We start from the raw sequence: 72089 nt of genomic DNA on the forward strand, positions 1-72089 counted from the left end.
TTATGCAACAAAATTCACTGCTTTAGCCTGCTGAAGCCTTCATTTATTGGATTTTTCAATTAATCTTTTTTTTTTGTCATCTCGCCATCACCTGCTCTAATGACGACAAGACCCTGAAATCATTGTTCTGGATCAGTAGACTTCCCAGACACCACAGGACTTGACTGGATGGAGGCCGTCATCAGATGTCAGATGGGATAGATGACATCAGATGTCATCTATCCCCAATCCAGGACACAGCCAGACCCAGAGCCCAGCCCACCACCACCCTCGACCACGGAGACTTCGCATGAGCCCCCCCACAGATGGAGACCGACCGCACTGCAATGAGTGAGCCAGATCCCGAGAATCATTCATCCCGCGAAAGCATGAAACATAGGGAATATCGGTGGATTTGGACACGGGGGACTGGCTGATGGATCTGTTCTGAATCATCATTGCTGTTTCAAGACAGCACTGAAACTTGTATGGACTGTAAAAATATCTGTTTAATCGAAATCGCTGTTTCGAGACAACTAAATGAACTGTAATTTATATGTTTGTCCTGAATCATCGCTGTTTCAAGACTGCACTGAGACTGTTTAGTTGACCTTTTTGGAATTGGAATGACCGCTCTTGATCACCTCAAGCTTACCCCGTCACCTTCACCTCTAAGCTCAGCCGGTCCTCCTGCCCCGCCTCTGCTGGATGCCTGCAAACCTTCGTCTTCCCCGGGAACGCCTTGCTGTGCTGTGAAGCCGCAGGCCGTGCAACCGCCAGACTCACCCGAGCAAGAAGATTCTGTGGCTCCACCTCCAGGCTCTGATCCTTTCGCTCCGCCTCGGCCCGTCGACCTGTCAGATCCGCTTTGGCTCCTCCCGCCCTCAGCTCCACCAGAGACCCTCGACTTTGTGGCTCCACTGGGTTCCCTCGTCCCATCGGCTGCCCCTTGGTCAGTCGTCACTCGACTTCAGCCACGGACTTCCGAGCCTTCCACTGCGCTCAGTCCCTCCAACCCTACGGCTACAGCGGGTTCCTCCTTCCCTCCAGCTCCGCCGGCTCAGCCTCAGTCCTCGGACACTCTGGCTCCACCTTGAGCGCTCGTCGCCGCACCCTCGCTTTGGTCTCCAGAGCCAGCGGTGTCACTCAAGCCAATCAGCTCTTCTTCTGCGCCCAGGGATCCTCTGACATCGTCTCCATCTCCGTCGTTTGTCACCCGGATGTCGGAGGTCACCTTTACACTGTGGCTCCTCCCGCAGTCGACTCCGCCGTGGGCTGTCAAACCATCTCAGTCACCGGGCAACTACAATAATCGCCTCCAGGGTCTCATCCATCTCCTCTCACCAGCCCTTCACCATCTACTCGTCCACCTCCTAAGCCCCCGCCGTTCCTTCCTCACCTCCTCAGGCCGCAACTGAAGTCGCACCTTCTCGGAGGGGGTGTAATGTCATGATCTGTCAGTTTAGTTTTCATTCTCATGGACTTTTAGTTTGCTTATTATTTCCTGTTGTCTTTGTTTATATTTCCCACCACTTGGTACCATGGATATTCATTTAATCATCACATCTGTTCGTATTTGAGTTCGTTATCAGTGTATACTTAAGTTCCCTTTTTCCTCAATTGTTGGTCGGTTGTTGTTTGTGTCTAGAGCACACTGTTGCACATGCTGGAATATTCTGAGTTTATTTTATCATTAAATCACTTAGGGCCCTATCTTGCACTCGGGGCAAATGACTTTGTACACTGACGCATGTATCATTCCTATTTTGCACCCGCGCAAAGCGGACTTTTCCCTCCACAGACGCACGTCGGTTAACTAAGAAATACACTTGCGCTCCCCGGGGCGGTTCAGCGCAAAGAGGAGGCGTGTTCCGGCGCAAACTTTCCCTCATGCTATTTTGCTGTTCTATAAAACAATTGCGCCACTGACCAGAAAAAAAGTAGTCTAAAGTCAGTGGCGCGTTGCGCGTTGTTCATTATGCAATTTTAAGGGCGCATGCTTGGCCATAATCAATGTAGCGTGTGCACAACGCGCATACACGTTGATTCTCTCATCTAAGCAGCAGTTTTCATTTTTGCAAATCATACATTATTACGATCGATAGATAGATAGATAGATAGATAGATAGATAGATAGATAGATAGATAGATAGATAGATAGATAGATAGATAGATAGATAGATAGACAATTTATTATAAAAGCATACATGTAGCTTACACATTTACCTAAATTATCATACGGCTGTTTAACAGAAGTTAATTTGGGTGGGTTTCTCCATCCCCAATGTCACTTCTCTGTGTTTTACTGCCCTGAGGAGAACGTTGCTCTCCTCGGCTGTGAACCGCTCCTGTCGCGCGCCTGGCAAATCCGCCGTTATAATAGGAATCCGCTTTAGAACAAGCGCGCCTGCTCTTAAAGGGAATGTGAGATGACGCTCTGATTGGTTTATTTCACGTTACGCCCAAACCACACCTATGAATAATGAAGCTACTTCAGACCAACCCCTTTTAGATTTGCGCCAGGCGCAAGAGGCATTTATCCCGCCGGGAAAATAGCAACAGCGCCGGGATCCGCCCACAAAGTTACTTGCGCTTTACGCTTTGACACTTGCGTTTCAGATCGTTAAAATAGGGCCCTTAGTATTTGCAACCTGTCTTACTCTTCATCATCTTTGGATCTTTATATTGTAACATATACAATTGTTCTGATTATATATATATATATATATTATACAAATAAATATAATAATGAAATTGGATGAATTATATCAAGATTTTAATTTGGAATCGTATATGGGAATTTAAGTAGAGAAGGCATAATTGCAATTTTTATTGTATGCTTAGAAAAATATATATTTAAATATATAATCATATAATTTTATACATTTATAAATATAATTATTTTTAAAAATACAATTAAAATAAACATTTGATTTTTAATTGATTTTTTATAATATTTGGAATTTATTTTTATTTATTTTAAAATGATAAAAGCATTATTATAATTAAACCATATAAAATATATTCTGATTATTTTTATTGTTATTTTTGAATAATTAAATGGTAAATGGTAAAATGGTAAATGGACTGCATTTATATGGCACTTTCACAGACCCAATGGCCACCAAAGTGCTTTACAATTTGCCTCACATTCACCCATTCACTCACTCATTCATACACCGACACTGCCAATTAAAACACACTTAAATAATATATTAAATTTACAGTATTATTAAAAGCGCAAACACAATCTGTTGATTGTGATAAATGAGTGACTCAAGCCTGCTGCTGTTGATGCAGAAGCATGTGTGTGTGTGTGTGTGTGAAACTGAGATTCTGTTACAGCCATAACTATCTTCACTCTCTTGTCCTTTCTCTTTTTCATTGCTGTCAATAAAACCTGCTGCCTTCCCAGGCAAAAGAAAAGCAGTCACCACAGCAACCGCCCTCCATTACAAACACACACACACACACACACACGCACACACACACACACACACATCTCTGGGACAGAAGAGGAAGTGAACGCTTGATGACTGGTGAAGAAAAGGGGCTTTCAAGACCCCCTGCCTTAGACATATGGGCCAGCTCCCACCACAGGAGGCAGAAGAGATGGAAGGAAAGCAAAAGTCAGAGACTGAAAGGGATTGAGCAATAGATGGATAGATAGTTTGGGGAGAAGAAAGAGAAAAAGTGTGAAACAGGGAGGATTACGCATGCATTACAGAGTGTGAGTGTGAGAGAAGCCTAGAAAGTGAAAGAATGATACAGTGATATGACGTGGACCAGTGACCATGCTCAGTAACATCCATCTGCCACACGACGCCTCAGATTCATCTTGAAAGGTGCGTTACACAAGCAATAAACTACAAACAAATGTATGCATACCTAGACTAAGAAAAGTGATGGAATAGCAAACCTTTAAGGTATATGTCATTACTTTTTTTTCTCATGTTTTTCTAAGTAAAACAAAAGGCAATTATTTTTGAAGAGCATTCATGCATCTTTTTTCCATACAGCAACATAGTTCATAGTAACTGACCACGTCTGTGGAGTTCCAAAAAGAACAAACATCATCATAAAAGCATACAACATGACTTGCATTATATGTTAACACTTTTGAAGCTGTACACTAGCTTTGTGTGAGAAACAGATGAACATTTCGGTTTTCAATCACTTTAATAATCTTGATTTTGCCAATGATTTGAAAACTCATTTCCCTTTCGAAGTGGAACTTTATCACTGCATCAATCCAATGGCATTAAAATAAAAAAGTTTGTTTTTCTCATAAGAAATAACAACAGATTAGTATAGACGCAATTCATGAATGATTCATTCTTTTCAGTTAGCCCTTGTTTAATCAACTCAAATCAGACGGAACAATTCATTTGTGAATCAGTCTGTCGGGTCAAAGTAATAGATTCAACAACACACTCTCAATGATGCAATGAGAGCTTTTCTCAAGCTAGCACCTCACTGAATCTGTCTTCCGGTCATGTTCGAATCAAAACGAGTCAAGAACGGTTGAGTAATAACATCCTCAGAGCTCGAGTGCTTAAGGAATTGACATGTTGAAACGGCTCCAAAGATCCTCAAATTGAACTCAGATTGGAAAGAACAGCTGCACAGGATTGAACCAATAACTACCAGCATCTTTCACTGAAATCAATTTGACACAAAGTCAAACTCCTTCCCTGTGATGTCTATGAATTTTCTTCAGGTATTCTCGAAGGCGATTCGGCCTCAAAGGTTCACACAATACAAAGAGAATCATGGCCAAGTCACAAAACTGATACATTGCCCTGAACCCGAAACTCAAAACTACGGTAAGAATTTCAATTTGTTATCCATTTTATTCCAGTTGGTCCAAAAGTTTTTTTCAAATCTTCCATTCTCTCTGTAAAACCATAGCAGCACTTAACCTAACAATTTCTCTATAAAAGTTTCTACAGCAAAAGACAAAGTGAAACTCATCTGGACAAGTTTTATAAGTACGTATATACATTTTAAAAAATGCAATAGAAATTACAAATAATTATATTTAAATTTGAATTTATTTGTATAATAATTTGAATTTATTTTATTTATTATTCAGTAAAGGACAAAGCAAAAGATTATTGATGTCTGGACAAGTTATATAAATAATTACTTTAAGAAAAAAACTGCAATAAATATATTAAAAATAATTGTATTTAAATTTTCATTCATTTTTATAATAATTAGTATTTATTTTATTTTATTTTTCTTAATTCAATTATATAAAATATGTCGATCATTATTTTTTTTTTATTTCACTTGGTCAAAACTTTTTGCTCTTTCCAAATCTTCTTCTCTTGGTTCTCTCTCTAAAACCTTAGCAACTCTTAACTTGATTACCTTCGTAAAGTTTTCTACAGCAAAAGGACAAAGCGAAACCCATCTGGACATGTTATATTTCACAGTGGAGTTTAAATAGAAACTAAATTAAAAGAAAAAAGTTATCACCCACGAGCAGGAGAACCTCAGTCTCAGATGTTGCCCGCTATAAGTGCCCTATCCGCAGTGGCCAAGCGCGCTAACTAATTGGCCACATCACTAATGCGAGCTATCACCGCTGTCATACACCTGTGACCAATGGGACTTTATCTGAAGTGCAGCACAAGGGATTCTCCACCACACTGCAGAGAAACTCCATGGCTCATTAGTACCCTGAATGTGGCTATAGTGACAGGCTTAGGTTTGCCACCGAGTGTCACCTTTTCAGTGCGTGCGCAGCCATTAGCGGCCCTGGTTGAGCGATCTGTCATGGCTAAAGTTGCCCCGCGTGCTTCTTTTCCCCATTTGCACCCCCCTCCTTGCGAGGTGGTAAAAGATTGGTTTGCTTACTCTGCACATTGAGCCAGGCGGTGCGGGACACAATGGCACGGCTGCTTACGGACCGCCCCACTTGGCACTCGTAGATGCCGTCGTCTTCCAAACTCACGTTGAAAATCTGAAGATGGTACTGGCCTGTAAGAGAAAGTAGACAGAGCAGAAAATATGAGGCGTAAAGAAATTAATATGGGAGAAATGTAATGTTTCAATGACTGATGGATCGGAATAGAGACTTGACAATAGAACATGAATATTCAGAGACTTATTAAGCTCTACTGGTCTCATTTGTAATGCTGTTGAGTACTATAGAACATTTTATCAACCGGTCATTCAGTTTGGAGAATAGGCTGAATGTACACCGGTTTGAAAAGTGCAGACATAATACTTGGCATTCAACTTGAAATTAAAATTGACCCCATCTATCTCATGGCCAAACTCATTTTATTTAATAAAATGTGGGAAGAACCAATATAGTGGGATTAGTGAAGATCCCAGCATCTAAGGGTTAGTTCTCTTTAATTCCAAATGCACTACTAAGCATGGCAGGGGAAAAAAATAATGGTATCGGGGACGCATGTCTGCAGCAGGTGTTTGTAGGATCTACAAAATTGCTGGAACTTTGAAAATGGACCAATATTTGTGAATCCTCCAGAACACAGTGTAGCCGAGTATGGAGGATCTGTTTGGAGATCAAATATGTATTTTTCCAAGATGATAACGATCACAAACAAACAGTGAAAGCGCAGTGAAAGTGATTAGGCTGAGCATTTTGAAGTCTTCAAATGGCCTCGTCAGTCCCCTGACCTTAAAGCCATTGAAAACTTTTGGGAAATTATAAGCCTGAATTGTGATAATTCATACAGGTCTTCCAATGAAGCTCAAATTTGGGAAGAACTTAAGGAAAGTTGGAAAGAAGTTAAGCAAAAACAAGGGGAGAACTAACAAAATATGAATAACTGATTACATTGTAGTCAATGAATGCTTTATTTCAAGTGAGTTTTTTTTTCAATGCCTTTTTTGCATCATACAATAAAACCCATTTTAATTATATGCTGGAGTTTGCCTTTCTTGCCAAATAATTTTTCCATTTTAATACCTCAACCAAGTTTAGTGTATTTTCTTCCAAATATAACATACTCCTCATATTTTGATTGTTTAATAGAACCTGAAGTGTCATGAAAAGTAAATATTTTGCAAACATCCCCTACAGACACAACTTTTGGCCACTGCTGTATTTGAAAAATAATTTATTGTAAAAGTATTTACTGTCCCTTTTGATCAATTCAATGAATCCTTGCTGAATAAAAGTATTAATTTATTTCCACAAAAGAAACCCAACTCAGAATGCAATTTTGCTTGTTGTTGTTTTGCAAACGTACAGTTTAATTTATCTCAGAATATTACTTGAACGTATGCGCTGATTGATGTCTTGGGTTTTTCAAGAGTTCCCACCATTAAGAAGAATTTTGAGATTTGGCATGTTCAAATGCTTCTTGAAATCCACTTATAATTAGCTAGAAACAAATCAGAGTAAAGAAATTGCAATTGTCAAATGGCAGTGCTAAATTTGTTCGCAATCTCAAATTAACGGTCCCAATTAGCTATGAACACTGTGGAGAGAAGAACGTGATTCATTCTGTTTGATGCAGCCCTTCAACATCATTCCTTTGTGTGCAAGATGCTTGTTATTTACTAGCAGAATATTGTGCCACCAAGGGGTTGTTTATTCAACTACCATTCTGCCAGGATTAATGGATGCTCCGGCAAAGTTTATGCAAGCTGTTCGAGCTTTGAACATTTTTCTTTTGCTCCTTTTTCCTTTTCTCCTCCCCTCTGAAGAAAACCAACATGTAGAAAATAGTCTCCTGATATGACAACTTCCATGGCTGAAAAAAGGAGGTGTCAGCCAGGATGGCAGGATAATTAACACCAACCAGCAGCAATTTTCAGATCTATGTGATCATAGAAGGAAAGGAAACCACTTTCAGATCATTAATGATTTTCCACTCTCTTGAAATTGCACTCGGAACACGCTGCCGCGGTGTTGCAGTTCAGGGTGTTTGAAGAAGTCCGATAATTATGCCTCTGACAACCAATATGAAACGCCGACAGGGACTCTGGCCCGTTCTCTCACTCATTTCCTTTTGCAATGTATCCGGGGGTGTGGGCGCACCTACCGTTTGTCATGCCGTTTGCGTGAACTCATGTGGATACGCGACTGCGTTTCAGTAGATTAAGGTTGGCAGGGTTAACATTAAAGATGCTTTTAGCGTGTCTTTTTATGATATCATTTGTCCCTTACATGGCACTCTTTATCCGTCATGCTATCAATGCCTGGCGGCACAAGCGGTAGCATTGAAGAGCGTAAGCATTTTTTAAGCATTTGTACTTGCATTTGGAACAAACTGCCTCTCTCTGCCGGATAGCAGCTTTGTCCTCTATAAAGAGAAGCATATGCTCGGGACTTGTTTCGTTTTGTCTTTTAATTGGCTTTTTTATATACGAAATGCACACTGGCCAAGCACCATAGGTTATTCAGTGCCTCAGCCCACTGCACATTGATCTTAATTTACTCTCAATGTACATAAAAAATATGAGTAATTCAGGGATCTTTACAAATCTTTGTAAAGATTTATCTTTATTTTTTTAATTTGGGGTGGGGGGTGGTGGTTGTTTGTATTGCAGTCCTCTCACTCTCTAAAAAAAAAAGAGCTAATTTCTTAAATCTGTCTCCGGTGCTTAAATTAGAACCCCTTTGATAGCATCTCGCTAAGCTGTTTTTAAGAGAGCTGAGCGCATTTTGATGAGGAAGGCTGCATCTAAACTAGAAATTGAGACCGAGGCATCTATAGCCCTCTGCAGATTATGAGCAAAACATTTTCTAATGATTCATGCTAATAATCTTTCACGGCGAAACAAAAAAAGCGGTGCATTTACCTAAGCCAACAATGTATTAATGGTAATCTCACAAAATCTGTCAAGAGCATTATGGGTCATATTTCACTCCAAAATCAAGAGAAAAAAAAAGTGTGTCCCAATTTGCATACTTATGTACTATTCTATGATGATTTTAGAAAAAAAATACACCTTAAACTTATTACGCACTTAATTAACAGAAAATATTAAGTATGGAATGTTGGACACTTCATGCACCTTTAATTATGTAGTGGAGGGGGAGGGGCTATCAGACTCTGACGTTGAATGACAAAATAAAATAAATATTAAAAATAATAATAATAATAAAACCTTATAAAGTTCATACACTGGATGAGTACATAGTGTATAGTGCATTAAAAGTAATGCATAACAATATTGCGTTACTCCCTAAAAGAGTAACTAATTGCGTTACAGTTACAAGTAATGAGTTACGTTACTTTTGCATTACTTTTTCTCTCTAAGGCTGGGCTTGCTTCTTTGATTTTAAATTACAAAAAAAGGAATATTTTTTGGCAAATGTAAAACCCCTTTCACACAAAAAGTGAAATGAAGAAACCTCAGGCTGAAGGAATTGCAAATTCACACCTGTCCAGTAGAGGGCGCCGGTCAAACAAACCTTTCAGCTGTGCTGCTATTCTGGGTTGCGTTTCCCGAAAGTATCGTTAGCCAACTATGGTCGCAAGATCCGTCGTTATCAGCATAGTTCAACGAGTCGATGTTTCCCATCGCAACGAACATTCGCAAACAGCATCGCAAAGTTGTGTGGTTGGAACGACAGCTCTCCAGCTGTGGCTAGAAGCATTAGTTTCTAGATTGCATGACGTGGATTTAATAAATCCTTATCTTGAGCAAAATAAGCAAGCTGACATTTAGTACAACTTGTGTCTTTTATTTAGAATACATAAATGTCATTTACGTCTTTGAGTTTGTCACGAGATTTAAAGCATTTTTTTCGAAGAGTATGCATGTGCTAACGTGCTCTACTATGTAAGAACGAGCCTATGATTGAATCTGGAAATAAAGCGAAATAACTGAGAAAAACTAGAAATATTCCTCAGATGTCATGTCTGTAATTTTTATCAAAACATCTAGCATTAATGCGATCTCAGTTCTGAGAGTTTCATTAAAATAAGTTATTACTCCACCACGTGCGTGACATCATAAACCAACGTGGTTGAACGACCACTTTGCGAAAATATGGTTTGCGACAACTAGCTAGTTGATTTCTTCAACGATGCAGTGTTGCCAACTTAGCGCCTTTGTCGCTATTTTTAGCGACTTTTCAGACCCCTTTAGCGACATGTTTTCAAAAAAGCGACTAGCGACAATTTTAGCGACTTTTTGGACAAACCTCAATAACCTCCAAATGTTGCCAGTACTGTCCTGCGAGCGCGAGGTCTTGCTTTCTCCCTGTCGTCACTCTCTCTAGCTGCGTCTCCCCTGTTCAGGGAATGGCTGAGAGGAGCGCACGGCCGCTGACAGACGCGAATGAGCAGTGTTTTCATATGCTTTTCTTTTGTTTTATATTTAAATAATTTAGTTTGACCATTTTAATTTTATTTCTTTTCTTGTGCTTATTACTTGTAACACTCACTATCACAGAGCTTTGTTTATCCGGTTCCCTAACTCTCTCAATTCAGATAATGTTCCACATAGGCCTATAAAAAATGTAGTCATTCACTATATTATAGCTACTCGTTCAATTGTCTGACAACAAAAAAAATAGGAAATGAGAACAGCTTTATTTGACATTCGGCTATATTATATTGAATAGAGCATTAATTCAGAGAGAAAACGCAATTGGCTGACAGAACGCAAGTACGACGCGATGACGTCATTAATATGCTAATTGACGTATGACGTCATCTAGCGACATTTAGCGATTTTTAGGGAAGGCCTTAGCTACTTTCCTTTGAAAATAGTTGGCAACACTGCAACGATGCATCGTACTATGGTAGTGAAGCATTGAGTTAACGTCGTTGTACGGGAAACGCACCCCTGGATCGCAGAAGAATAGGACACAGAAGAAGAAAGTTCAACACTCATACTTCAGTAATAAAAAATAAAATAAAAAAAAACAAATGTGATGTTTATCTAAAGTCATTTTTGCTTATTTGTATGGTTGAATTGGATCTTTGCAGGTCAGCAGCAAAGACATTGCTTCATAAAGAGAAATTGAATAAATAAAGTAAAAATACATAAATATTTGTGTATTTTAAAATTTAATCATTGCAGGCTTGCGTAATATTCTGAGTTTGCATTTATTATTATTATTTTATTGATTTTGTGGAATACGGAATCTGTATTTATGCCAGTGAGATGAGTAACTGTTCACATTTAGTTTAGATCTACAATAATCATCATGTTCACACACAACGCCTCTGCACTTACTCATGATTTCTCTCAACATGAGGACAGGAGAGGACAAGTCAATACATGGGAAAACAAAGTAAGTTGCATCACTTAGTAAAAAAAAAAAAAAGTAACTTAGATATTTTGTTGTGAATTCAAAAGTAATGCAATACTAGTTCCTTGAAAAAAGTAATCTGATTACGTAACTTACGATACTTGTAAAGCATTACCCCCAACACTGTGGATTAAAAACAAAACAAAAGATACTATAACAAAAAGTATCTAAGTATCTAAAAGTAAGATAAAATATGAATAATACCATGTATTAATTATTTAAATACATATATTAAATATAATTTACATAAGTTATTTAAATACATATACCATGTATTTAAAAAAAAAACAATATTACACATGAAATATATTAAATTTATTTATTTATTTTTGGATGAAATGTGACTTGGGCAGGTTTTGTGAGATTTAAGCCGCGGTCCGCGCACTGTCCCTTGTGAAATCATTTTTGTCATCAGGAGGGTCCGCGGACGTTTACGCACACTGTCCATGTGCAGCCCAATTTGTGTGTCCGCACGTGCGAGTGACTTGAGCCACTAGGGCTGCGTTACAGTCTACTTTTAGAACTTCCCTAAGCACTTCCCCTCGGGGGAATCTCTGCAGCCGCTCAACTGCGCTCGAGATGGAGCGGAACGCAAAAAAATTAAGTATACCCGAGCCTTAACTAACTAAATTAAAACTTTACTTTTTACAGATTTAGCCACGTTTATAAATTGTCCTGTAACATTTTCCAATTGAGTTGTTTTAGTCTGAAATGTGACTTATGCAGGTTTTGTGAGATTCACTAAGTAAATAAATAAATACTTTCTCTGATTTAGCCAAGTTTATCAAATGTACTGTAACATTTTCGACTCTAGCTGTTCCGAGAACAGTTTCACATTCTTGTACTCTTTGGGGATAGTTGCTCACTCATGCACATCTAACAACATGTCAGCAAACATTTCAGCAACACATAGACGTTTGTTTTTAATCACTGCATGTCATTCTTTCCATCCCTCCGAGTTCTCACCTTTCTGCTGGTCTCCTGTCATGCGGTAGCGTGGGTAGCCTGGCAGTGATCTCTGAGGTCCCAGGAGCAGCCCATCTTTAACCCACTGCACGGCCCCTGAGGCCCTCAGCACTTCACACTTCAGCAGAGATGTGGCCCCCGCCCTGACCGTCACATTACGTGGCTCTGTCTTGAATGCCTGCTGCCCACACACACCTACAGAAAAAAAAGAAAGACAACAGAAGAAAATGGGAGTCAAGGTTAGGATGGCGAAATCTTTCATTTCCGACACAAGCTTCTATTGCTGAATGATGAAAACATATTTGCAGGGACTGACTAACTAAAAGTAGCGGTACTACTAACTTACAGTTCCCTATTCATTAGACTGACAGTAGTTCAGGGGTTTGTTGGACAATTTCATTGTAATGAATTGGTCCTTTCTCTTAAATGTACACTGGAAAGACTGATTCATGTTAGTGAATTGGTTCGATCTAATATGTAGTGCTGAAAGGACCGATTCATTTCAGTGAATCGATTAATCCTAACTGATTCTTTCACTCATACATATAATTGGTTATGTTTAATCTGGGTTAAATAAGCAGATTCCGAAAAAGAAGTAGTTAGTTGGATTAAATTATGTTTTAAAATTCTCATAATCAGACTACAGTTATTTTTTGCATGATAACATTGTTCACACGATGTCAGTAAATTGTTCCTAATTTATTTATTCTTTTTTTTAAATACACAAATTCATGTAATTTCATATTTACATTTAATACATTCCTCTTTTTTTTATTAAGCTGAACCTCTTTGCCCTAATATATTTAGCTATATTAAACAATTAAGACAATAATTTTACATTTTTATTATTTAATAACTTATTGTTTTTTCATCAACTTACGAAACAACTGCAGTTCTTCCACGCTATTCACCCGCAACCCCTGACGTAATGTACAAAATGGAATATATTTGAAATATTATCATCATCTAATTTGCAATCAGTAATGGACTATAACTTGTATGTAATCTGCGCAGCACTTTGTAGCACTGGAAAACTTGATTCATTCTAATGAATCAGTTCATTCAGACTGAAGGAGAAAATAAAGATTCACTGAAAGTCCATGCATGTTTTTTTATAGTGGAATATTTAGTTAAATACTTAATTATATTACTCAATAATATAAATCTACATAGGTAAATATCTGTATAAAGTGTTTGATGATGTCACACACGCACAGAAACCTGGTTGCTTTACCAGAGCAATTCAAATCTCATTTCAGTTAACAGCTCTCAACAATAAAAATGGGATCCAAATAGAGCTCAGCCAGTGTTCTTCTTTAATTATCCTCTGCCATTGTATCAGGTCAACAATTGTGGTAAGAGATTTCTTTTCTTCAGAAGGTTTGAAATGGCAAAGATAATTTAACGCCCCTTCAAGTTTCCATCTCTTAAAAACTCTTGAGCTGTGGTGCTTATAGACGACGTGAGTTCAAATCTGGTACACAATATTTTCTAACTGGCTTAACTCACAGTGATAGTGAGCTTTGCCTCCAAATTCACAAAAATACTATTACTATTACAAATACACTGTTAAAAATAAAGGTTCTTTATTGGCATTGATGGTTCCATGAAGAACCTTTAACATCCACGGAACCTTTCCTTTACACAATGTTCTTTATATTGGAAAAAGGTTCTTTATATGAAAGTTTACTTGTCTGTATCACTTTTTGAATTGAGTTGAATTGATTTGAGTTAGGCTAGTAGTTTTTGATGTCATAACCTTGTTTTCTAAGGTTATGGGTAAAAAAAGAATGAGAACAATAACTAGACCTATATTTTAATTTATTTATTACTTTTTCTGTGGTAGGGCCAGTGAATTTTTGCAGGGCAAGTAAAAAATCCTTTTAGCGTTGAGTGAGCCCTGTGCCATATTAAAAAAAAATCAGATTGCTACTGTATAATGCTTCAGTAAATTATTTTTATATTTTTATTTGAGACAACCATCATTCATGTATTCCACCAATATTCAAATCATATTTATATGGCTGTATGTTATATAAGTTTTTGTTGAATTCCATTTGATAACTGAACCCTGAAATACAACAAGGCATTAGTTCTCATGTGTCCTTGTCTAGGGAAACATTTTCCTTTTATAACCAGTGTTTATTTGCCAAGAGTCAAATGTGAATAAAAAAAATTACTTTAGCAAATAAATAAAAATGGTTTGCAGGTTGAAAGAGAATAGGACACTCGTTTTTATACCAAAATATCTTCAATTTGGTGCAACTGTTTAGTGAATTTGCTCAATAGTTCTGCATAAGATTATCATAAGATTAAGAGTACCATAAATAATGTTATGCTTTCTGTAAGATTGTCACATCTAGATGCTGATTTACCAGGCCTGCCATGACACTCTCCCCGTTGAAGAAAAAATTGCCTCCCACTATGATGTTGTACTTAAGCATTACTGTGCTGTTCCTCATCTCTGTGTTTTATTGACGACAGATTGGAGCCAATTCAGCTCTGCAAATGAGTCAATAATGTAATTACAGAGAATTAAATCTCTCCTCAGTGAGAAGGAGAGCAGGGGAAAATGAAGGTATGAAGAGATCTCAAATCCCCTTGCTGTTTTCTCAGCTGTCAATACACCTACGGCTAATATCCACCCAGAAGAATAATGGCTGGGCTACAAAAGGCGCCTATTTCCTCACCACTTGGGCTGTGGCATTATGATTTGTGTGACACCCATCTGCTGATCATTCCTTCGAATGGAGTCGGCTTGTACCTGTCATAAACATGATTTAACGGGACATAACACTGACGATGACTCTCCGACGACACCGTTGTGTAACATCAAGCATGCAATTGTGGAAACTCAGCGTGGGAGATCGTACCTAATTAAAAGAATGTGATATTCATTCGTGGTTTGAGATTTAAAGGAACAGTGTGCCTAAACATTTTAATTCTGGGATTTTTTTCACCATTATCAATGAACAACTCAAAGAACTAGTTCAACTAAAAATGAAAATTTGGTCATCATTTACTCACCTCTTTACAAACCTGTACACTCTTAAAAAAAGGGGTTCCTCGAGGTTCTATATTGAACTCTGGGGTTCCATACTTGGCCTTTTACCCCAAAAAAATGGTTCTATGTAGAACCCTTGAGAGCAAAGAACTTTTTTTTATTAAAATGGTTCTATAATTCATGTTTTATGACTGAAGTGTAAACTAAAGATTACACAATAATTATAGGCCTACACAAGACATTCAAAAAGCTTTTTGAGTCAAGACCCATGAGAATGACTGCTGTAGTCAATCTAGTCAATGTTTGATTTGAGCTTTCTTTATGCACGTTTGTACATTAGCATGAAACTTATATATTTCCTAATACATTATATTGCCTTTTTGACCAATCATTTTGTGGAAAAAAATAATAATAAACTAACCAGGTCTTTTCTTTATTTGGTATACCATATTGTGATGGTTTTAATCTATCGAAGGTAACATTAAATAATCGTAAAAATGCCCTCTGGTGGCGTATATGCGTTGCATCATCCTTGAATTCCAATTGGTGGATTGGCGAAGATGAACCTTGAGACAAGTTGACAGTTAGGCTAATTTTTCAAACTGAGGAGTCCACCATTTCTGCCCGTTCATACCCTCAGGTAAGTTAAGTTTTTACATTTTTGAAATAATTTTACTGAAATATTTAGTATTGCAGTTAATAGTTATATTGGTTAGCCTAGCCCTTGTGTTAAATACTGATACTAGAAGCAAAAAGGATAATATTTACCTCAGTTAAAAACACATGCTGTGTAGCACTGACGGGGTTCGTCAGCCGTCGGTTCAGAATGCCCTGTTAAATTGATTTTGCTCCGGTTTTAAATTAATTAAGTGATAGTCCCCCTTTATTTCCTTGTTAATGTTAATGAAATTGTCAATAACAATACGACAGCTGGGTTATAAGGAGACAAGCTTCGAGACGGAAGCGTGAATTTCAATTTCAATGAAGCGCGCACTCGTTGTTCGTTAACGGTAACTTAAAGGGGTCATATAATGGTACATGCACTTTTACAAGTTGATTGTACTGAAATGTGTGTTGGCAGTGTCTGTACACAACCATCATAAAATGATAAAAATCCATCCAGTGTTTTTGTTTTAATCTCCTTATATGTTTTCCCCTGCCTCAAATTAAGCCGTTCGACCGTGTGACGTCACAAGCTCGCACGCCCCTCCCACGATTGTTGATTGACAAGAGCGTTTCAACACAGACCCGCCCTCGCTCATGAGGGAGCTGTCAATCATAGTCCGCGCGGACAGGCGCGGTCATTGTTGATATGCTGGAGCGCTGTCTATGAGCAGAATGGCGTCTAAGCGATTGTGGTGTTCTGTTCTTGGGTGTAATAACAAACACAGTCATTTTAATGTTCCTAAATCCGAACCGCTGAAGACGCAGTGGCTGAGTTTGTTTTCGAAGGGAATATTCTCCACGAGCAACGTCAATGCTCTCATGTTTGCGCGAATCATTTCTCACCAGACTGCTTTATAAACGAGGGTCAGTATAAAGCTGGTTTTGCTAAGAAGCTGCTCATGAAAAAAGGATCGGTACCAGATATTCGTGTTCCTGCTGAATCTCCAGAAGAACGGAAGTGAGTGTAACGTTTTATTAAACTTTATATTAATATATTAATCTTTGCAAATCGCTAGCTGCACGCTTCACAATGAATGCGTCTAAGGTTTACACTCAGGGTACATTACGGCATGTTTTCTATGTATGACGTTCTCAATATAATTCATTATCCCACGTTTATACTGAACAACGCATTATGTTTATTGTGTTATTGTGTTACAAACGGTGTATGCACAGAACAGAGAGGCGGGGTGAGCAAAGCTCATTATCATTTAAAGGCATATGCACTGAAACGGCGTGCTGAAAACAGAGCTGTTTTTGACCAGGTAAAATAAGTGTTTTCTTACAATACTAATGAGAATTTTTAATTAATGTATATTACAAACTTTTAATTTAGACCCTAAAGAATCATATTAGCTTGTACAAAAATGGCATTATATGACCCCTTTAAGTTAATGATAGGCGCCGATTCAAATATAAGGGAACCGGGTGGAAGACGGAGGTGTATGATATGTGAATGTTTGTCGCAGTTTCACACATACGGTACTCAGGCCTGTGTTAACAGGTGTAGAAGTTCTTAACTTTGGCCCGCGAGGTCCATTTTGTGCAGTTTTTACTTTTTAGCTCCAACCCAGATCAGACTGTTAACGTTACTTTTCAGTAATCCCGAAGATCTTGATTCGCTTGTTCAGGTGTGTTTTATCAGGGTTGGAGCAAAAATTTAGAAGGAAAGTGGACACTGCTACAGTTGAGAGCTTCCCGTTCTGTTCCATTTCTGTGTACTCCCCTTATGGACCGGGTCAAATTGACCCTAATTGGATTCAATACAATTCCTCAAAAATCACACTATGAAAAACAACAAAGATTTAGATACAAACTGTAAACTTTTAATATCAACATTTGTCAAACATTACAAAAACATTATATCTGAAAATACGATTTATGAAAATGTTTTTAAAACATTTTTTTAAACAGTTTTGTTTTGACAAAATTGGAAAATAAACAGTATACTGATTTTTTTTGCACATATATTTTTTTCCTTTTTTTTTTTACATTTTATGCTTTGAACATCGTAACTGAACAAAAAAAATTGCTGTATAATGAAAGTTTTTCATTTTCCTAAGTTAACTTTCCCTAGTTCCCTAAGACCTATTTTCCTAGTTTAATTATTCACTCACTGGGAAGTAAGAAACCAAACATAACAAAATCATACATCAAATAAATGTTTTTTATTTATTTTTTGGCTCTGTGAAGCTGCCTTTGAAAATCCTACATAAAAGTTTTGGTTAAAATCTAGGTATTTTAGATATTTTGAATATTGAAATGAGAGCTTATTTTACTATCTGTGTCTGACAAAGATTTTCATCTGTAATTTGCAAATAATTCTGAACACTGTAATTTTATCTTTTTCAAGTGTGTTTGGTTAGGGTTAGAGCACTTTTAGATGCACATGCACGTTAGAACTGGAGTTAAAGTGCCCTGACATATAGAAAATAAATGTTTTTATTTTGTATCTGTACAGTTGCTTTTGAATGGCTGTCTATGAGGGTCAAATTGACCCGCGAACACCACAAACGTAACAGTAATTTTGTTTGTATATGTCAAAACACATCAGCATGTTGAAACTTTGCATGCATGTTCATCATGATAAATGAGAAAAAGTCACAAAATATCAAGAAAAAAAAACAAAGGTTAACCAGTATTTCCAACAACTTGAAAATCGAAACGGGTCAAATTGACCCGCAACATAACACAAGGGTTAAAACTGCATGGTTGCAGTGCAGCGTTCGTATACGCATATACCGTAGTCTATGTTTACTGTGATGCATGCGCTGGATTAAAGTGATGATAGCACATGGTTAAATTTAGCATTCAAATGTTCTAAAGCCAAAAATGTTTAGGTGTGTTTAATGCATAGTTGGTTGGTGAAGTGTTATTTATGCTCTGTTTTCTTTTCCCCCCAGATAACCATGGTTGATAAATGGTCAGTAGATGACATGTGCCACTGGGTTCAAAAACTATAAACCTCATTGATGCTAAATAAAGTTTAAGAGGTACAAATGCACAATACTGTCTTCCTACCTCCGATTGTGTTGGACCTGGAAGTAATGGGTGAGGATAAGACAAGTTTCCAGGAACACAATGCCATCACCCTGGAGTTGCGTAAAAGCAACCCCAGTTACTCCGAGGTCAAGAACCGGATGAAGCGCACTCTTTTCAAAAGAGTACGGATTATGGACAGGCCTGCAGCTGAAGTAATGGAGCAGTTTCCTTTTGTTGGGGTGCCACAGCTTGTGAGTAAACACTGTTACATTTTGTGCCAGGCAAATAAAAAAAATCGATTGAACGCAATGCAAGTCCCTTTAGATAAAAGCATCTGCCAAATACGAAGTATTTTATTCGATATAAAGTTATTTTGTTTTATTCTTATTCTAATATAATTATTTTCATTTTAGATATATACTGCTGTTAAAAATTGAGGTCATTTAGAAATGGGAGCTCAAGCGCAAGTTCTACCGGGAAGACTCTAATGTCACGTCATTCATAACCACAGATCTAGCCAATCACCACTTGACATATGGAGTATTTAAGCCTGGTTAACACCCATTACTACATTCACAGATACTGATGCCGGCACTCACTCACCCGTGTCTTGATTGCAACCATAACGGCACAGAATCATTTCTGGTAGAAATGTCAATGTTTTAATGAAATTTCACAACAAATGATTTGCAAATTGAATAGAAAAAAATATGTTACATGTTATTTCAATCAAATGGGATTCAACGCCTGTAATAATTTTGATTACTTTACCACGCCCACTATTTTTCTTATTGGAAATTCTGTCTTGGAAATACATCACTATATGGTAGTCAATTGCAACCTCCAGTTCATGCTGACTTTAAGGAACTTGGCTGAAAGTGTGTAATTTGGATATAAGCACCAGAAGTAACCAAATGTTTTGTATTTAAGATGCTGCATGAAATGACAATGAGGTTTGGAACAGACTTGGCGAAGAACATGGAAACATCTCTAAATGAAATGGCCCCAAACATCATCAGGAGTGCAAAAGAAGGAAGTCAAAAAAACCTCTACGCCAATCTCATTGGACCAGCCTTGGAAACCACAGAACTTTTCCCCATCCAACCTGTCTGTTCCATGCCCAGTGTAAAGTTGCATTGTTTGCATTGTCAATGTAAAGGTTGTAGCTCCTATAAATTGTATGAGTGAAAACATATCTTAAAATAATGTAAGGATTAAAGGAATAGTTTACCCAAAAATTGTCATAATTAACTCACCTCTCGTCATTTCAAATCTTTATGACTTTCTTCTTCAGAACACAAAAGAAGATATTTTGAAGGATGGTAACCCAACAACGGCGATGCCCATTGACCTGCATTGGTTTTGATTCCATATAATAGAAGTGAATGGGTACCAGCATTGTTCGGTTACCAACATTCTTCAAAATATATGTTTTTGTGTTATGCCAAAGAAGAAAAGCCATATAGGTTTAAAATGACAAGAGTAAGTGAATGATGACAGAATTTTAATTTTTGGGTAAACTATCCCTTTAATTGATTTCTATACATAATGTACAATTATTTGTATCTGTTTGTAGGTCTCGTTAGCAATGCTGCACTCATTTTATTGCCAGCGCTATTTAAAGAAAATGCCAGCTTCCTCTACTGTGTGGATAGTGTAAGTATAGAGCCTTCTGTAGTTTCATTAACATTTGATGCACTTGACTTGAATTAAAGGAACTGTTCATGCAAATATAAAAATATTAGTCAGTTTACTCACCCTTATGCCAAATCTTTGAAATGTACTCTTTAATTTAGTCACTCACTTCCTTAGTCATAAGTTTTGTACTGTTTCTACTGCTTTGTACTGTCATTGAATAGCACCCCTAAATTATGGGGTAATTTTAAGTCTATTTGATGACATCTTTTAATTGGTGAAAAGCACTCAAAAGGTGAAATGTTTGTTTTACAGGAACCCAAAGGTCCTACACCAACCATTGTGTTTAACGGCTCTCCTGATCCCCTCAATGCTGAAAGTGTCAGCATTATAATGGACAACGTGAACATTATAAGAGAGGCAGACATTGACATGACACAGGGGGCTCTATCTTGCACCCGGCGCAAATGACTTTGTACACTGACGCATGTATCATTCCTATTTTGCACCCGCGCAAAGGGGACTTTTCCCTCCACAGACACACGTCGGTTAACTAAGAAATACACTTGCGCTCCCCGGGGCGGTTCAGCGCAAAGAGGAGGCGTGTTCCGGCGCAAACTTTCCCTCATGCTATTTTGCTGTTCTATAAAACAATTGCGCCACTGACCAGAAAAAACCTAGTCTAAAGTCAGTGGCGCGTTGCGCGTTGCTCATTATGCTATTTTAAGCGCGCATGCTTGGCCATAATCAATGTAGCGGGTGCACAACGCGCATACACTTTGATTCTCTCATCAACACAGATGCAGCAGTTTTTATTTTTGCAAATCATACATTATAACAAGGAAAATTATTAACACATGAGGGAAATCATTGTGGTGTCCATGAAGATGTAAAAAATTTAGTTTTTTTCCTCCCACGCCTGTTCAGGCGACGCTGATTTGGGTGGGTTTCTCCCATCCCCATACAACGTCACTTCTCTGTCTTTCACGGTCCTGACAAGAACGTCGGTCTCCTCGGCTGTGAACCGCTCCTGAAGCACGCCTGGTAAATCCGCCGTTATAATAGCAATCCGCCATGCAACATGCGCACCTGCTCTTAAAGGGAATGTGAGATGACGCTCTGATTGGTTTATTTCACGTTACGCCCAAACCACAGCTATGAATAATGAAGCTACTTCAGACCAACCCCTTTTAGATTTGCGCCAGGCGCAAGAGGCATTTATCCCGCCGGGAAAACAGCAACAGTGCCGGGATCCGCCCACAAAGTTACTTGCGCTTTGCGCATTGCCACTTGCGTTTCAGATCATTAAAATAGGGCCCAGGGTGTGGAATCTTTGCAGTCTATTTTCTTTTCAATGTGCAATACCCAGTTGACATTAAGCACACAATGACTTTTATTCAAAAAAAAAAAAAAAATGTAGTCAACTTGTGTAAATTGTAGTGCTATTTAATAGATGTTTTAATTGTTCATGTATTGTTTTTATTTGCATTTGTCAAATATCAAAAATGTTTTGTTTTTCCTTATTTCAGAGATACATGTAAAAGTTAAGTAATGTATATGTACATACAGTACATAAACAAGCTTCTGTATTTTTATTACAAAGCGAAAATGCTTAAATTAAATAATTTAAACTGAATGGTTGAATGTAATTAAACATCTTAAATGTAAAACAAGTTGTGCTGTCTAATACAGAGTATACAGAGGTGCAATTTTAAATATGACACTAATATTTTTGTATAATCAATTGAACAAATTTAAACTTTTTGAACTTTCTGGATTGGTTATATTTTCTTATTCAATAATAGTTAACTCGTTTAATAATAAAGAACCCTTAAATGGTTCTATATAGAACCATCTAACTTGGATTCAAAGAACCATTTGGGGTTCTTTTTATGGAACCCATTAAAATGGTTCTATATAGAACCATTTTGGAGTTCCATATATGAAGCGGGTGATAGAACCATTTCTGGCTCTAAATAGAACCATTTCTTTTAATGACTTACATTCTTCACAAAAGATTATACTTTTGAAAGTACAGTAAATGTAGTCCAAACAACATTGCACCCTCTTGACTTTTACTAAATGGGGGAAAACACATTGAATATGTGAAGAAACTTGAATAAAATATATCTTTCTATTTGTTTCTCATGCAAAGCTATGATTTGGTTTCAGATTAACTTAAAAATAAAAGTTCTAAAAACATGGCATATATGGTTCCATGAAGAACCTTTACCATACATGGGACCTTTCCATTCCACTAAATGTTCTTTAGATTATTAAAATGTCCTTCAAAATAAAAAATAAAATAAAAAAAGATTATTTGGGGAACATTAAATGATTCTTGTACTCACAGTGATGCCATAGAAGATCCATTTTTGGTTCCCCAAAGAACCTTTCAGTCAACAGTTAACAGAAACATTGTCTTCTTAGTGTGAAGAACAATTTAATAATCTAAAGAACATTTTTACAATATAAAGAATCTTTTGGCTAATAGAAAATTTCCATTGATGTTAAAGGTTTTACATGGAGCCATCGATGCCAAATGTAAATGGACATTAAGCACTTTTCACCAAAAGGTTCTTTGGGAAACCCAAAATGGATTTTAAATGAAATTGCTAAGAAACTCTTTTGAAACCTTTATTTTTAAGAGTGCAACTCACTATGAATGGTTGAATGGCAAGAGCGGCCTTTGTTTTTTGGGTGAGCTATTCCTTTAAAGTGATGCACGCTAGGTAGCAGGCATTCACACATTTCACGAGCCCCAGGCGCACTTATTATGAAGGCGGCGTCAGACTTTTATCAGCCTTCTCTGATCCGATCATGACTTTATCCAGCCTTCAAAGACCTCTTAGAGACCATGATTACTCGGACACTCTTTAGTGTGTAAAAGCAAATGGAGCGTGCACAAAAGGGTCAGCTATTTTAGGACGCATTTTCTTGAAAGGCCACTCCCGAGAGCACGGCCGAGACTTTTCAAACCCCGGCACCTCTTTTGAGCCAATGACAAGTATCCAGTGCATCTGGGCGCACTCGACTGCTCTCAGAAACCCGAACGACAGAAGCTGCAACTTCACATCAAGGCTGCATCAGTCACCTCACGTCAAACTTGAAGGGCACGATTGGACACAAGCGACAAGCCGAAAAACACATTAGCATAATGTTTACATAAATGAATACGTAAACACAGTGGCAAGATAATCAGCATGGCACATTTAAATGCTGCAGCCAGCCGTACTCGTCGTACTGCCTGAGAAGCAGCGATAGGAGAGGAAATACATGTCAAACACGCACGCCGGTCTGATTCCGACTCCTGATGCGGCACGTTGACGTCTTATTTAAACAAGATAATGACATGGGATTAGGCTGCAGCAGAGAATCTGACTTTTAGTCTAGCGGGCGACTCTAGGAACAGAAAGTATCAACGCTATGCGATGTACAACAAAGCACCATTCTGCTCTTTTCAAAGTCTAAATAAACACCACTTTGAGATTTTAATCACAACCTGTGTGTTTTTCATTCAAGGATTCAAAGGAGATGCAATTTCAAAGTGTAGAACAAAGAAAAAAACACATTTGCTGCTTATATCTCCATCTGATTCGACAGTGAACGCCCGCTTTAGATTGACAGTTGAGTCATACATGGAAAGATATGCATAGACGAAAACACAGGTGGTTTAACACAACAATTTGAGCGCTTTCGGCCTTGATTGGTCAGATCAGAGACTCACAAAAGTGCACGCCGGAGACTTGCATATTGCCAGACATTATATTCAAACATAATTAAGGCACAAGCAGCGTCTCATATTTCACATACTGCAATCTCATGCAATCTCCTTCGCTATAAAGCTTGTTGCACATTGCATACAGTATAAAAAGGTTGCAATTACAAGCAAACAATTGGATTTCTAATTATATTTACAATGCAAACACTGACACCTTTTTTATAAACTACTTCTGTGGTTTTCAATACGCAGAGGTTCTTTCAGCAGTTTTCAGTTGCGAATACCAAGCATGACAAAGTTTTCAAGCAAAAAGAAATGGTCATCTACAAATATTAGTGTGTAATTGCTGAGCAACATGACAATCACAGCCAATTAGAAGTTCTGAATTTTGTCCCAATTAAATTCACAGTGGGCAGAGCAACACAGCGAATAGAAATTGAAACCAAAAAAAAAAAAAACTTTAATGATTTAAATTATAGTTGCATTACATCGCCAGTTGCAGCTAAACCATTTAAATCAAATATTTTGATGAGGTCTTCACTATTTTAAATGATCATTAGGCTTGAGAAGTATTTGTGGTGTATTTTATTATTTTAATCTCTTTCTCTAATAAGGTATTCTATTTCTCTTCTCTTCTATTGTTGTATTGAACTGTATACTATATCTTATATGTATTTTAAAAATGCTTTACACATGAATTTGGTTTTCAGTTTTGGTTTTAAATAAATTAAAATGTAGTTTCTATATTCATCTTCCATTATTCTTCATAAAAATGCCATTTATTATTTTTCTTTATATCCTCTTGTCTTATAATACACAAGATGCAGCTAAACACAAACACAGACATACAGACTACCACTCCTGTATAATGGCAACAAGAATGTTGCACACACAGCAGGTTATTTCCTTGGTGCCATGCAACAACATTGCAAAGCAAATTGAGCCTTGGCATACAGTACACGGATAACCAATTTCAACTCCACTAAACTTGATTGTTGGAGTCTGATAATGTACAGGCAGCAAAATTATTAAGAGCTAAAAGCTCACAGCAAGATGGTGAATAGAGGAAGGAGGAAGGCCTGGTATTCTGTGTCAAAAGCTTCTCAGACCGAGGAGGATGAAGGCAAGTCAGAGCTCCACACTGTGTCACGTGGTGTTAGACTCGCAAATTGTGTATATGGAGGCAGAAAGGGAAAATGCAACAAGCAATCATTACAGTAAATTGCCTTGGCCATTTTTTTTATTCAGATGTAGTTTTGTCAAGCAGTGCAGAACTGGTGAGGGAGCATTTACCGCATATAGCTTTGAGAATAGAAGATTTGAACATTTGCTCGTGGGCCAAATTGGCTAGATACACATTCAGTGTAACTTTTTGAGGACATCTTATATAAGCATTCCACCTCTTGTTGGACAAAAAATGCTTATATACAGTATGTATATATATATATATATATATATATATACACGCTGGGGACGCTGTATTTTTACAAATAATTAAACTGTTGTCAAGTTGATATTGTGACTTCATAAATGATCATATACTTGCATGTGTCATCATTTTATTAACAAAATCAAGCTCAAATTATTTATTTATTGTAGCTGTAGCTTTGTAAGCACTCCATTTTTTCTGTCAGTTGGCCAAAATCTCATAAAAAGTTATAAAAAGATGAAGTGCTATGCGCAGGTTATTTAAGGCAGTATTGCCTATGATGATTCGACGGCAAGACTAAGACACTATTCTTCGCTCCTCAAATACATTAAAAATTTGCCTTTATATTGTTTCTTGAATTAAGAAAATGCTGTTCTTATTGAGACAACTAGTTCTTTATTTTCCGTTGCTTTGCAGACAAGCAGTGACGCTTCAAACTGCGAGCGGCACTTCATTCAAGATTCAAGAAGCAATTGGAGTAAAGAGGTTTGACCAACAGTTTAAGGAGCCAATGGAGTTACGAGGTTAAGTCACAAGCTGTTTTTAATACTTTTCATTGGTTAAATATTTAACACAGTCTCATCCCAAGACGTCATATGACTGACGCTTTTGACCATTCGTCAACATCCGACGTTTTACGATCCTAGGGCGTCATCTATCTGACGCTTTACCTTTAGCGTCAGTTAGATGACGCGGGTAGGTTTAGGTCTGGGGTAGGGTTAGGATTAGATAGCGTCATCTAACTGACGTTAAAGGGTACCCTAAAACGTCGGATGTTGACGTGTGGTCAAAAGCGTCAGTCATATGACGTCTTGGGATGAGACTGGGCTGAAATATTAGCAAAATCCACAGACAGACGTAGGGTGACCAGACGTTTACAGCGATTGTGCCACGTCTCGAAGATTTTTTAGCATCTTGCACATGAGCGCCATATTTTCAAGACGCCATGTCATGCTAAAAATGTTCAAATTAAAAAAGCTTCTCAAAAACACGTCCTTTCAGCAGCATTGAGCATCTGCAGTTGGTTAATATTCTCTGGTGTGTGAACTCTCTAAATATAAGAGATATACAAAAGTAGAGCCAGTTTCAGTGACAGCAAATATTAAAAAATATCTGACGAGGTGATGGAGTGAATGACCAATCAAAATAAAAAAGTTCCCCACAGTCTGAAATAAAAGTTTGATTTGTATTAAGATGCATTTTTTTTTATTTTTGCACCGATTCTTTAAAATTGGTTTGCACAGGAAAAAGGTGAGGTAAAAAAAAGTGAAACTCCAACAACACTTCCTAATAATGATAAAATAAAAATTAGAAAATGTAAATAAGAACATCTCATTCCAACTCTTTCTGTTTATTTCTCTTTAATGTTAAATCTGTAAACTACTTTACATGATCAAATACACATTAACTGAAAAATTCCTGAATTGTCAGATGAAAAGATTACTTTAAAAGTCTAAGGGGAAAAACAGATGTCACTTTTAACCCACATACATTGCAGGATTATCTATGAATGTTTGGGTGAAGCTAGGATACCATAGCCTGGTTAAAACCAGACCATTCTCAGTTGTAACTGAGTTATGCTCTGGCAAAGCGTCATAGACAAATCATTTCCAGAGGGGCGTCACCAACGGACGTCGCGGATATACCTAAAACCAATCAGAGCGATGAAAGAGATGACGTATGCAGAGCGGCGGAAAAAACATCTCCGAGTGTTGTTCTTTGCTCGGTTTTTAACAAAAAGGAAACGTTCAAATCGCTTAAAACAGACGCGATAGCTGATTCGAACGAGTGATGTTCGACGGCGGCCATCTTTGTAATGTAGGCTACAAAATTTGCTTCAAAATCCCAGCGCTGTCGTCATCGTGTAAAGCCCGCCCCAACGTTTCTGATTGGTGCCGCGATTTCGGCGGATTGGAAATGGGCTTGAATGAGCTCTTTGCCAGACTAACTTTCAGAGCAAATCTAAATTTGCCGGAAGTTGTCTGGGTTTTCCCAGGCTAAGGATACCATGTAACATTTTTGAAAGTGTGGTGTAGTTTAGCTTAAGGCTAATATAATGTCAATGTCAAAGCAGTTTAAATTTGCTTCTCCCAATTTTGCCAAACTTTTTTTGTATTTGTACCTTTGCACAAATACGCTTGTGCTTTGATATGTTGTTAACGGCAAAGCTATGGACAAAGGATTTGGTATAATGACTCGTAGGTTTCATTACAAAGTTAAGATTAAACACCTTAGTACATGGAAGCTTGTTTACGTCATGGAATAAAACATTTTTTAAAAGATAATTGTGACTTTTTATCTTGTAATTCTGTCTTTTTTCTCAGAATTTCGAGATATAAACTCGCTATTGCGAGCTATAAAGTCCGATTCTGATGGGGAAAAAATACTTTTTTCTCAGAATTTCCATATTATATCTTGCAATTCTGACTGTATAACTTGCAATTGCTAGTTTATATCACCCAATTCTGAGAAAAAAAGCCAGAATTGGGAGATATAAACTCGCAATTGCTAGAAGTCACAATTACCTTTTTTTTTTATTCAGTGGTGGAAACAAGCTTCCATTAGTGTGATCAGGTAAATGCATATAAGACCTTTCTGTTTCAAAATGTACCTTTGAAATCCATAAGGTGAAAAACCCAGGCACTTGACAGTACGAGTGAATACAAGAAATCCATCTCCTCCGATCACTCACCAACAAAAACTAATCTGTAAAAATAAGACAGAAAGGTACATTTGTAAAGACGCACGTACACATACACGCAGTTACCGCACTTAAGAAGGTCAAACATTACAATGACTCCTTGATTTTTTTCTCTTTTTTACCTTCACTCTCCATTTAAGCGCTCCCTTTGAATAAGTTCAAGTTTTCAGAGAGAACCTTAGGAACACTTCAAAGTGAAGCCCAGGGAGTGTTTCTATACTGCATGGAAAGAGCTCTCTCGGGTTCACGGCCATTACGCCACGCTTTAGCCTCCTCCAGTACTCCCTATCTCTCTCTTTTAAAGCCAATAGCGCTTGCATTTCAAGTCAGGTTGCAATCTCTTCAAATTACCAACCACACTGGAACAAATAATAGTGATTTACTTAATTAAAAACTAAACATTTTCCCATCTAAATAAACAAAAGAAATTGAAAGCGCTGGCTCCTTGAGGCATCTCCCTCGGTCCATTAGTTGCAGTCCAATGGGCTTTGATAGGAATTAACTCACACTCAATTATCCTCTGTGCCCGCAAACAGTCCCAGACGCCAAAATGTGAATGCGCCGACTGCAATCTCCCTCCTCGCAACCGTGAATGGATGGAGGGCTTTCAACCGGAGAGTACGCAAGCTGTATTTAGACATTCTTTAAACATATCCCTTCATTTTCTCTGTCTGTCTTCTTTCGTCACATGCGCCCACAGACATTTTTAGCCTTTCATCAGTACTGGGGCACTGGCTGCCAGCGACCCTGCAAAAATACTATACTATAAGACTATTCAATACATTGTGAGAAGCATTTTTGCATATTCTTGAGTACTGGGTCTTTTCTAGGTAAGTACATTTTTGTAGGATTGCATTGTGTCATCTCAAGCCAAACTGATTATATCAGTTTATGTTGGAATATATTTATGCCTTCAGAAAGGTAACTGTTATTTTTGTTTAATTCAATGCTCAAGTTTGTAGAACGACAAGGTGCTTCGATGCGGAAATGTCTGCATTCAAAATCATAACAGTTTTGCAAACATAAGAAAAGAGCAGACTTGAACTTGTTCTTGGAAATTTCACTTCTTGATAGAATGATTCTGCTAATATGACAGCTTTAGGGAATTTTTCATAACTCACATTTTTTTTTATATTTTTAAAGGTACACTGTTAAGTAAAATCAAAAATACAATACCGTTCAGTTTGGGGTCAGTAAAGGTGGTGGCAGTTTGGCTCTTTTCTGGCTGACATCTGGGGAATCTGGCACTGTTGTGGGCCAGTTATGGCTGATTTCTGGGGATATGGAAGAAGTTGTGAGTGAGTTTTGGTCTGCTTCCGGCATGGATCTGGTTTACTTTCGGCAAGTAGCTTTTGGGCCAATCTCGGGCCGTAACTCCATGTGGTATGTGGGCCAAACTCACAGCCGAAATTCAACCAGATTCGGCCCAATATCAATATGCTATCTGGGCAAGATTTTAATTAATGCATTAAATGGATAAAAAAGTGATGGTAAACACTTTTGTAATGTCACATTACAAAATAAACGTTTTATTCAAGCAAAGAATCCTGAAAAGAAATGTGTTCCATAAAAATGTTAAGCAGAACAATGGTTTTCATCATTATAATAATAATAAGCTTTTTTTTTTTGAGTATATATTATAATGGTTTCATCACAATAATAAACAAATTACAATATTTCACAATATTACTGATTTTTACAATACCTTGATCAAATAAATTCAGTCCTGGTGAGCATAATAGATTTATTTCTAAAACATAAATCTTACCGACCCCAAACTTTTGAATGGTAGAGAGAATATGTATATAGAGAAAGAATGAAGACAAAACATGTCAAATGTAACAGAACTTCTATATGATGAGCACATCTTTTGCAGAATGCCCCAAATGGCTACTAGGCTACTACAGGTCAGTATAATCACATCTTTCTACATTTCTTCACAGTGTATTAAGTAACCTTTGACCTCTTAAGCTCCTAAGCTTAAAGGGTTAGTTCACCCAAAAATGAAAATTCTGTCAGTAATTACTCACCCTCATGTTGTTCCAACCCCGTAAGATTTCGTTCATCTTCGGAACACAAATTAAGATATTTTAACGATGTCTTCCATAACACTCGGACTATTTTAACGATGTCTTCCATAACTTTTGGGCCGGCCAGTTTCGATCCCTTAATAAGCCTATGGAGGAGTGATCCAGCTCTCAGATTTAATCAAAAATATCTTAATTTGTGTTCCGAAGATGAACGAAAGTCTTACGGGGTTGGAACAACATAGGGGTGAGTAATTACTGACAATTTTTATTTTTGGGTGAACTAACCCTTTAACATCAAATTTAACTGGAGTATTTGGTGGATGCGACCAGAGCTAAAAAAAAAACCCAGATATCAAATTCATAGGGCAAGAAACAAGAGTCTAGTGCCACCCATGGATGTGTTGCTAACGTTTTTCTCTTTCTTATTCTAATGTTCCCTGAGTGTGCCGAGGACTAATCAAAAGAGAAACTCACAGTTTTTGTACTGACTTTCACTGCTGTGCTAGTCACTGCTCGTTTGGAAAATTAACTTCTCTTCTTTTCTTTTTGACACAAACCTTATTTTTGTGCGTCTGAGGAAGGTGTCGGAGCTCTGTCAGGGTGATGCGATAAGATGCGATGTCAGGGTGATTTAGAGTTATAACTGGAGTATGGAGCTCTTCTGAATGACTCAGCGGTTCCTGTCCAGGTCTTTAATGAGATGTTCTTCAGGCCTGTCTAACCTCCCTTTTCCTTCATCTCTAAAAGACAAACAAGTACCTTAATTGCAGGGGGGGGGGGAATCAACATGGCACAGGAAAAGGAAATTAATTAATGTTTTTTTTCGTGTTTTCATGTCTTGTCAAGTTGTGGTACTGCAACACTGGTGTTAAATTTACCTGATCAGACAAGGAAAGGAAGAGAAAAAAACAGCTTGGGTTTAATTTACAATTAATCAAGATAAATTTCAGGTATGACTATGAAAAGACCTGAAAAACAAAATGGACTAAAAGTAAAGGCAAATTAAAAATGGTTTGGCATAGAAACCGAAACAGTTAAATGTCAAACCATATATTATTATATTATTATTATTTTCTTTTTTTATCATGACAACTCTCGGAATAGAACTAACGGGGATTTTATTGATAAGAATGGAATATACATAGGCCTTGTCTTGACAGACTAGATCTGCTATCCTACTGGTATGAGTGAAGGCTTCTGCCGAAACATGCACATAAATACAGTGAGTAGGAAATGAGAGCTGCTGTGAGGAAACTAGTGAGAACCCCCTAGCAAATCTAGGCAGGTGGTGCTGGGGAAGGCGGGGGACTACCCCGCACTTGACTTACTAAGTCAACATTCGTTCCCTCATTTTAAGTAAATTGTGCACACAATATAATACGTTTTTAACTCTTTTTAATATATATATATATATATATATATATATATATATGTATACTCACCTAAAGGATTATTAGGAACACCTGTTCAATTTCTCATTAATGCAATTATCTAATCAACCAATCACATGGCAGTTGCTTCAATGCATTTAGGGGTGTGGTCCTGGTCAAGACAATCTCCTGAACTCCAAACTGGATGTCAGAATGGGAAAGAAAGGTGATTTAAGCAATTTTGAGCGTGGCATGGTTGTTGGTGCCAGACGGGCCGGTCTGAGTATTTCACAATCTGCTCAGTTACTGGGATTTTCACACAAAACCATTTCTAGGGTTTACAAAGAATGGTGTGAAAAGGGAAAAACATCCAGTCCTGTGGGCGAAAATGCCTTGTTGATGCTAGAGGTCAGAGGAGAATGGGTCGACTGATTCAAGCTGATAGAAGAGCAACTTTGACTGAAATTACCACTCGTTACAACCGAGGTATTAGCAAAGCATTTGTGAAGCCACAACACGCACAACCTTGAGGCGGATGGGCTACAACAGCAGAAGACCCCACCGGGTACCACTCATCTCCACTACAAATAGGAAAAAGAGGCTACAATTTGCAAGAGCTCACCAAAATTGGACAGTTGAAGACTGGAAAAATGTTGCCTGGTCTGATGAGTCTCGATTTCTGTTGAGACATTCAGATGGTAGAGTCAGAATTTGGCGTAAACAGAATGAGAACATGGATCCATCATGCCTTGTTACCACTGTGCAGGCTGGTGGTGGTGGTGTAATGGTGTGGGGGATGTTTTCTTGGCACACTTTAGGCCCCTTAGTGCCAATTGGGCATTGTTTAAATGCCACGGCCTACCTGAGCATTGTTTCTGACCATGTCCATCCCTTTATGGCCACCATGTACCCATCCTCTGATGGCTACTTCCAGCAGGATAATGCACCATGTCACAAAGCTCAAATCATTTCAAATTGGTTTCTTGAACATGACAATGAGTTCACTGTACTAAAATGGCCCCCAATGCAGTCACCAGATCTCAACCCAATAGAACATCTTGTGGTGGAACGGGAGCTTCGTGCCCTGGATGTGCATCCCACAAATCTCCATCAACTGCAAGATGCTATCCTATCAATATGGGCCAACATTTCTAAAGAATGCTTTCAGCACCTTGTTGAATCAATGCCACGTAGAATTAAGGCAGTTCTGAGGCGAAAGGGGGTCAAACACAGTATTAGTATGGTGTTCCTAATAATCCTTTAGGTGAGTGTGTATATATTTATATATATATATATATATATATATATATATATATTTATACAGAATCAGTGTATATATGTATATATATATATATATATATATAAGTGTTTTTTTTTATATCATGTTTTTTTTCCTATATGTAATATTGACACACTAATGTCTCTCAGAATAAGAATAACCATTTCTCTTGTTAGATTGAACAGCTAATCTGTGCACATACAGGCTGCTCCATCGGCATGTCAATATGATTCCTGCATGCTGTCGTGGATGTCATTGTACTCAGTGACAAGTGATGCTTGTGTTGCAATTTGTTTACATCTCATATTATGTCCTTGTCAGTCTCCTTGTTTCTTCAGAAGAGTGAAAGTTGAAATATATTAAATTCGATTCCCTGTGGGTAGAAACACGGTAGGGTTTCTGGCTGGGCCGGAGAGGCATCACAGACAGTGACCCTTTCAGGTAAATTTTTTTATTTTTTATTATTATTATTACATCATCAAACAACCCTACACTCAAGCCTGTACCTATTTGATGCAAAAACAGCATGAAATTTCCCAATGTGCAGAAAATGAGATCGGCTCTCTACTCTCCGACTGGGACATGCAGATGTTTTTGCAAATTTTAAAACCAGCATCTCCTGGGTTGGTAGAGCTCAGGTATACCTATAGATACATGCATATTACGGTTAAAAAAATTGGGGTGTTTTAATGTTTAAAAAATGTAATGTTTTTGAAAGAAGTTTCTTAAACTCACTCAGGCAGCATTTATTTGATCAATAATACATCAAAAACAGTAATATTGTGAAATATTATTACGATTTAAAACAATTGTTTTCTATTTAAATATATTTTAAAATGTAATTTATTCCTGTGATGATTTTTTACCATTACCATTGCTTTGTTGCTCAAGAAACATATGATCAATGAAAACATCTGTTTAATTTCCACATCTGTTGAAAATGCCATCTTAAAATCTTGGTGACAAATATGAACACTTCAACGAAGACAAAAACACTCAGATAGGAAGCCATCAACAGATTCCGGGATTATTCTGGTAAAATGGAAGAATTTTAAGGCCACTAATGGATTTCACCCACTTTTAGCTTCCTGAGGCAGCAGCACTATTAAAATGCTCTTTGTTTTGACTCTTTGTCATACCGTTTCAACTTAGTATCGCAGCTTCCACACAGAAATACTTCTCCGTCTCTCCCTCATCCATCCCCTTGACACAGAAGTCAACTTAAAACTGACAAGGGAGAGAGAGTGAGACAACGGCCTTCTTTCAAGCCTCCATCTCCTCACTTTTACTTGTCTTAAAGCCAAAAGAGAAATGGGGAAAAGAGGAACCGTATAAAAAAGGTGTCTTTGAGCTTGATAAAACACTTGCATATGAGAGAACGCAGCTTACCTGTTGAGCTTCACCGCTTGCCTTTGTCTCGCCTCATGTGGAGGTTCTTCTCAGAAGACGTTCACCAGTTATGGTGAAGAAATGCCAGTGGGGCTCCCCTACACACATTCCCCTCGTCCTGACGGTTTCTTAACAACTTGACGGCATTGGAGGAGTGATACAAGGGAGGATGAGTGAATGGAAATGAGATGAGCAAACTGCTGACTGTAAAAAAGCAGAGGAACACTTGTAATGTGGCACTGCATCTGTCCTTTCACCTCATCATATTCAGCCATTGGCGAGCATTTAATGAGCTTTAACGGAACTACAGAAGGGTGCTAACTGCTAACACAGGACACGGCCTTTCAAATGGACTACATCTAGAACAACACTGCCATTTTTTTCCTTTTCTAATTCATTTCTTGTACTTTTTCGCTCTGTTTGTATGTTGAGGGACCGTGGTACCCTTGTCGACACTGAAGTGAACGCTGCAGTCTCCACAGCGACCAGTTTTGTAACATTTATGCTCATGCATAATAAATAGTGCACAGTCTTTTCACTTTATTTTATATACTGAACACTCCTTAGGGGCCTTTGCTTCTCTCACTGCGCACAGCAACAGATTTTTACACAGAATTCATTTTCCACAACTGAATATTTGATTGTCTGCTGAAAATCGTTGTCACCCCCCCTCTACAGTTTTTCTATTTTTTTGTTATTATTATATGCCACCTAATGGAAACCCGAGACATGGATTTACTCACTGGTGACGCCACCAAGAAAAAGCAGTTGGAATTTTGAGTGATTCTAGACAATGGATAAAGATTTTTCTTCTTTAGGAAAATCTACTTCTAAACAAAGAATAAGGGTCAATAGCCATGGCTCGTCTCATCTTCTGCAGAATTTTGCATTCGCGGGCATTCAGGGACGCTGCGTTTATACACAATGGATTTTTAAAGCTTGTATACGTATGCATTACAGTGGTTATATAAAGAAACTGTATATCTTATAATAACTATAAGTTTCTCTAAGTTATATATACTGTACATAGATCTATTCTTCGCTGTCTGTTATATCCCACAATCCTATGCGTTCCATCACCTCACTCGGATCCCAGTCACTTCTAATCCCAGCCACCTGTTATCAATCACCGCACTCAATCACTCCTCCATATACAGCAATCACACTCCCTGCACTCTGTCATTTGTCTGGTCTCAACTTGGACTATGGATTACTTTGTATTTCTTACCTGCAAATATTACCTCCTGTGATTCCCAAGTTCCTGTCTCCTTGCTCCTCCGTCTTTTCCTCTTCTATAGAGTTCTCTTCAGCGTTTCATCAAGACCTGTAAGACAAACAGCCCTATTTTAACGATCTAAGCGCACGGCGTAAGTACACTTAGGGACTATCCGAATCCACTTTTGCTAGTTTAATGACTGGAAAAATGGTTGGCACGCCCAGTGCATGGTCTAAAAGGGTTGTCCCTATTCTCTTAAATTACAAAAAATAATAATACTGCACCATTGACCAACAAAAACCTGGTCTAAAGACAATGGTGCAATATTTTTTTTTGTCTCAAAGGTGCGCCTGGACACACCTCGTTTTCAGACCAGCACGCCCATGGGTGCACAAATGGGCGCAAATGCATTTGCTATTTAAACAACGTGGCGCAGGACGTGAAAAAGATAACTGCGTCGGGCTGAAACTAGCTAAAAACACTTGCGTCACACCTGGCGCCGCATTGCACCGCGTGTATGATAGGGCCCTAAGACTTTGATAACTATTCAGCCTGCTAAATGACAACTAAAAGGTGTGTGGATTTAGACACCAAGTTTCGTACGATTCCGACAATTTTTTTTTTAAATATAAAAATGGTATGTTTTGGTTTTTTAGATCAAAAATAACCAAAGAGAATCAGAGGGTTTTCTTGACAAGAGAAGGTCATCAAGGCCATCAATTTTGTTCGATGATCAAATCCTCACAACAACTACATGGAGAAATGTAATTTATTCTCTAGATCTATTAATAAACTAAACCATCTTTCGTAAAAGACATTTATTCCTACAAGGTCTTACATAAAAGCGTTTTCACTGTATCTGGGAGATTTGAGAAGTGCATTGAATCTGAATGTGTAAAGAGTAAGAAGTAAAGTTCAGTCACAAGAGACAGATCATAGATTTAAGCTGAACTCTAAAACCCTGGGTGTAGTGTTCTTATAACTGTATGTGCCTCTATCAAGGCCGTGGCCTTCAACAACACACACAGATCTACATGCACGCATACAACCGACACACACAGTGAGACGTGCTTTATAAGTGGAAAGAGGCATGGGGTAGGTGCTTCATAGAGAGCTGGAGAGACAGATGTGAACAGCTGGGGCCTGTTGCTCAGTCATTATGTAGAGTGGCCCCTAGGCACAGGTTAATATGTATACACACACACCCAAACACACACACATATGCAAATGCAGGCACATGCATTGCACAACAGCATAAAAACCTTACTAATCAACTTGCACACAGTCTAAGTGAAAAAAATAAAACTAAAATGACAAAAAAAATGTCCCCCATTATTTTGCTGCCTGTCTTTAAAGGGGTTCTTAACCACTGGCAAAATGGGCTTTCAGTAAACCGTGGCTGCCTATGCAGAGAGGCAGGGGAAATTTGAAATCTGTGCTTCAAACTTCAACACCCATAATGCACTGGGCATGTTGCCGTCCAAGGCCATTTCCACCAGTCTGCTAGGGATACACTTACCCGAGTCAAATACTGTCTTGTTTCAGTAGAAAATACTTCTCAGCGAACTTTTAGTCATAATGGTGTCGACTTGTATTGTTCCAGGGTGCAAGAATTCAAAGAGTAAATAGCGGGAGTGAGTTACTTTCGGTTTCCAGTGAAGGATTCAGTGTGTTGTAGGCAGTGGTTAAAGGGTTAGTTCACCCAAAAATGAAAATTCTGTCAGTAATTACTCACCCTCATGTTGTTCCAACCCCGTAAGACCTTCGTTCATCTTCGGAACACGAATTAAGATATTTTTGATGAAATCTGACAGCTGGATCACTCCTCCATACTAGTACATAGGCTTCTTCAGGGATTGAACTTGCCGGCCTCGAAAAGTTATTAAAGACATTGTTAAAATACTCCAAGTGACTACAGTGGCTCAATCTTAAGTTTATCAAGCGACGAGAAGGTCTTACGGGGTTGGAACAACATGAGGGTGAGTAATTACTGACAGAATTTTCATTTTTGGGTGAACTATCCCTTTAAAGGCTGCAACGAGTCGTAAAAATACACAGAGAACGCTGCGACAGAAAATCTGAATAACATCAGTGTTTGTAGTCGACATTTCAAACTGGATGAGCAGAAACAGTGTTTTATATGGAGGGGAAATATAAAAGAAACTGTCATTCTGTCAGTTTCGCCCAACCCACCACTTAATTCTACTGCCCTCTGCGTGCACCAGCATGATGTTAGATGATGACATCGATGCGGCTAAATTCAATAATATATAATTATACCGCGTTTTATCGTTTCTGCGGATCCGTGTGAACGGGAATCATTTTGATAATGTTTTCATCTGTACAGAGGAAAAAAAACATTTGTCGTGAAAAGAGCCCTTTTGTCGCGTCGATGAGGCCTTCGCAGGGGATAACACTTCAGGACTGCGTTGTGGTCGTGTCTAGACACAGGTCTTTCATCTGATCTGGATACGGCCTTGATACGGCTGACTATGCTAAACCTCGGGGTAAACAGAGAGACTAATATTAGCGTAGATGCAATTCTTTTTATGATGCAAGGAGTACATCAGGTGTTATGGGAAGTGTTCCTGGTTCCGGCGCGAAATGTTTGCACTGTTTCCTCTACAAAATATATGCTGTATATAAATATATATATTAGGGCTGTCAGTTAAACGCGTTATTAACGGCGTTAACGCAAACCCATTTTAACGGCGTTAATTTTTTTATCGCGCGATTAACGGTCTTTTTGGCCTAGCAAACTTTGTAGGTTTTTTTTCACATGCTTTTGCAACAGGACGGCATGCGGGCCGCTGCGCTATGAAACCCATTCATTTCAATGGCTTGCGGCGCGCGAGGACGTTTTGAAAGCGCAAGCGGATCTAGCTAGACCGGAAACAAAACAACAGGCACGCCGCACACACTTGTTTGGGCTTGCGAGCCGGATGCGCGAGCGCGAATCTCTCTGCTCGCGCGCGGAATATGTGCCGAGCGCGAATCTCTCTGCTCGCGCGCGGAATATGTGCCGAGCACGAATCTCTCTGCTCGAGTCGCGCGCGCTCTCAGATACACGCTGCTCTTGTAAGAATTTTCTCTGGGCTCACTCAGAGAATATGCCTGCACTTAAAACGTGTTCAGTGCAATCGCGAATCTCTCCTCTTCCCCAGCTAACAATTTTAGGTTATAAGAATGTTTTCATAACGTTCCCATTAAGTTATAAAAACGTTATTTCTGAATGTTATAGGAACGTTCAAAACGTCCAGTTTTGAGTGGATGACGAGCGTGAGACGCCGAAATGGATGCCAATAAGATTCTGAATGGAAAGTTTACTTTTAAAAAGTTGCCAAATGGTTCCATTGACAAGACGAAAGTGATCTGTGTGTTTTGTCGTTGTGAACTGAGCTATCATCATCGCAGCACGTCCAGTCTGAATACCACTTGATGATGGCCAGCACACACACACACACACACACACACACACACACACACACACACACACACACACAGCTGATGCGAATTCTCCGCCCCCTCGTCAATATCAGGACCTCGTCAGTATTTATTTCACCCTTTTATTGATGGACAGTGTTATATTGTGTGAGAGATTATTTGCTCCAAGTGATAATGTTTTAGTGTGAAATTGAACAGTATATGCCAATATTGTTTTCAATAAAAAACATTTGCACAAAGCAAGCCGATCCACTTTTCCATGTTGATAAGAGCATTAAAATGAGAAAAAAATAATGGGACAAAAAGAAATCAAGAGACATTTAGAATAGATAAAAATGTGCGATTAAATGCGATTAATCGCGAGTTAACTATGACATTAATGCGATTAATCGCGATTAAATATTGTAATCGTTTGACAGCACTAATATATATATATATATATATATATATATATATACACTCACCTAAAGGATTATTAGGAACACCATACTAATACTGTGTTTGACCCCCTTTCGCCTTCAGAACTGCCTTAATTCTACGTGGCATTGATTCAACAAGGTGCTGAAAGCATTCTTTAGAAATGTTGGCCCATCTTGATAGGATAGCATCTTGCTGTTGATGGAGATTTGTGGGATGCACATCCAGGGCACAAAGCCCTTTTGGTTTGAGATCTAATGTGGGGGGGGGGGGGGGGGGGGATTTTAGTACAGTGAACTCATTGTCATGTTCAAGAAACCAATTTGAAATGATTCAAGCTTTGTGACATGGTGCATTATCCTGCTGGAAGTAGCCATCAGAGGATGGGTACATGGTGGCCATAAAGGGATGGACATGGTCAGAAACAATGCTCAGGTAGGCCGTGGCATTTAAACGATGCCCAATTGGCACTAAGGGGCCTAAAGTGTGCCAAGAAAACATCCCCCACACCATTACACCACCACCACCAGCCTGCACAGTGGTAACAAGGCATGATGAATCCATGTTCTCATTCTGTTTACGCCTGTTTATGACTCTATCATCTGAATGTCTCAACAGAAATCGAGACTCACCAGACCAGGCAACATTTTTCCAGTCTTCAACTGTCCAATTTTGGTGAGCTCTTGCAAATTGTAGCCTCTTTTTCCTATTTGTAGTGGAGATGAGTGGTACCCGGTGGGGTCTTCTGCTGTTGTAGCCCATCCGCCTCAAGGTTGTGCGTGTTGTGGCTTTACAAATGCTTTGCTGCATACCTAGGTTGTAACGAGTGGTTATTTCAGTCAAAGTTGCTCTTCTATCAGCTTGAATCAGTCGGCCCATTCTCCTCTGACCTCTAGCATCAAAAAGGCATTTTCGCCCACAGGACTGCCGCACACTGGATGTTTTTCCCTTTTCACACCATTCTTTGTAAACCCTAGAAATGGTTGTGCGTGAAAATCCCAGTAACTGAGCAGATTGTGAAATACTCAGACCGGCCCGTCTAGCACCAACAACCATGCCACGCTCAAAATTGCTTAAATCACCTTTCTTTCCCATTCTGACGTTCAGTTTGGAGTTCAGGAGATTGTCTTGACCAGGACCACACCCCTAAATGCATTGAAGCAACTGCCATGTGACTAGATAATTGATTAGATAATTGCATTAATGAGAAATTGAACAGGTGTTCCTAATAATCCTTTAGGTGAGTGTATATATATATATATACATACAGCATATATATTATATTATTGGTGGAGAGTTCCTGCCTCAAGTGGAGGAGTTCAAGTATCTTGCGGCCTTGTTCACGAGTGAGGGAAGGATGGAACGGGAGATTGACAGATGGATCGGTGCAGCTTCTGCAGTAATGCGGTCGATGTACCGGTCAGTCGTGGTGAAGAAAGAGCTGAGCCGCAAGGCAAAGCTCTCGATTTACCAGTCAATCTATGTTCCTACTCTCACCTATGGTCATGAGCTGTAGATCATTAAAGGACAAGATCCTTGATACAAGCGGCCGAAATGAGCTTTCTCCGCAGGGTGGCTGGGCGATCCCTTAGAAATAGGGTGAGGAGCTCGGTCACTCGGGAGGAACTCAGAGTAGAGCCGCTGCTCCTCCACATCGAGAGGGGCCAGCTGAGGTGGCTCGGGCATCTGTTCCGGATGCCTCCTGGACGTAGCCTGGGAAAACCCAGACAACTTCCGGCAAATTTAGATTTGCTCTGAAAGTTAGTCTGGCAAAGAGCTCATTCATTCAAGCACATTTCCAATCCGTCGAAATCGCGGCACTAATCAGAAAAGGTTGGGGCGGGCTTTACACGATGACGACAGCGCTGGGATTTTGAAACAGATTTTGTAGCCTACATTACAAAGATGGATGCCGCCGTCGAACATCACTCGTTCGAATCAGCTATCGCGTCTGTTTTAAGCGATTTGAACGTTTCCTTTTAGTTAAAAACCGAGCAAAGAACAACACTACGAGATGTTTCTCCGCCGCTCTGCATACGTCATCTCCTTCATCGCTCTGATTGGTTTTAGGTCTATCCGCGACGTCCGTTGGTGACGCCCCTCTGGAAATGATTTGTCTATGACGCTTTGCCAGACCATAACTCAGTTACAACTGAAAATGGTCTGGTTTTAACCAGGCTATCCTGGACGCCTTTCCGGTGAGGTGTTCCAGGCACGTCCCACCGGGAGGAGACCCCGGGGAAGACCTAGGACACGCTGGAGGGATTATGTCTCCCGGCTGGCCTGGGAACGGAAGAGCTGGAGGAAGTGTCTAGGGAGTGGGAAATTTAAATGATTCAATTTCTTTGTCACATCATTTTTTTTTTTTTCATTTTTTTTTTTTTTTTTTTTTTTTTGGGGGGATGAAATGTGACCTGGACATGTTTTTGAACCAGTTGCAGCCATAAAACTCAAAGAAAATGAAAGATCCAAATATTTTAAGGGACTGTGAAGTGAGGTTAGGAAAAAGATAAAAAACAACAACAACAAAGCAAACACAAATTCAAAGACAGAGGGATGGCATCCGAGTTGAAAAGCGAACGAGAGATGGATGGGGCAAGGCTAACCAGTGGAGAAAGAACCAGGAGATACAGCTGCAGCAGAGTTAGTTTACAGAAAGTGAAGAACACGCACATTTACACACACACGCACACACTGTCAGGAGAGATTATGTGAAGAACAAAAAATGGTCAAGGAAAGCAATATGCTCAGCAATAAAAGTGTAGGTGCAAGAGGGGCTCTGTAAGTAAAAATGTATGCGAGAGACTGTTGTATACAGTATAATACAAAAAAATGCTAATGTAATACAAATGTTTTCATTAAAAACAAATTTGAACCTTTCTAAGAACATAAACACTGAATTCAGTTGCAAACCTCACTCACTCCAATCACAACAATGCATGGAAGCATTCCCAGTATTATGTAAAACAGCACCAATTTCCTGGTAATATTGTTTAGTTGACATCAGGGCCGTAGTTGGGGGCCAAATAATATCTTCAATAATAATAATAATAATAATAACGACAACAATAGTTATAATGTCAACAACTGTGCAATAAAATTTGCTTCAAAAATGTATACAATAATAATAATAATACATATACTATATAAAACAACAAAATAGTATTATTAACACTGAAAATGTTTGTTGTAAAATTTATTTTGTCAGTAAAGAAAATTATTAAAAAATGTTAAAGTACAGCAAGCAGTTAATGTTACTTCCACAGTTATATTTGGATCAGTGTATTCTCTGTGTACACATTACTGTGAAAGTGTTCTCTTAGCACAGATACATTCTCCAAAACACATCACCACACACAGCATCTATTCCCTTTTTAAACCACAGTGAGTAGAAGACAGGAAGTTTAATTACAGGATGCAAACAGTAGCTACAGGTTATAGAGATAAAAGATGAGGAAAAAGGGTTTTATAGACACTAATATCCAAATTCATCAGAGGGAAATTAACACTCCCAGCAGCTCACTTTAAACTAGAGCTGTATTTAATGAAAAAGGACCCCACTGACCCAGGCAGACCTCCGAGGGCCCTAGCTCAAGATCCGATCCCATTTGTGTGCTCTGAGCCTAGGAATTACAACCTAACCCGTAGCCTTCATGATCTGGATCCTATAGCCCTGCTGTCATCTTGAGACTGTTTACGGTAGAGCGCCTGGCTAATACCGTACAACAGCACTGCGGTTTTTCTCAAGATTAGTGCCAGATCCAACTGGCATGACTTCTACAATGCATTACTTCTGAATACAACTGTGCCATGGTGGCATAAAGCAGTTTTTTTTTAAACAAAACTTAAAAGTTTCACTGCAAATCTGTTCTGAAGCTGCCTCATCACAGAGGCATCTTCTAACACATGTATTTCTGTGCCTAATGGTGGGATGAAAAAAAACCCCGCAAGGTCAATTGAGACGTGTTTTTTTTTTTTTACTTTTAAAAGTTGAACTTTTAACTTGAGCACCACAATTTGAGAATGTCGTGTCATGTGTGAGATGTTAACGCAAAAGTAAAATAAACATCCGTCTAGCGCATGTTTAAAATAACGATGGAAAAGCATCACATTAAATCCACAATAGCTGACTAATAGAGTGACATTAGCATGTTGCTAAGCTAACAACTCCTTATGCTATACAATAACATTTGGGAACAATAAGACTTTTTTTATTTAAGGAATTAATATTTGTATTCAGCAAGAACACTATAAATTGAACGAAAGTGACAGTAAAGACATTAATAATCTTGCAAGAAGTTCAGTTATAAACCAGAATCAAAATATATTAAAACAGAAAAAAACAGTTAAACGATTTTTGAAAGGGAGAGTGGATATTCTGTGAAAAAGCTTACTTTCAGAAATAACTTCCTATTAATTAAATATGTAATCAACACTATCCTCATTGCAGTGCATTCTGGGATTGCCTTATGAGTGATCAAAAGTAAAAATAAGGTATTTTGCTCAAAAGAAGGTAACTTACAAGGCAGCATGAATTTGTTGCCTACTTTCCGTCTAAAACACATCTTATGTATGGATTCACTCCTGTTCCTAAAAATGGCACGTACTTGATACTTGCAGAAAGAATTAGCCGACTTAAGAATTACCCGTCTGATTACATTTGATTCAGTGACCTCTTTTAGATTATGTGATTTGCAAGGAAAAATGGGCAGGTTTTTGTTAAAACATTATCTCTCCTTCCCTCAAGGGAGAGTTTAGCCCACTTCCATGGTGGAGATTTACATTGACTTGAATTTAGGTTAGTTCATTATATATTTTTGTATTTAATCCTTTAGTTTTTTTGTTGAGTGTGTGTGTGTGTGTGTGTGTGTGTGTCTTTTACTTCTGTTCTGATGCAAGAATCCAGCTAATGAATATGCATCACAACTCAAAACTCAATTTTCAACAAAACCATAGACTCATTTCTTATCCTTAAAACAATTGATCTAATGTCCAGAAGTCATTGAGCCGTTTAATAACCAAATTGAGTCTATTTACTTTCATGATACACATTCGTTCCTGGTTTTATTGCGAACGATTCGCGGGCACACATTATTCTGTTGAAAAACATTGGTCTTTGTCTATAATCTTTCAACAAAAAAAAATATTATTTTGCTTGCCCTGTGAAACGACTTTCCTTGTTCGGCTGACGTTCCCAAATAAATATTTTTGGGATTTGGAATTTGTTGATGCCTCTCCTACAAATAAGTGTCATATAGAAACAACTTTTCACATTCAAGTCTCCTTTCTACCATTGTGTCTCTTTAAATATCCAGTTTCACTCGCAAACACACTACCATTCCAAAGTTTGTGAACGTTTTTTTTATGTTTTTGAGAAAAACATATCACCAGGTCTGCATTTATTTAATTAAAAACACAGTAAAAACAGTAATATTGTGAAATATTATTACAATTTAAAATAACGGTTTCCTATTTTAATACATTTTAAACTGTCATTTATTCCTGTGATGGCAAAGCTGAATTTTCATGAGCTATTAATCTAGTCTTCGGTGTCACATGATTCTTCAGAAATCATTTTAACTCTTTCCCTGACAGCATTTTCTTTCAAAGTAGCCAGCCACCACCAGCATTTTTGATCATTTTCACAAAAGTTTTATTCTAGCTTCATGCATTCCTTTTTTATCAACACTTGATTGTGGGTAAGTTTAATTAAAAAAGCAACATTTTGAGCAAAAAGCTGAGAAAATCACATTTTTGTCAAAGACTACATCTGGATCAGATTCAGAACGATGATCAAAACATTGGTAGATGGAGTCCATCAACAAACCCAAAGCTTCACAGTCCTTAGCTTTCGTCGACATTTCATTTGGTAACATTAGGCAGTTTTGATTTACATGCTGTTTAATGTTGATGATCATGTTATTTTACTGTTACATATGCTTACATATGATATCGCTTGTTGCTTCTTCTTCACCTGTGTTTTGAGCGGGAGATTCAGTACTCTTTCAGAAGATGTGTAATAGCGCCTCCTACCGTATAACAGTGAAAACACAGAAAGCCAGAAATTTCCGTTAATGGCGGGGAAAGAGTTAATATGCAGATTTGCTGCTCAAGAAACATTTATTATTATCAACGTTGAAAACTTTTTTCAGAATTCTTTGATGAATAGACGGTTTCAAAAAACAGCATTTATTTGAAATAGAAATGTCCACGGAAATGTCTTTACTCTCACTTTTGATCAATTTAATGAATCCTTGCTGAATAAATATATGAATTTCTCCAAATAATAATAATAATTTTACAAAAAATGACTGACCCAAAACTTTAAAACCGTCGCCCACCCGACATTTACTTTCACTGACATTTTGCAGGGCATCCCAGTTTAAATATTTTATTCTTGTGTTCTGGTACTGAATTATCAGTAACACTGAACAATAAGGTTCCATTTGTTAAATATTAATAAATTATGTAGAAAATATATGAATCATTGTTAGTCAATGCATTAACACTAACTAATGGGTGCTTATTGTAAAGTGTTACTGAATTAACAAATATTGCAGGGGCGTTTCCTCCGAGGAGGCAAGGGAGGAAGTGCCACCTCAAAAAAGTGGATGATAAAATAATCCATATTACAAAAATAAAACAATGCTAATATAGCATTAAAAAGTGTATAAACAGCTCACCCACTTAGAGATCACTGCTTCATGTCACGTCAAAATTGAAAATACAGATTTTTTTTTTTTTTGTGATCAATCAACTTGATGAAATGAAACGTTCATCCTCGTGTCTGTGACCACACTGTAAAAAAAAAAAAAATAGCTGCCTTAAATTTTCAAGTACAATCACCTTGGATGTTTACGTCATTTCAACTTACATTAAACTGACTTAAATGAGTTGAATCTTGTTTAAAGTTGAAAATTGCTTAACACATTTTGATCAGTTAAACCAATGTAAAAAAATATGTTGTCAGAACTTATTGATCATAAAAACATTTTCCAGTGCACTGCCCTACAAAGGCTGAGAGCAGTATCAGCAAAAACTCCAAACTGAGAATAACAGCTTTTTGAGTTTTTCTTACAACAAATATAAGCATCCAATTAAATTTAACAACAAAGGGTACAATTAGATAGATCAAAGGGAGGTGAATATTAAACGTTTAGTTTTTTGACAGTCAGGCAAAATTTGGTTGTTTTATAGGCTATACTGCGCTTTGCCTTTGCATTACTGCGTATACTTACATGGCCATACAATAACATATAGCAGTAAGTGTAGCAAGTGATCATAATCACTTGCTTATATCATAAATCATAAATCACCAAAACCTTTGCACACAGCTGCAGCAGCTGCTTATAGTCGTCAAAAGTACAGTATATGTTAATTATAACCAAACTATTAAAATTATGTGGCATATTATGTAAACCCCCGTTTTCTTGTTTTTTTTTTATTGACCGTTTTCTCCATCTTCATTCTTTCTGCTAAGCTGTGACTTTCCATCCCCTTTGGCATTATAATCATACTTTTCAAAAAACAAACAAACAAAAAACACACGTTATTAGATTAATATATTTTAATTGTATCACAAAAGTGCTGTTTTTTTTATGGCAATCATTAACGTATTGGTTTTATTTCAGTTTGGGATAGGTCTTCACATGTAATTACAAACAGTTTAAGTTTAATCATTCAGGGAATCAATATATCAATAAATGAAATATGAGCTATATACATATACAGTATGCTATAAAACCTGACTCATGCCACACAAAGGCAAACTGCAGTATCATAGTGAAACCAAGGCAGACTGCAAGGCAGACTGCAGTACGGGCAGATACTGCATTCTGCCTTGGTTTCACTCTACTTTTCTATACAATACTGCAACTAAAAATGTAAATTTATATAAGAAATTTATTAGGTAGCCATATGAATTTTGTGAAAAATTGAAGATACTGCTCTTAGCCTTTGTAGGGCAGTGCAGTGTTTACTGAACTAAAAAAGAACAGCAGAACATCAGTTCACAAATAAAATATATTCTTTAAATTGTCACCGTCTTTAGTTATTATTTTGGAATAAATGTAAAAATGCTTAAAAACACTAACTTGAGATATATAGAGTTGGTTTCTTTCTTTTTTTTTTAAAGTAATTTGAAGTAATGTTTATATAATTAGGAAAATGTGACAACAGTAAGTGTAACATGGGACATAAACAAAATATATGAAAAAAACATTGAGGACTTTGCCTCCTCATTTCAGAACACTGCGATACAGTGTTTGTCAAGTTTTAGTACGACAGTATTACACTTGATGAGAGTTCTGAAGTGTAGCCCATGCGATAAGTACAGCCTTGACCCGAAGAAGACTCTCGCTCCGGTCCGTCTGCGGCTAAGTGCTCGGCTAATGCACTGCTGGAGAGCAAGAACCCGGCGGTCCTCATGAGCTCTCCAGCATAATCAACCCAACCAATAGGGCTCTGTGTCTCTGACTTTATAAGGGATATGTCACAGAGGGTCAGCGGAAAAGAGGAAATGACTCAGTTGTGCATTAACTTGAAAGAACTGAGTACGTCACTAATGCTGACACATCTTGCTCTTACTAGGCCAAATCTGCTTTAAAAGACTTCGCATATACAGTACACACACACACACATAAACGCAAGGCAACACTCAAAACACAGGCACAACATCAAAACACACCAATCTGCCTATCTCTGATTACAGAAAGCGCCTTCATCTACAAGCAGCAGTCTGGCCGTGGAAGTCTGGCCAGGACACAAGTCCGCCGTAATCTCACAAGTCTCGGGACAGATCTCTGGGATCTTCGCGTTGAGGAACGTCACATCAGCGTTAAAGGTCGCGCTAATCCCTTAGTTGTTGGTGACCCACAAGGCGCTGTTTTGAGCAGGTGGAAAAAATGATTAATTCCGGTTAAGAGGGATTTGGACCCCGGATCGGGTTGGTTTTCGCCACTGTACACTCGCACACAAACACACTCTGGCAATGATATGGGGGGTCAGACAGAGTGTTGAGTGGAAACCAGCTGTGGTAGCCAGATTGAAGAGGCGCTAATCCACAAATCGGCTCGGTTTAACCCAAAACCGCAAATGAGCTTCTGAATATCAGCTATTTAATACAGTGATATTCTGACAGCTGATGAAAGGGCAGTTAAAGAGATAGTTCACCCAAAAATGTTTTATTCTGTCATCATTTACTCACCCTCAAGTTGTTCTAAACCTGTATGAGGTTCTTTGGTCTGTTGATCATAAAAGAAGATATTTTGAAGAATGTGGGTTGTTGGTCCCCATTGACTTCTATAGCATGAAAACAAAATACTATGGAAGTCAATGGGGATGAAAAAAACGATCTCATAAAATGATCACATAGTGGGAACCCTTAAAAGTTTCTATATATGAAGAGCCTGACAGAACCCTTTAAGGCTCTACATAACCTTTTCTGAATTGTGCTCACCATACGTCGGTTTACGCTGTTGTTCTTCCAAAACTGCAGTGTTATGCTTGTTGTTTCCACGTCACACTGCTAGACATGCACTATGTGTAGGCCTATGTCATGGAGATTTTTGATTAAATTTGTCATTAAGTCGATCAATTAAACAAAAATGTAATGCAGATCATTACATTTTGAGATACTCAAGTATGAAGACATAAAATCCCAAAATGGTTTTGTTTATTTGAGACTCCCAAAAAATAATCTGATTACATAACACGCTTACCTCAACACTGATAATGCAATGCAGAATAAATGCTTCAAAATGTTTGAAATAGATTTTTAATTAAAATTTAATGAGTCTTAAAGATTAAGGCTCATTTACCAAAGGTAACATTTGCTAGTGTGAGATGCGTTTAAACTGGAAATACCTCTTCCCTAGGTGGAAACTATTTTTTTTATTTTTTTTATTTAATTGACTATATCTGATTCCAAGAAATGCATATGGCAATGGCATGGAAGACATGCTGTCAATGTCAATTACTTCAAAGTCAGTTATTTCATGTCGAATGGCAATATAAACAATGCCCATTACTCATTAGTTGTGTGATTTCTGTATTCATAAAACAGATTAAATATGAAAGTAGATTTATGACTATATAAATAATAAATAAAAACTGACATATGGCCTGCTTATTCAAAATAAAAATAAATGATTGTAAAATATGGTAGATTCAATATAAAATGTAATCTATAGTTATACATAAATATCAATAAAAACAGACATATTGTCTGTATATATAATTATTCATGATAATAACCATGAACTGTAATTTATGTGACCATATGGTACTATAGATTGAATATAAAAGTTCATTTCTATCTAGATATGAAAGCTTTAGCGTAAGTTCTGTCAGGAAGACTCAATCGTTGCGTCACTTATTGCCTTCACATCTAACCAATCATGTGCTAATACTTGCAGTATAAAAGATTGGTACTTACACATCTGAGTTTCTATCTCCCGAGTCTTTCTGGTAGAAATAAACATAAATTTAAAAAAAGGTATAAAAAAGTTATTCACTATAAAACAATCACTATTTATACTGATGTGATATGATAGAGATTTAAAATAAAGCAAAAAAATGGGCATACAGTATGGTGTGTGCGTGTGTGTATTTAACATCTGACAATAATAATCAGTAATAAATATGTAGTTTATGCAAATATTTGTTAGAGATTAAATAATATACACAATTTCTACCAAGTTGTAAACAAATAAAAATTGACATGTGGTCTACTATGGTAATTATTCAGAATCATAATCAGTGATTGAGTAGAATAATGATGTTACAAATGGAAGAACGGCAGAGCATATATGTGTGTGTGTGTGTGTGTGTGTGTGTGTTTGAATGCGTGTGTGTGTGTGCGTGTGTGTGTGTTTGTGTGTGTTTGTTTGTTCCTGGTTAAAAAAATTTATTTAACAAATTTGTGAGTAACAAATGTCCCCACAAAGAGTAATAGTAGAGTAACAATAATAGTAAATCCAGTACCAAGAGTAATAGTAATACCAGTTATATTTGACCTTTTGGGGAATTTTTTTGGTCCCAATGAGGAAAACAGCTCACAAATCATATAAAATTTTGCTTTTTGAAAATGTAAAAATACAGAAAGTTTTCTGTGATGGGTAGGTTTAGGGTTGGGGGATAGAATATACAGTAATATACACCATAAAACAAAGTGTGTGTGTGTGTGTGTGTGTGTGTGTGTGTGTGTGTGTGTGTGTGTGTGTGTGTGTGTGTGTGTGTGTGTGTGTGTGTGTGTGTGTGTGCAACAACGCGCAAGAGAGAGGAAGTTGTCAGAAAGATAGAGGGAGGGAGATAGAGAGTAGAGAGAATGTGTGAGTGGTAAAATATTATCAGGTCAGTGTGAAGAGGGAGAGGGGTCAGATAATAAGACTCAATCGCGCTGAGTGAAACGTACTGGGAGAGAAAATGCTGACGTGTTCCCTCCACTCCATCCAATTCTGGAAGCACCAGCCCTCTCTTTCGCTCCCTCTCTTTTTTATGCAGTGGTGTGGGATCCACGGCCCACAAACTTTAGCACTTTACTGTCCATTCACGTGCCCATATATCACAATGAAGGGTTGATGAAGAGACAGCAGGGTGAATGAGTGGAGAAGAGCAAGGGAGGGGAGGAATAAAACGAGGGATGGGGCCCATATTGAAACGGGAGGTCAGAGAAGATGAGCATCGTTGCCAACCTTGTGTGTCCCGTTCTTTTATTTACCGCTCCACCACCGTAAGCCTATTACTGATGCTATCTCTCTCTCTCACACAAAAGACAAACTCAAACAAACACCCCACATGTGACCTTTTGGAACACAACTAGAAAATGCTAATTTGAATAACACCAAACTCCATCAAACAACCCCATACACACAGTGCTGCTACACATGGTACATTAGGGTACAAAAATTGCATGTGCATGTCCTTGTACAGACAAACACACCGATCTTTAAGGCTACATTAGTGATGCCAAAGATGGTTTTCATATGACGTGAAAGCTGCTGCTCTTGTATGTTTTTCTGTCATCTCTGGTCATGTTATGTGTAAATTGCCTGAGCTTTTTCAATAATTAAATCGAAAGATCTGAAAAAGCCCATTCATTTACCCGCCCATAGACCCTACCGTTGAAGAAATCAGGACAGACATGGTCGAAAGTGGTCAATAGAGACGGATTAAAACACCAGGTGTAAACGGGTATGTGTCTCACTCGTCTACTTGATCTAATCGACCAAAACGAATCTTGATACCAGGTATAAACAGGGCCTCAATAATGCTCTATCTAGTTCCTGTCTCTACGAAGCCCCTCCTTCCGAAAAGCACACTGTGCTCTGATTGGTCAACCACTTCAATCGTGTATCGGAGATTTCATGCCCCTAACAATAACCGTGTTAGATCTGGTTGGGAAAAATAGCATCTCTTGAACACACTACTACACAACTCAACCAGGCATCACCCACTTTTTTGCGTATATGCCTTAGGAATTATTTAAATGAGGAATACTGTGACGTGAACGTTCCTAGAAGAAAACTCAAGGCTACAATCGAGGCGTATCAGGGAGTTCAGAAACAGTGCGCACTGATATAGAAAATAACTATTTTGGAGGGACTTTGAGCTTGAAAAAGGTCTGCAAACTTACAAAGCACAAACAGCAACATTACACATTAAAGAAAGCTGAATATGTAAAAAAAAAAAAAAGCCTCTTTAAAGAGATAGTTTACTCAATCTAAAATTTAAATCCTGACGTACCAAACCTGAATTTCTTTCTTTCTTCCAACAGACACAACAAATGAACTTCACTTTCAAACTGCAAAACTGACAAAAAAAAAGCTAAATAAAAGTACCATAAAAGTGGTCTGTATGACTCGGCTATATTCCCAACACCGAAAATCTAAATGCAATGCATAAATACAACGTCAATTTAAGTTGTCATTGTCTTAAAAAAATATTCTCTGTACAGTCCCTGACAAAAGTCTTGTCGCTTATCTATTTTGTAGAAACACCTGCTATTAACCCGACTTTTAATTAATCAATTGGTGTTAGAAATAGCTCATATGAAAAGTTAAAACCCTCCCAAATGATGTTTAATGCACTGAAATAAATTAGTTTCACTGAAAAAAGATTTATCATTTAAACCAGACAGAAAGGTCAAATTTTGGCAAGACAAAAGTTTTGTCGCCTATAGAGAAATTGAACATATTTACTGCAAATACAAAAATATGTCAGCAAATTAAGTAGTGGTGCTGTGAGATCCAAATTTAATATCTTGTATGACTTCCATGAGCTTGAAGGACTGCATCCATGAGGTTTGGCAAGGATTCATATATTTATTGATGAAGTCATCAGTCATGACTGGGCTGACCAATCCTGGAGCATCTTGATCTTCTTCGCCTTGAGGAACTTTGATGTGGAGATGGAAGTATGCGATGGAGCACCATCCTGCTGCAGAATTTGGCCTCTTTTATGGTTGGGAATATAAGAGGTAGCTAAGATTTCTTGGTATTTTAGACTATTGATGTTGCCTTCCACCCTGCAGATCTCTCGCACACCCCCATACTGGATGTAACCCCAGACCATGAATTTTCCGCCACCAAACTTCACTGTTTTCTGGGTGAATCTCGGATCCATGCGGGCTCCAGTAGGTCTCCTGCAATATTTGTGGCGACTGTGGTGTAATTCAACAGAAGATTCATCTGAAAAATCCACCTTCCACTTTTCCAGCGTCCATCCTTTTAGCAGGCTGTGGGCCTTGGCAAATGCCACACGGTTTTTCAATTGCCTTTTGTTTAGTGCTGGCTTCTGGGCACTGATGCGACCATGGAGGCCATTTCGAGACAGAATCCGACAATCTGTTCTGGTTGACACAGGGACTTCAGGTGACCAGGTCTCGTGGAGCTCTGCTGCAGTGGAAAATGGGCTGGCCTTGGATTTTCGAGCCAACAAACGGTCCTCTCGAGCAGTTGTCTTGCGGGGTCTGCCTGACCTGGGCTTGTCAAAAATGTCTCCAGTGTCTTCAGATGTTTTTTTTATCCTCTGTACTTGACGCTGAGACACATTGAAGGTGTCTGCCACATCAGCAGTGGATCTGGTCTTCAGCCTCTTGATAATCAAAACTTTAGTCTCAGGGTGAATCTTAGGCATGTTTGCAGAGGTCTAGTTGCAGTTGATGTGAAGATCTAGTGTACTGGGGTTGTTTTTATACACACCTGAGACCTAATTGATCCATTATTAGTCACAGGTGAAGCTCATATGACAAGGCGACAACACTTATGTCTTTGCAAAAATTGACGCAATGGGCTTTACCAAGCTGTGAATATAAGAATACTTTTTGACAGTTTCGTTTTGCACTGAAACATTATTACAAAAGCTGTTGGGATTAAAATGAGCCATTTCTTGTAAAGAAATCTTGATTAGAAATATATTTCAGCGGCACTTCAGGTCAATTTGTACACAAGCGACAAGACTTTTGTCAGGGACTGTACAGTAGCAAAATCTTTCAATGCACATATTCAAATTTGCAGTGTCAATTTGTTATGAGACGCATGAAAACTAATGAGGTTATATCATTTTAAATAAACAATGGCAATCTATTCAAATATATGTAAATGTAACTAAGATATTGGAGCTGCAGTGGAAAAGAAGATTTAATAAACAACAAACGTTTTTCCTCACACAAAGCTTCTTCAGAGGACTTTAAATTTAGACCATACAAGTCTACTTTTTGGTATTTTTATGGTTTGCATCAATATTCTGTCTGTTAAACATCTCTTTTCGTGAACAAGTGAGTAAATGACAACAATTAATTTTTAAATGAACTACTTTAATGCAAAAGCGCAAGCAGCACAGCCATTTTCAACAATATTATGATTTTATAATATTTCTGATCAAGTAAATGCAGCCTGGTGAAATTCATTCACTTAAAATCCCACTGTAGTCAATAATTGTATCCCTTAAAACTCATCTTTGATCACCAAAAGGACACATTTAAACGTTTTTTTCCTTGAAAATAATTTCTTCATGCCTTCAAATAGCTTGAATGCAACTCTACAGCCTTGCATCATTTAGTATACGTTGTTCTATGAATATGCAAATTAGCCCCGCCTCCTCTCACTCACACCAGCTCAGAGATCCACTCGTTGACGAACACATGTTGACCTGATTGGTTACAGGGTAGTTTGTGACGTCAAAAACACCAGCGATTTCAAACCGTGTTTTTGAGACTGTCTTTGGTTCACCCCAGGTTTAAGGAAAAAATACTAAGCAATGGTGTTGATTTATGAATTTGCACATGGTTTGTCTTAAAGCATATTAAAAACACTACATAGACATATAAACAACATTAAAAACTTGATTTTTTTACCACAAGGGGCGTGGTTGAAAAAACCTTGCTGAACCCAACTTTTGAGCAGTAGCAATACATAATATATTTAATGATATAATATACATTTTGTGCCTCGTGGTTTTATTTAGCTGACACACACTAACCCTCTCTCATTTAGTGCAAAACAACTGCTCTAACACAGAGCTACAGACTACAGGTCTCCAAGGACCCACAAACTCAAGTTGTGCCAAAGCACATCCGTTGTTTCACCGAAGACACGATCATATCTGACAGTGATGGACATGGCAATGAAGTAGAGCCGTCTCAATGAAGGAGAACACACACGCGCATTAGTGGGCGCTGCAAACAGGTCTGAGTATCGCTAACAAAAAGAGTCAGATTAGAGGGGTAAACTCGGTTAAATCCTCCAAAAGAGTGAAACGGCAGCAGCAGAAATAACCCAGAACAGATCTGCATGGAGCCTCGAACAAAAAAAACGATTAAGCTGTAAAACAGTCCTTTAATAGCTTAAGCCATGTGCTCTATTATCTCCCATCCTCCACCCACATGCACTGTCTCATAGCTGCTCCTGCCCACGCGTAAATACACACGCGCACATGCTCGTACAGTCACGTAACCCAACAGATGGGGTTTGGGGTGTGTTTTAGGTGAAGGCCATTCTATCAGTTCTTCTGCTTTGCGAAAGGCATTTTAATTAAGAGTTGAGGTCAAAAACTAGGCTAATCCTACGATAAAGCACCTTAGTTTAAAACAGCATAGTTAACGTTATATTTGAATTCATATGTCGCATTACATTGCCACCATATCTGACTATTGAATTACGCCGTATACAAACTCTCAGGAAGCTTTCAGGATTTGCAGAACTGATTCAAGTGTGAAATTCTCAATAGTTCTCAAGTATTAATCTCGGCAAGTCTCTGCATTTCTCATTTTAACCGAAGCATATTTAAAATACCTGAGGCGGCTTTGATTCGAGACGACCGCACAATGAGATCTACTCAGCTATGCTTTTCAGCTATACCTATACCTTTTCATCTCCATGTGCAGGTTTTTTTTTTTTTTTTTTAAGTGGAACTTTGTCTGATTAAATCTTTTTTCACTTCCTCAAACCTCCAAATTCTCAACTTGTGATGCAGGGAAATGTGATTATATGAAACATGCATAAATAGCTGAAGGCATGATGGTGCATGAGATAAATAATAATGTTTAGTCAAAGGCTAATTGCTGAGCGCCCGCATCTGCATGCAATTTCTATCATGACTTAATGTGTTGACAAGTGTACAAGTCCATGATCATCTGTAGATGAAAAAAATGACTTTTGATATATAAGGTGAGACATTAATTAGAGCTTTGTTCTCCATTATTATTACAGCCTATGATGTTCCATTACAACCATGTTTGCCTTCATCTATTAAATAATGTCACAGATTCACTTGTGAAACATCATGGACATAAAATTTACAGTTCCACATTCTTAAAGGGATAGTTTAGGTGAAGGTACCTTTAAACTTTGTTATGTTCGAATTCTGGGTATGACTTTTATGTTGCTAACTGGATTCAATTCTTGTAACTACTTTTTTTTGTGCATTCCTGAAGTGGTGCAAGAAACAGCAACATCATGCGTTCGGTTCCCAGCGAATAAAAATTATTGCACTGATAAAAATGTACGCCTTCAACGCAGTGTACATTTCTTTGGATAAAAGTGTCTGCCAGATGCATAAGTGTAAAGAGGGTAGTTGAGAAAATTACATTAAAAAAATACATAAATTATTGTGTTTTGGTGGTGTAAGTCCGTCTAATTTGATCCAAGGGCGGCATTCAAATTAGCGGTGAAGGTCTCAACGCGCGTTCCGTCTCTTCCAATGGCAAAGGGATTTTTAATTAAATGCAATACATTATCTTATGTATTAACTCGTTTCATCTGACTCCATAAAATGAAAGTGTTTTTCAATGATATCTGTGCATCATTAAGTATACGTTAATGTTTGACTGTTTCTTTTAACTCCAATGAAAATAAAGTCAAAGTCTGTTAGAATAATCAAATATAACAATTTATTATGTCAGGTAAAAGTATTATGCCAATTTCATAATCAGTTCAAAGATCATCAATACAAAACATCAAATGCTCTGATAAGAGAAATAGATGCAAACCCAACATTTAAGAACTACATGAGCTAACCTCACGGGCTGATCTGAGATACAGAAAACAGCCCTGATCTTCCAGTTGCATTTCCTTATATACCATGACCTCATTTCATATGTAAGTTCCAGTGGAAATTTACTGGTAGGTAACCATTTGCTTAGTTGTAATTTGCATTCAAACAAAAGGCCAGAAGGTGTTAACTCCAAGACAAACCCTTCTGTGTGAAGGATATTTCTATATTCTTAATAACCTTATTACCTTTTGTTTTACTTCTTTTGGAATGAGACACTCATACCAGCCACCCTGAGACCTTTAAAATGATACTAAACACAATCCTTAATGATAATCATTCACATTAAAACCATACATATATTCTTATGTGAGTTTCAGGTGATCTGCAAGAGTGGGGGGAAGCTGTGTGTGTGTGTGTGTGTGTGAGAGAGTTGTTCACATGTTAATTTGCAAGCAAGGTCCTTTGTCTTCGGAGACCAGTGGTCAGATAATTTCTCTTTAACCAGTTTTCCAGTCTTACAGAGGGTATGTGCAGATACAGTTAATGAAATTGCGGGGCAAATTGACCCGCGAACATCAAAATCTGTATTTACATTTTTTTTACGATACTTATTGAGAAATTGTCACAAAATAATCCTAGATTGCAGTAGTTCTGACAACTAAATTTTGGCCCCCAACATAATACAAGGAAGCAACAGGAATATTTTATTTTCAAAAAAGTACATTTTTGTCATCATTTACTCACCCTCATGTCGCTCCAAACCTGTATGACTTTCTTTTTTCTGTGAAAGACAAAAGATGGAATATCTCATTGAGTTATTCATGAGTGCATGGTAATTCAGTGAGATTTTTTATTTTATTTTTTATTTGTATCTTTCATTAAAATCAAAAGACTTGCTCCGTCTCTGAAATGACTGTACTTTTCGGGTGACATCAACCTCTTCCTTCCGAAAAAGGTGTAATATACATGTGAGACAGAAATCTGTTGACATTCTCATATGTGCCAGAGAGAACCAGCCCAACCTTTGAGCTCCTGCTTCAACAACTTTTCATGATCTAATCAATTCTCTTGAGACCTAGAAGTTCAACAAATTGCCATTCGTTTTTTAGATAACAACAATTCCACTTTTAAATTAATCAGAGATTCTCGTAAAAATATTCTTCAAAAAAAAAAAAAAAAAAAAATTATATCAAAATTAAGTTACATCACCTGTCCTCAGATATGCATGACTCAATACATTGATTAAAATATATACTACCATTCAAAAGTTTGGGGTCAGTAAGATATTTTAGAGAAGCACCGATACTAAATTTCTCAGGCGATTATTCAGAATGATATCGGCCAATGCCGATACCTATAGTTTGATTTTTCTTAAGGAAAAGAAAACTCTCCCAAATAATGTTGCAATATACAGGGAACCATCTCAGTTGGTACACTATAATATTAGAGGTTAAAATTAACAACAGATGTAAAAAAAAAAAAAAAAAAAAAAAAAAAAACTTGCATCACAAGTGTAATGTGATTGTCAAAACATTTGGTAACTAAACAGAATTTTATTAAGTTTAGTGAGAATATGTTACAATGTTTACATGGTAAAATGACTGGTAGGCTACTGTTTTTATTATTGCTTGACAAATTTCACGATTTCAATTCAATTAAATTCTTGTGATTTGATTACGATCTTGATTCCATATCGATTCATTTGGATAAATATTAGGTACAGTAGGTATGTTAAAGGGATAGTTCGGCCAAAAATTATATTTAAACCATGCATTACTCACCCTCAAGCCGTTCGAGATGCATATGTCAATCTTGTTTCAGACGAACACATTTTCAGTTATTTTAGAAAATGTCTTAGACCCTTCAGTGGATATAATGTGAAGCAATGGGGTCCACCTCCTTCAAGTCCCAAAATGTGCATATATCCTTCACAAAAGTAATCCATCCGGCTCCAGGGGGATAAACGAAGGCCTTAAGAGGGTAATCCGTGCGGTTTTGTCGTAAATATATACATATTTAAAACTTTATAAATGAAAATATCTGACTTCCGGCAACGATCGACGCGCGTCCATGGGTGATGGAAGTCGGCGTACGAGGTAGGACGTAGCGTAGGAACCGTCGTGACGTAGAACGAACGCACCTGCGCAGCCAGAGAGCAGAGCAAAACAAAACTCCACTCAGTTCACCCGTGAACGCGCGTCGATCGTTGCCGGAAGTCAGATATTTTCATTTATAAAGTTTTAAATATGTATATTTTTACGACAAAACCGCACGGATTACCCTCATAAGGCCTTCGTTTATCCCCCTGGAGCCGGATGGATTACTTTTGTGAAGGATATATGCACATTTTGGGACTTGAAGGAGGTGGACCCCATTGCTTCACATTATATCCACTGAAGGGTCTAAGACATTTTCTAAAATAACTGAAAATGTGTTGGTCTGAAACAAGATTGACATATGCATCTCGAACGGCTTGAGGGTGAGTAATGCATGGTTTAAATATCATTTTTGGCCGAACTATCCCTTTAATTTTTCTCAAGAAAAAAAAAACTCACCTAATACTGTAAACATACAGAGAGCCCTGCCAGCTGGTGATATGGTGCGTTCACACCAAACGCGAATAGAGCATCTGGCACGAGAGATTTCAATGTTAAGTGCATGTAAAGATGCGTTTACACGCGTCTAGAGGAATGAGGTGTTTAGCGCGGCGCAGTAGACGCGAATTCACCTCATTCGTGAGTCCAGTTCGCGCGAATGAAGCGAATTGAGTGTCCGGCGCGAATGATTTTATTTGGTGCATTCACGCGTTTGACGCAAATTCACGTCTGACGACAAAGTTGAAAAATCTGAACTTTGGCGTCAGTTCGCGCCGTATTAACCAATCAGGAGACTGCTTGCTGCGGTCACGTGGTGAAGTGACGTGATAAACAGGGGCAGGCCCGCTTTTCAGTTTATAATGTTATTTTATATGTTTGGCCTCGATAAATTATTTTATATGTTTGGCCTCAATAAATTATTTTGTAATATTTATCATCAAAACAAAATAAATGATAGATTAGGTGGGTGAGGGCGAGGGTGATCCTCGCTCCAATGTGGGACAACAGGTCATCAAACTGGCCGCGGGACAGGCGGAAGTACCGCTGAAAGCGGCCATCATCCAGGCGCAGCTCCTGGAGCGAGTGGTGAAACTCGCCAAACTGGCAACGCCTCCGGAGAGTCTGGTGGACCCAAGTCAATTTCGCTTCAAACGCTTTTTACGCGCGTCTATTTTGCTTTGGATTCAAAATGTTGCACTTGAAGCAACGCGAAGTCACAGCGTGCAGCACTTCACATTTAAAAGTTTAAGCACAAAGCGAAGAGATATTTGATACTTAGTATATTACATCTATGCAACAGTTTATTGAGCCTTTTCTTTTAACAGTTTAAAATTTCAGTTACAGTGTGCATGAAGAACAATTAATAGTGCTCTCTACTCCAGTGCTGTAATCTAACAGACACCCGGGAGAAAGGAATATGATTTAGAAAGCGCAGTAAACTCCAGCAAGATAAAGTCATTTTATGCAAACCATAGACATTTATCTACAAAAAAAAGTATAATAGTGGGAACATTGATCTTGAAGAGAGCTTGCTGAATGGAGAATGACTGAGGAGAGATGAGTTTCCATTAACTTTAACTTAACGACTTAAATATTAATTTTTACCTCACATTATGCAATCGAATTACTTTAGAAGTATATAGTGCACGAAAACTTTATGGTGCTTTACAATATTTTTTCTGCCTTTAGTGGGGCTTAACAATAACACAATAGTGTGCACAATATCGGACTTCACAGAGAAGCTGCAGCTGTGGCGGGATGATTTTTGGTGTGGCGGCCCGCCACGGCAGAATGAATGTAACAGAAACACCGTTTCGGGTTGGGGCTGGGGCTGGGGCTGGGACTGGGACTGGGACTGGGACTTCTGCAGCGCGCAGTTTCACGTGCAGAGAGCTCCGGGTCAGCAGCTTGCTTGGAGCAAGGATCACAGCGCATATTTGAACTATATATCGATACCGAGCGCAATTGTTCCCGGCGGCCACGCAGCGTTGGTCTGGTTTCACACCCAACTTAATTCTACCAATCCAATCCACTTTATTTCTATAGCACATTTTACAAACACAAAGTTACAAAAGTGCTGCACAGTAGTGTTGTCAAAAATATCGTTATTTCGATAAATATCGATACTGAAATATCTGAACGGTACCAATACTAATTTCCAGAAGTATCGATACTAGCCGGCGGTCACTTTCACTTCTCTCCAAAGGCGCGTTGACAAACACCACACGTGACGCACTCGTCTCATTCGCTCTGGTTAAATAGCAAAAGTGAAGTGAATGGGAAGATGGCGAGGGCGGCGCCCCCGCGACCAGCTTTGGTTGATTGATAAAGAACACCGCGAGCGGGCATGTCGGAGAATAGCGCGGACACGCGTAAAAAACACACCGCGAGCAGGCATGTCGGAGTCGGAGAATAGCGTGGACACGCGCTACACACCGCGAGCGGGGATGTCGGAGAATAGCGCGGACGCGAGCGGGCATGTCGGAGAATAGCGCGGACACGCGTAAAAAAAAAACACCGCAAGCGCGAGCGGGCATGTCAGAGTCGGAGAATAGCGCGGACACGCGCTACACACCGCGAGCGGGCATGTCAGATAATAGCGCGGATACGCGCTTCACACTGCGAGCGGGCTGCGGGCACCCAAAAGATTGTTTGACTATCAATAATCCCTCACATCACTCATTTTTTTAAATTATTGTATAGGTGAAAACAGACTTAAGGAACAGGCTCCAGGGGTACCATTCAGCAGCATATGCTCAGCATCAGGGGTGTGTGTTGTTTGGACAGACCTGCCCCCACTGCTAAAAAGATCCTAAAGGAAACACTAACTCTTCTCATTTGAACTTTTCTGAAACATTAACCAAGATGGCCTAGTATTGTTGTTGATATGAGTCTGTGTTGTCTCTTTTTTTCACCGTAATTCTTAAAGTTAACATAATCTCACTGAGGAATCTTGGACAAGTAAATATTGTAACTGTGGTCAAATGTAAATGAACTTGTGACTATTTAACTTTATTCAAAAAGTATTATTTAATTCTGTAGTTGGCCTTCATTAGCGATTATCATCAATTTGATTACACAGATATTAATTAAACTAAACAGCTAGACAATGGCATCTCTGAATTCAATAATGAAATGCCTTTAACTGAAAATTGAATGTTTAATCTTATTATACATTACTGACACTATCTTCCAATTTGATACTGTTAAGTGCTTTTTTTTTTTACAGTATATTTTAATCTTTGATAACAGTAGGTAATAAAAATGCATCATGTTAGCTCTGGTCCAATTAAAAAAATATTAACAAATAGACCTCAGGACATTTTTGTTCATGTAAAATATACCTCATTGTCATGTTCTAGACTTGTTATATTTAGCTTTAAATAAAAAAAAATACCCCCTTAATATTGTGGCAGTTTTTTTCTCTGTGGTATCGAAAATGGTATCGAATATCAATATTTTCAAGGTATCGTATCGAAGTTAGAAATTCTAGTATCGTGACAACACTACTGCACAGAAGACTCAAAACATACAAAACAATTATTAAAACAAAATAAGAACATCAGGTTTAAAAATATAAAAAGATAAAATGAATAAACAGTAAAACAATCAAAGACATCAGAGGACCACACAACTCACACAGAGTTAAAAGCCAAAGAATAAAAATTTGTCTTTAGACAAGACTTAAAACACTCAACTGTAGGAGCTATTCGGACTTGGAGGGGCAGAGCGTTCCAGAGTTTAGGTCCAACCACAGAAAAGGCCCTGTCCCCCCGCGTTTTAAGTCTTGACTTGGGGACAGCAAGCTGGAGCTGGCCCTCTGACCTCAGTGACCGCGCTGGCGTATAAATTTGGATGAGGTCTGAAATATATGTTGGGTCCAGTTCATTCACAGCTTTAAAAACAAACAATAAAATCTTAAAATCAATCCTAAAACGAACAGGAAGCCATTGCAATGAGGCAAGAATTGGAGTTATATGATCACGCTTTTTGGTTCCTGTTAAAAGACGTGCTGCAGAATTTTGGACTAACTGTAAGCGTGAAAGTGCGTTGTGATTTATACCGATATAAAGTGCATTACAGTAGTCTAAACAAGAAGAAATAAAAGCATGTATAGCTTGTTCAAACCTACCGAACCCTGGGGCGTTTGCGTGCATCTTACGCCATTGCAAACATGCAAGACGCATGATAGAAAACAGAACGCGGGTCAATACACTGCAGGCTCACTCTCGCTCGTATACAAGGTAAATCATCAACACTATTATCCCTTACATGCGTTTTATTTAACTAAATACACCATAATCAGCTAAAACCAGGGCTGTCAGTTAAACGCGTTATTAACGGCGTTAACGCAAACCCATTTTAACGGCGTTAATTTTTTTATCGTGCGATTAACGGTCTTTTTGGCCTAGCAAACTGTCGTTTTTTTTCACGTGCTTTTGCAACAGGAAGCGGCATGCGCGGTTTCAATTGATTCATTTCAATGGCTTGCGCCGCACGAGGACGTTTTGTTGCTTCGTCGACCAAAGCGCAAGCGGATCTAGCTAGACCGGAAACAAAACAACAGGCACGCCGCACACACTTGTTTGGGCTTGCGAGACGGCCAAATAGTAGGTTAACGTTACGTTTTGAGTGGATGACGAGCGCGAGACGCCGAAATGGATGCCAAAAAGATTTTGAATGGAAAGTTTACTTTTAAAAAGTTGCCAAATGGTTCCATTGACAAGACCAAAGTGATCTGTGTGTTTTGTCGTTGTGAACTGAGCTATCATCATCGCAGTACGTCCAGTCTGAAATACCCCTTGATGACGGCCAAGCACACACACACACACAGCTGATGCGAATTCTCCGCCCCCTCGTCAATATCAGGACCTCGTCAGTATTTCTTTGATCCTTTTATTGATGGACAGTGTTACATTGTGTGAGAGATTATTTGCTCCAAGTGAGAATGTTAGTGTGAAATTGAACACCGTATTGTCAATGTGCAAATGTTTATTTATTGAAAACAACAAAGCAAGCCGATCCACTTTTCCATGTTGATAAGAGCATTAAAATGAGAAAAAAAATAATGGGACAAAAAGAAATCAAGAGACATTTAGAATAGATAAAAATGTGCGATTAATTGCGATTAATCGCGAGTTAACTATGACATTAATGCAATTAATCGTGATTAAATATTTTAATCGTTTGACAGCATAGCTAAAACGCATGCACAGGTCCCTTTACTTTCTGAACAAGTGCGATGCCTTGCTTTCACATTAACGCGAACCGGCACGGGCCCGCCATGCACACAAGTGTAAACGCGAGCTGCATATCTGCGTGCCTGCCTGCTTTCAGCTCGATTCATTATTAGTCAGAGCTAAGTGTAGTAGGCTAGTCCAGACTCTTTCAATTCCAATTTATTTGTATAGCGCTTTTCACAATACATAATGTTTCAATGCAGCTTTACAGAAAATGCATGCATCTACATTACAATTCAAAGTGATGTTATCAGTTGCATTTCAGAAATGCACATATAAAAATGTACAGTAAGCTAATAATGTATTAATTTAAGGCAGAACAAAGAGCTTATTTAAGTAATGAATACATACATGTTTGTTAATAGAGGATTAGATTAGGACTCTGACTAATATGGTATAGCCTAATGGAAATTCAGATAAGCCTACTTATGCTTAGATTGTTAATACATAATGTTTTTCAACAGGTGACATTTTATATTTTGGCCCTTCAGTTGAGTTCAAAATAAAATGGACACAACGAAATGACAATGTTTTTTTTTTTTTTTATTAGTCGTTTAGATTAGTCGACTAATCGAAAAATGAGTCGCTAGAAAATTAGTCGTTAGTGGCAGCACTAGGTTTGCATAACCTGTCAGAAACCGTCTCAGGGAAGCTCATCTGCATGCCCGTCGTCCACATGCGGGATGAATTATGAACTGGATTTTTGAGGGTGACTGCAAAATCGCCACAGTTTATTTGAGGCAGAGGGAGGGAATAAAGAAGATAAATCGATGTTCGCACCTGTGAGGATCTGTGCTCTGATGTTGCTGGCAACAGGGAGCGGTTTCATAGCTGTAGCATTCACCGGGCTGGGCATCGGCGCTGCGGAAAACAGAGTGAAAGGAGAACGATTTTGGGAAAAGGTGTTAGGAGGGAAAAACCCCGCAGGCCGAGGCCATTTGTGGAGGCAACCTCACACTTCGGCCCATGAAGCCTGTGGAGGAACTGGAAAAGTGGGAAAGGAGGTGAGCTGAGGAGGTAGAAAGGGTGTCAGGGCCTGCGTCTCTAGCTGAAGCAGCCTCGCGCTAGAGTCTGGTGGTGGGGCTGCAGACCATGGACAGGGGAAAGAGTTGGAAAAAGTGACAGGAAAATTATGTGGTAGCTGAGCCGGCACGGTTGGCGGAGGCATACTCGCGCTGAAAGGGCGCAGTGCTGGAGAAAGCTGCGGTCTGTAGCTCGGCGGAGAGAAGAATGGGGCCTGGTGGCGGTGGAGTCTGGGGCGTGGCCCAGGCTAGTTGAAGGCCTGCTGCAGCCTGACTCTCACGGAAGACTGGGACCTGCGAGAGAGGAAGATGGTGTTTTCTGGGAACGTGAGTTCGGGGCCTTGTAATTACTTGCATTTTTTGCGGATTTTGGAGAAGGAAACGCTGCCTGGAGTGAAACGTGCAGGTTGACCAGTTGTGCTTTATTCATTCTCCTAGAAAAATGAACATCTACATGAACAAATAGAGTATTTCGTGTAAAAAAAAAAAAAAATCCGAATTATCCTACCATTTGATGGTCTCAAAGCACAGTTCAAAGTGGGAACAGGTCCGTGGGCAGCTAGCTCGCCATTTGTGCACATAATCGTGTCGTTTAATCAGACGATTCCTCTCCAGGAGATCATATTTGGCACAAAGCAGGAAACTCTCACAGGGGATCACGTTCACATAACGTTAGACAGAAACACAGAACAAAACAAACAGGCAAACATAATAATTAATATATGATTCAAACATTATTGTAACAGATCATACATGTCTAAAATAACACATCAATCTAACTTCTTGACCGTTATTAAACTCATCGGTGCTTATAAATCGATCGCTCACATTTTATGACAAAATTAGCATGTTTTACATATGGTAGCTTTAGCCCACGTGCTATTCAATTCAGCTCACGCATTACACGCGGCCTACGCAAACTCAGTTTTGGCACATCCTTTATATGAAACAGGTTAATATCTGAATTTTCACTCACCAAAGCGAGATAGAATCACTATTTCATAAAAGAAAGATTATTCGCATCGCTTCACTCTGAAATCCGTTCCATTTATTCTCCTCCGATCTCACTCTTCTCTCTCTCCGACAACAACACTTCAGGCTGATGTATCCAAAGTCCAACTTTCCAAGTGCACTCAGTTTTGTACAAGATTAATGTTTAGCGCAAGGAGTTTCTAAAGAAACACTCCGTGCTGCTGTTTCGTCTGATCCGACTCTCTCGTCGTTTGCTCATTTCTGAAAGCAGCGCCCGCGCGACCTGTGGGCGGGCTTTGTGAATGTGCCGCTACTGTTGGCTCACAGAGGTGTCAGTCATTGCAGCACGATGTGTGATTGGGTAAATCTCTTTTCCATCTAGAATAAAACACTCTTTTCTTTCTTTTTTATAATGTTTTCTCTTTATTTGTAGCCAGTGTTGCCCCTGTTACACTAGCACTTCTGGTTCCATCGTCCCGAAGTCAATGGTGTTTTGGTTAAATGGCTGAAATAAGGATTGAAGTGAACACAAGCTCAAGACACTTTCACGTTTTATTCTACAGCATAAAATACATCAGTAATACCCCACTCATGATATTTTTAAACTGTTACATGTCTTGAAATAGGGGGTTGCCAACAAGTGGCTAAATGGGACTACAGAGGCTGTCGAGGAGATTCAACGTCATCACGCTGAACAGGTAAACTCAGTTTGAACATCGTAATGCTTATAATTGTGCTCTTATAAACTATTCTAACTCAAACGTTCTGGGAAAATGTTTTTAGATAAAAACTGAAAGAGTTGTCGGAAGCTTAGTGGTGGTGACGTTGAATTCGTGGGACTGTAACTTAGGGTGTATTCACACCAGGAAAGTCCGATAGTTCACTTGCTTTGGTCCGGACCAAATAATTGTTTATTTTTTGGTACGGTTCGCTTTCACACTGCTCTTTATGCAAGTGAACCAAAATTTGTCAACAAAACCACACGTGTGCTAAGGTCGTCCATTCATTGGACAAGGATTCTCAAGTAGGGAAATCAGGAAGTGCAAAAAAGGTTCAGCATGGAGATATTTCGTACTGCAATATTTGTTATTTTACTAATTTTGTGTTATTCTGTACAAACGTAATATGAAGAAACTGCGCAGAAGACGGATAAGGTATATAGTTTTGATTCAGAGAGGGGCTATGTTCACACATTCAAATAATGAGATTCTTATTGTATATAGGCTACTGCTAACAAGTGCTGTCAATGTTAACGCTTGCGATTTAAGTTTGTCCAGTTTAATGCAGCGTCATCCTTGTATTGTAACTATCGTTACATTATATGAACTGCAAAAGCTTTTTTTTGCATCTATGCGCGATTAGACTAAAGAGAACGCGCTGTATGTGAATGTCCTGATGCACACACTCATGCATTCATTCCATTCCAATGACGCACACACGGCGAGCCAGACAGCGCGCCGGAATGGAATTCGCACTTGAACAACAATAACACAAACCATTATGCCAAAATCTCCGACTACGGAAGCCTTTTAACTCAAAGGCGCAGTGCTTTCTTGCAATTGGGTCGGTTCATGTTCACACCGTAAACGAACCGTACCAGAGTTCGTTTGGAACCGTACCGAGACCACCTCTTCAGCTGGGTCTCGGTTCGGTTGTTTGGTCCGCACCCGAGTTCGATTGCTGTATTCACACCTGCCCAAAAGGTCCGCACCAAGGGGGGAAACGAACTAGAGTTCGATTCAATCGAACCAAACAAGGCAGGTGTGAATACACCCTTAGTTCGTTTATAGCCTACCTTTAGCTTTTTACTTCTGGCAACTCTGCATTTAGGCTTCAAAATTCATAAAAGTTGTGCACGTCTGTGATAATTATTGATGGACAAAACTTGTCATTAGCATAAACTTTTGTTGATCACAGAGCTTGTTTTTTGCAATAATCCAAAAGAAAAATCCTATTTGGATACAAAGTGACATCATACCTGCACACATCTTGGTCAACTTAAGGCAGAAGGTTTATTACGGTTAACAAATCCAGCTCTATCTCTGTATGTGGACAAAAAACATATTACTGAGATTGACAAGCTTCTTTTTAACTTCTTATGGAAAAATAGAAATCATCATGTGAAGAAGTCTGTTCTAACAAATGACTATGAAAAGGGTGGATTAAACTTTATCTATTTTTGTACTCTTAATAATACTTTTAAAGTAAATTGGTTGAAACATTTCTTTAAAAACCATAATTCTATTTGGAATGTCATACCAAGTCATATGCTGTCAAAACTGGATGGGTTGAGCTATTTCTAAACCTGTAATTATAATATTGATAAAGTCCCGATAAAAATGTCAGCCTTTCACCGCCAGGCCTTCCTTTCATAGTCTCTTATTTTCAAACACAACTTTTCACCCAACAAATATTACATATGGAACGACAAAGACATATTGTTTAAACACATATCTTTATTTATTGATTACTGGTTTAATAATAATATTATTTTTGTTGACCAATTATTTAACAGGGATGGTTGTCTTTACTCTTATAATGAGTTTCTAGAAGAATACAAAATTCCTGTGTCTCCTGGAGATTATGCCAAAGTCTTTGGAGCAATTTCTTCTGGTGTTTGCGTGTTATATAGAGCTCAACCAAGATTGGACACACAACAACTAACTTTGTTATCGCTGACTGACACTTCAGTTGGTAAGATTTGTTTTTCTTGTAACAATGGTAAGAACAATAAACTAATTAGATCGCTGTTCAAAACAGATATTATCACAGTCCTATATGTGGTTCCATACTGGAATAAATTTGTGCAAAACATTGACTGGAAGAAGGTCTGGCTCTTACCCAACCGATATTTGCTGACCAACAAAATTACAGAAATATCATTTAAAATAATTAATAAGTTTTACCCGTCTAATGATCATATTGTTAAAAAATTTTAAAAAGACATTGATGTAATGTGCACTTTCTGCTCTATGAGTATTGAAACAGTTACCCATTTGTTTTGGCAATGCCCTTTTGTCCAAAGTTTCTGGTCTGATATTTGTAATTTTATTGCAGAAAAAATTGAGAAGATTTCAAGTTGTTTTGGAAGGATGTTCTTTTTGGCCTTTATGACCTCTACAGAACTAAGACTAGGCCTAATGAAACTTTCATTATAAATCTCATTATTCTCTTAGCAAAACTTTACATTTATAAATGTAAGTTTGTGCATTCCAAAACATATTTTATTGCTTTTAACAATGAGGTCAAGCAATATGTCAAAACGATTAAGTATTCTCTTAATCAAAAGGCAACAAAAACTGTGAATGTATGTAAACAATTTGATATGTTTTTGTAAATCCGTACTTCCCCTGGCAAAATGTGATGATGTGAGTTTTGTTTATGTTAAAACACCCGCAATGTTGAAAACTGCACAATGTATTATTTTAATAATGGAGATGAATGTTCCTGTAAACTGTGCAATTGTAAAAAAAAAAAAAAAAAAAAAAAAAAATCACAGTCCCGCCCCACAAAAAAAAAGCAAAAAAAAAGATTTGTTAAATTTAATCTAAAACATATTGAAATAAGCATAACTAATATAACCTTGACAGAAGGAAGGTACATTTTTTAAATATTCACGTTTAATGATAATTCACATCTGTTAATATTTTTACTTCTGGTGACTTTTATTGTGCCTTTATTTATTATTTTTATGAGGCATTGAAAAAAATGTGTACACATATTCATTTATCATCATCGTGATCTGTCAACTCCAACACACAAATTGCAAATAAACAATTTGGGATTTTAAGACAATTTAAGTAGATGCTGTGTTTATATAAAAACACCAGAAAAACAAAATGGATACTGTGTGATATGCAAAATATGGTTATTTTAGTCACTTTCAGCTGTCAGACGGTAAGATGTCCTGTCTGACTCTGGGGACAATTCAATAGATGGAACTGAAAATCAGTGTGAAACCATCTTGTAGTCTCAGTTCATTGATTCACCGTGGTGAATGCTAGATTTGTCAATATTTCTAATACATATTTGACACATTATTTTTGTATCTGACAGCGTTGACCCATATTGAACGATAGGCGAGGAAAAACACATTCTGTGGGGAGAAAAACAAAACATAAAAAATAGAATAATAAAATATTTTTTTTTATAAAAAATAAAATAAAATATTCCTAAAGACTCTCTTATTAACTGCAGTGTCACATGATCCTTCAGACCTGTTTTATAATATACCTACTTTCACTTCTGGTGATTTTTTTATTTTTATGAGGCGATGAGAAACACATTCTGTGAGAAAACAGAAGCAGCAGAAGATGCACCAAGACATTAATTCCTTTCCAGTTTTTGCAGGCTGTTTTGTGAGAATCACAGTGCATGATTTCAAATAAAATATTCCTAAAGACTCTCTCTTTAATGATTGCAGAGTTCCTGACAACTGCAGGTGTTCTCTTCTCAGTCTAGGTAGGTGAGAGCCATTAGTTTAGCTCCGAATTTCACCTCTCCCGCTTTGAAAGTACTTAAAAAGCAGCTGAGCGTTCTCTCGGCGCACATACAGCTGCCTCGCCAAAGCTCCAGAGCGCCGTTAAGGGGCTTTCCCCAAAGGCTCTCTCAAAATCTCTTTTCAACCAGCCTCTCTCGCTTCCTTTAAGTCACCATCATGCCGTTCTCTCCCTCTCTCTCGGTGCGAGTGTCCATGGAGAGCGCGGCTGGATGACGGGTGCACCCTCCACCTGCACCGACTCGAGTCACAGAGTCGTGGGCTCACGGCCCCCCTAAGGGGAGACTTGGGAAAGAAAGTGTCTCTAACAGATGGAATCTATTGTCTAGAGAGAGAGTGGAATAAAAGGAGAGGGTGGTGGAACTCAAGGGTGCAAATGTGGAAAGAGAAGGGGGTGGCGGTGGTGTTAACACTTCAGGGTGGCGGGTGGGCTCCAGTTAACTTGGATGGTTGCCTTGCTTGGTTTTTAATGAACCTTTGAGCCAATGAACTTAATTAGGCGTAGTCTCTTAGCCAAAACCCATCCACACACACAAACACAGGCTCAAACCTGACGTCAACACCACACTCGCTACCAGAGAGGAATTAGAGGTCAGGGTTGGACCGTGTCGCTATTCTGTTCTGTCCGCCTTATATATATATATATATATATATGTGTGTGTATTTGAATTTGTTTTTTATTGTATTTTCCATTGACTTTTGACATTGTCGCTTTTGGCTTGCTTAGTTGGGGTTTAAAAGACACTTAATATTCAATCATACTGGATTATCGATTTGACTGCACTGACGCTATTGGATGAGAAGAAAAACTTGAGATGAATCGAGCTGGATGATGACACATCTTCTGTAGAGCTGCTTTTATAGCCGAATCGACTTTGTTTCATACATGACAAATTTTGCAACATCACGACTATTATTGAACTGAATCAACACTGAACTGACTTGAGCTGAATAATGATGAAACTGTCTTTGCAAAGTTGTTTTAGAGCAGAATTAGAATTTTCTCATATTTGATGAAGTTTGAATCAATTGTTATTTCCTTGTTTACTTCTGCATAAAGCACTATTTAAATAATCAGTTTTTAAAAAAGTCATTTTAGTACATCAGTTTTCATTTCAAGTAACAGACAAAAAAGATTTTGGTTACACTTTATTTGGTTACACTTTATTTTACAGTGTCAGATTACATATTACTATGGTCAGAACATGTAACATTATAGTAAATTTGGCATAACTACATGCAACTAACCCTCAACCAAAACCCTAAACCTACCCAAACTCTAT

The 72089-nt window shown here is 38.2% G+C and overlaps 1 protein-coding gene across 2 annotated transcripts; it reads right to left on the reverse strand.

Annotated features, from left to right (window-relative positions):
- Window positions 1-5455: 5455 nt before the first annotated feature.
- Window positions 5456-34627, reverse strand: LOC130070689 (kin of IRRE-like protein 1). 2 transcript variants are annotated; one of them, XM_056235174.1, is made up of 5 exons: window positions 34409-34627; window positions 29517-29614; window positions 28251-28345; window positions 12203-12397; window positions 5456-5967 (listed from the first exon to the last, which is right to left on the reverse strand). In XM_056235174.1, exons 3-5 carry the CDS (start codon window positions 28312-28314, stop codon window positions 5768-5770), a joined length of 459 nt encoding a protein of 152 aa, XP_056091149.1. In that variant the 5' UTR covers window positions 28315-28345; window positions 29517-29614; window positions 34409-34627; the 3' UTR covers window positions 5456-5767. The 2 variants fall into 2 exon arrangements, with proteins under 2 accessions (XP_056091149.1, XP_056091150.1); XM_056235175.1 differs by lacking the exon at window positions 34409-34627 and adding an exon at window positions 30928-30982.
- Between the last annotated feature and the right edge of the window lie 37462 nt (window positions 34628-72089).

The sequence above is a fragment of the Rhinichthys klamathensis genome, unplaced genomic scaffold, assembly GCF_029890125.1.
Source record: "Rhinichthys klamathensis goyatoka isolate OS25496 unplaced genomic scaffold, OSU_Roscu_1.1 h1tg000413l_1, whole genome shotgun sequence".
Lineage (NCBI taxonomy): Eukaryota > Metazoa > Chordata > Actinopteri > Cypriniformes > Leuciscidae > Rhinichthys > Rhinichthys klamathensis.

What these genes read in the sequence shown, in the direction of transcription:
- LOC130070689 (XM_056235174.1), bottom strand. Translation starts at nt 28,314, where the DNA reads ATGGATTTCTTGTATTCACTCGTACTGTCAAGTGCCTGGGTTTTTCAC. An exon ending in TCACCTTATGGATTTCAAAG is followed by an intron (nt 12,398 to 28,250) that starts GTACATTTTGAA and finishes TTTTTTCTGTAG; the next exon opens with GTGTGTGTGGGCAGCAGGCA. An exon ending in GACAGGAGACCAGCAGAAAG is followed by an intron (nt 5,968 to 12,202) that starts GTGAGAACTCGG and finishes TTTCTCTTACAG; the next exon opens with GCCAGTACCATCTTCAGATT.